The 71,601-nt window shown below is 46.2% G+C and overlaps 1 protein-coding gene across 3 annotated transcripts; it reads left to right on the top strand.

Annotated features, from left to right (window-relative positions):
- The first annotated feature begins 29,724 nt into the window (after positions 1-29,724).
- On the top strand, positions 29,725-53,218 carry SPARC (secreted protein acidic and cysteine rich). 3 transcript variants are annotated; one of them, XM_060093691.1, is made up of 12 exons: positions 29,730-29,747; positions 30,044-30,103; positions 35,303-35,392; positions 40,578-40,647; positions 42,120-42,182; positions 42,782-42,869; positions 44,285-44,406; positions 46,219-46,339; positions 48,091-48,224; positions 49,114-49,262; positions 51,350-51,498; positions 51,985-53,218. In XM_060093691.1, the coding sequence occupies exons 3-12, from the start codon at positions 35,379-35,381 to the stop codon at positions 52,011-52,013; spliced, it is 939 nt and encodes a 312-aa protein (XP_059949674.1). In that variant the 5' UTR covers positions 29,730-29,747; positions 30,044-30,103; positions 35,303-35,378; the 3' UTR covers positions 52,014-53,218. The 3 variants fall into 3 exon arrangements, with proteins under 3 accessions (XP_059949675.1, XP_059949674.1, XP_059949677.1); XM_060093692.1 differs by lacking the exon at positions 35,303-35,392 and having other exon boundaries at positions 29,725-29,747; XM_060093694.1 differs by lacking the exons at positions 29,730-29,747; positions 30,044-30,103; positions 35,303-35,392 and adding an exon at positions 35,454-35,520.
- Positions 53,219-71,601: the final 18,383 nt, after the last annotated feature.

Here is a 71,601-nt window from a genome sequence, read left to right as displayed (position 1 = left end):
TCCCTGACCAGGGATTGAACCTGAGCCACAGCAGTGAGAGCCCAGAATCCTAACTAATAGGCCACCAGGGAACTCCCTCACAACAATTTTTAAAAAATAATTTAATTAATTAATTTATTTTTGGCTGCATTGTGTCTTCCTTGCTGCGTGCAGTCTTTCTCTAGTTGCTGCAAGCGAGGGCTACTCTTCATTGCAGTGCGTGGGCTTCTCATTGCAGTGGCTTCTCTTGTTGTGGAGCACGGGCTCTAGGCATGTGGGCTTCAGTAGCTGTGGCACGCAAGCTCAGTAGTTGTGGCTCATGGGCTCTAGAGTGCAAGTTGAGTAGCTGTGGCACACGAGCATGTGGCTGCTCTGCGGCATGTGGGATCTTCCTGGACCAGGGATCGAACCCATGTCCCCTGCACTGGCCGGCGGATTCTTAACCACTGAGCCACCAGGGAAGTCCCCCTCACAACAATTTTTAAGACAATAATGGGGTCCTGAGACCAAAAGTTGAGAATCATCGTGAAGGGCAGCCGAATATGCCATCCATGCCATGTTGGCATATTTTGGAGTGGCATATTCTGCTTATTTTCAGCTGTTTTAGATATTAGGCTCACTTGAAAATCTTAAGGAACAACAGGCACACTTATAAGTGTTAGGTAACAAATTTTAACCCATTCAAGGCCATCATCAGTTTACTTTTCCATATCACAGTTTCAGCTGTAAGTATCAGAAAACCAAAAATAGCAATGCCTTAAACAATGCAGAAATTTGTTTTGCTCTCACATAAACAAAATTTGGAGGCAAGTTATCAAGGGCTGGGATTTTGGCTTCATGATCATGAAAGACCTGGATTCACTCTATTTTGGTGCTCTGCCACACCCAACACTGGCTTTAAACCTCATGTTCCAAAATGGCTGCTTAAGATCCACCCACCCCAACTACATTCTGTCAGCAAGACATTTCCCAGAAATTGCATATGACACTACTATGTATATTCTTTTGGCCAGAACTTAGTTATATGGTCACATCTACCTGCAAAGGAGTCTGGGAAATTCAGTTTTTAAAATTCTGTTCGTCACACACCCAGTTAAAAATCAGAGTTTCTATTTCTGAGAAAGAAAAGTCTATAAATATCAGCAGTCAACTATCAGGTTGACTTTTTTGTGTGTGTAGACCTTGGAATCAAACTTCTCCTTTATTCTCTGTTTAACTGCAAAATATTCTGTGTTTCAAAGAGAGCTGCTTAAAAATTGCGCCCAGTTTCAACTACATATCCGTAAATTGGTATTTTCTCAATATTATGGCGTAAAAAATATATATTGTTCAATGGATCGGCTGCTGATGCTGATTCAAGTTTGCAATTGTCATCCAAACTCCAGTTTCAGTTTCAAGTTTTTGTGATCATCAATGCCTATTCTTCTCATTGACTGGTTTTTACTTTTTTTCTTTTTTTTTTTTTTGCGGTACGCGGGCCTCTCACTGTTGTGGCCTCTCCCATCGCGGAGCACAGGCTCCGAATGCGCAGGCTCAGCGACCATGGCTCACGGGCCCAGCCGCTCCGCGGCATGTGGGATCTTCCCAGACCGGGGCACGAACTCGTATCCCCTGCATCAGCAGGCAGACTCTCAACCACTGCGCCACCAGGGAAGCCCTCATTGACTGGTTTTAACAAACACATGAAACAATGTTTGTTTGTTTGTTTGTTTATCTATCTATCTATCTATTTATTTATTTATTTATGCCACGCCAAGCAGCTTGCAGGATCTTAGCCCCGGAACCAGGGATTGAACCTGGGCCCTTGGCAGTGAAAGCCCATAGTCCTAACCACTGGCCTGCCAGGGAATTCCCAAAACGATGTTTAAAATCAGAAAATAAACTTATATTGATAAGACATTACTATTATTTATTAATATATTGAAAGTGTGTGTACAATTTCGTTTAGAATTGGGGTTGTATTATTAAAGAATTGATAGCAAAGATTTTCTGAAGGTCCCAGGCCAACAAGTGTTTTCTGTCTGGCTACTACTTCATTCATGAGCATTTTAAATTTGAATGTCTTTATGCAGGCCAGATACTGTCCAGTTCACTAAGGCTCCATCCCACTCCCTTGTGTTAAACTGGGCTATTTAACCAAATCTTAACCTCTGCCTCGAGGCACCTGAAATTTCTACCAGATTATACAGAGAGGCAAAGGCCTTGTCTAAAGTCCAACAAGTATTTGTTGAACTTGGGAAAAACCAAGAAGGTGGGTGAGCACTCTTATAGAGAATAATCACTCAAGTATGAAGTAAGTAGAAGTTACATAAAAGATCATGGTACACGTTGAGGTCAGATGTTGGAGAATCTTGAAGGTGAGCTGAGAATTCTGGCCTTGACCATGTGGGAGATGGCAATCCACTGGAGGTTAAATTTTAAGGGGTTTAGGATTGTTAGGGAGGTCCTAGGAGGTGCTTCTTTAAAACCAAGGGTAAAATAATCTATTCTGGAGATGAGACTAGGCAGGTTAAAACAAGGCAAATAGCATGGCCTGGGGTTAGTATTAATAGGGAGAAGGACTGGGTGTGTCTGCCAAAGGAATTTGGGAAAGTCTTCTGGAAAAAAAAATGGGTCAGATCTATCCTAGCCTCTCGGCTGTGTTTTATGGTCATTAGTGTTCCAATGAACACTCATAAACAGGAATTTGACTGGTTTCCTGAGAGTTCCAAGCATACCTGCTTGGGCCATTCAACCTAGAGAATGACTCAGGGGCCATAAATTGAATGACTAGGGCCGAGGTTGGGTTTGCTGGGTCCTATGGGTGGCTGAGAGCAAAGGTCACAGATAATCAACAAGAACGTTACACTTCAGGAAGCCTGGGCAAGCTAGGGAGTTGCTTTCTGGGTCTAGTGAATGGACTAAGTGGACAAGAAGTAGTGAAAGACCTGCCATTTTTTTTCCAGAATTAAAACATTTTTTTTAAAATTTTACTTTATTTTTTAACACAGCAGGTTCTTATTACTCATCCATTTTATACACATTAGTGTATATATGTCAATCCCAATCTCCCAATTCATCACACCACCACCCCCACTCCCGGCCACTTTCCCCCCTTGGTGTCCATATGTTTGTTCTCTATATCTGTGTCTCTATTTCTGCCTTGCAAACTGGTTCATCTGTACCATTTTTCTAGGTTCCCCATATATGTGTTAATGTACAGTATTTGTTTTTCTCTTTCTGACTTCACTCTGTATGACAGTCTCTAGATTCATCCATGTCTCTACAAATGACCCAATTTTGTTCCTTTTTATGGCTGAGTAATACTCCAATTTATACATGTACCACATCTTCTTTATCCATTCATCTGTCGATGGGCCTTTAGGTTGCTTGCATGACCTGGCTATTGTAAATAGAGCTGCAATGAACATTGTGGTACATGACTCTTTTTGAATTATGGTTTTCTCAGGGTATATGCCCAGTAGTGGGATTCTTGGATTGTATGGTAGTTCTATTTTTAGATTTTTGAGGAACCTCCATACTGTTCTCCATAGTGGCTGTATCAATTTACATTCCCACCAACAGTGCAAGAGGGTTTCCTTTTCTCCACACCCTCTCCAGCATTTGTTGTTTGTAGATTTTCTAATGATGCCCATTCTAACTGGTGTGAGGTGATACCTCATTGTAGTTTTGATTTGCATTTCTCTAATAATTAGTGATGTTGAGCAGCTTTTCAGGTGCTTCTTGGCCATCTGTATGTCCTCTTTGGAGAAATGTCTATTTAGGTCTTCTGCCCATTTTTTGACTGGGCTGTTTGTTTTTTTGATATTGAGCTGCATGAGCTGCTTGTAAATTTTGGAGATTAATCCTTTGTCCATTGATTCATTTGCAAATATTTTCTCCCATTCTGAGGGTTGTCTTTTCCTCTTGTTTGTAGTTTCCTTTGCTTTGCAAAAGCTTTTAAGTTTCATTAGGTCCCATTTCTTTACTTTTGTTTTTACTTCCATTACTCTAGGAGGTGGATCAAAAAAGATCTTGCTGTGATTTATGTCAAAGAATGTTCTTCCTATGTTTTCCTCTAAGAGTTTTATAGTATCGGGTCTTACATTTAGGTCTCTAATCCATTTTGAGTTTATATTTGTGTATGGTATTAGGGAGTGTTCTAATTTCATTCTTTTACATGTAGCTGTTCAGTTTTCCCAGCACCACTTATTGAAGAGACTATCTTTTCTCCACTGTATACCCTTGCCTCCTTTGTCATAGATTAGTTGACCATAGGTGCATGGGTTTAGCTCTGGGCTTTCTATCCTGTTCCATTAATCTATATTTCTGTTTTTGTGCCAGTACCATATTGTCATGGTTACTGTAGATTTGTAGTACAGTCTGAAGTCAGGGAGTCTGATTCCTCCAGCTCCGTTTTTTTCCCTCAAGACTGCTTTGGCTTTTCTTTTGTGTTTCCATACAAATTTTAAGATTTTTTTGTTCTAGTTCTGTAAAAAATGCCATTGGTAATTTGATAGGGATTGCATTGAATCTGTAGATTGCTAGGGGTAGTATAGTCATTTTCACAATATTGATTCTTCCAATTCAAGAACATGGTATATCTCTCCATCTGTTTGTGTCATCTTTGATTTCTTTCGTCAGTGTCTTATAGTTTTCTACGTACAGGTCTTTTACCTCCTTATGTAGGTTTATTCCTACGTATTTTATTCTTTTTGTTGCAGTGGTAAATGGGAGTGTTTTCTTAATTTCTCTTTCTGATCTTTCGTTGTTAGTGTATAGGAATGCAAGAGATTTCTGTGCATTAATTTTGTATCCTGCAACTTTACCAAATTCATTGATTAGCTCTAGTAGTTTTCTAGTGGCATATTTAGGATTCTCTCTATATAGTATCATGTCATCTGCAAACAGTGAGTTTTGCTTCTCCTTTTCTAATTTGGATTCCTTTTATTTCTTTTTCTTCTCTGATTGCCGTGGCTAGGACTTCCAAAACTATGTTGAATAATAGTGGCAAGCGTGGACATCCTTGTCTTGTTCCTGACCTTAGAGGAAATGCTTTCAGTTTTTCACCATTGGGAATGATGTTTGCTGTGGGTTTGTCTCATGTGGCCTTTATTATGTTGAGGTAGGTTCCCTCTGTGACCACTTTCTGGAGAGTTTTTATCATAAATGGGTGTTGAATTTTGTCAAAAGCTTTTTCTGCATCTATTGAGATGATCACATGGCTTTTGTTCTTCAGTTTGTTAATATGGTGTATCACATTGATTGATTTGTGTATATTGAAGAATCCTTACATCCCTGGGATAAATCCCACCTGATCATGGTGTATGATCCTTTTAATGTGTTGCTGGATTCTGTTTGCTAGTATTTTGTTGAGGATTTTTGCATCTATATTCATCAGTGATATTGGTCTCTAATTTTCTTTTTTTGTAGTATCTTTGTCTGGTTTTGGTATCAGGGTGACGGTGGCCTCACAGAATGAGTTTGGGAGTGTTCCTTCCTCTGCAAATTTTTGGAAGAGTTTGAGAAGGATGGGTGTTAGCTCTTCTCTAAATGTGTTTTTTTTAATAAATTTATTTTTATTTATTTTATTTTTGGCTGCATTGGGTCTTCATTGCTTCACGTGGGCTTTCTCTAGTTGCGGCAAGCAGGGATTACTCTTCGTTACGGTGTGCAGGCTTCTCACTGTGGTGGCTTCTCTTGTTGCGGAGCGTGGGCTCTACGCCCGTGGGCTTCAGTGGTCGTGGCTCGTGGGCTCTAGAGCGCAGGCTCAGTAGTTGTGGTGCACAGGCTTAGTTGCTCCGCAGCATGTGGGATCTTCCCGGACTAGGGCTCGAACCCATGTCCCCTACCTTGGCAGGTGGATTTTTAACTAATATGCCACCAGGTAAGCCCTCTAAATGTTTGATAGAATTCACCTGTGAAGCCATCTGGTCCTGGACTTTTGTTTGTTGAAAGATTTTTAATCACAGTTTCAATTTCATAACTTGTGATTGTTCTGTTCATATTTTCTATTTCTTCCTGGTTCAGTCTTGGAAGGTAATACCTTTCTAAGAATTTGTCCATTTCTTCCAGGTTGTCCATTTTATTGGCATAGAGTTGCTGGTAGTAGTCTCTTAGGATGCTTTGTATTTCTGCGGCATCCATTGTTACTTCTCCTTTTTCATTTCTAATTTTATTGATTTGAGTCCTCTCCCTCTTTTTCTTGATGAGTCTGGCTAAGGGTTTATCAATTTTGTTTAACTTCTCAAAGAACCAACTTTTAGTTTTATTGATCTTTGCTATTGTCTTCTTTGTTTCTATTTCATTTATTTCTGCTCTGATCTTTATGATTTCTTTCCTTCTACTAACTTTGGGTTATGTTTGTCCTTCTTTCTCTAGTTCCTTTAGGTGTAAGTTTAACTTATTTATTTGAGATGTTTCTTGTTTCTTGAGGTAGGCTTGTATTGCTATAAAATTCCCTCTTAGAACTGCTTTTGCTGCATCCCATAGGTTTTGGATCGTCGTGTTTTTGTTGTAATTTGTCTCTAGGCTTGTTTTTTTTTTTGAAACTTGAAAGTAAGTATTTTAATCAAGTTAAAAAAAACCTTGGTGTATAGACACAGTAATGTACCCATATTACAAGTCTACAATGAATATTACAAGCTGAATGAATTTTCATAAACTGCTTAGGTATTTTTTGATTTCCTCTTTGATTTCTTCAGAGCTCTCTTAGTTATTTAGTAACATATTGTCTAGCCTCCATGTGTTTGTGTTTTTTTACGGTTTTTCCCCTGTAATTGATTTCTAATCTCATAGCATTGTGTTGGAAAAGATGCTTGATATGATTTCAATTTTCTTAAATTTACTGAGGCTTGATTTGTGACCCAAGATGCAATCTATCCTGGAGAATGTTCCATGTACACTTGAGAAGAAAGTGTATTCTGTTGTTTTTGGATGGAATGTCCTATAAATATCAATTAAGTCTATCTTGTTTAATGTGTCATTTAAAGCTTGTGTTTCCTTATTTATTTTCATTTTGGATGATCTGTCCATTGGTGAAAGTGGGTGTGTTAAAGTCCCCGACTATGATTGTGTTACTGTTGATTTTCCCGTTTATGGCTGTTACATTTGCCTTATGTATTGAGGTGCTCCTATGTTGGGTGCATAAATATTTACAATTGTTATATCTTCTTCTTGGATTGATCCCTTGATCATTATGTAGCATCCTTCTTTGTCTCTTGTAGTAGTCTTTATTTTGAAATCTATTTTGTGTGATATAAGAATTGCTACTCCAGCTTTCTTTTGATTTCCATTTGCATGGAATATCTTTTTCCATCCCCTCACTTTCAGTCTGTATGTGTCCTGAGGTCTGAAGTGGGTCTCTTGTAGACAGCATATATATGGATCTGGGTTTTGTATCCATTCAGCGAGCCTGTGTCTTTTGGTTGGAGCATTTAATTCATTCATGTTTAAGGCCATTATCGATATGCATGTTCCTATTACCATTTTCTTAATTGTTATGGGTTTGATTTTGTAGGTCCTTTTCTTCTCTTGTGTTTCCCACTTAGAGGAGTTCCTTTAGCATTTGTTGTAGAGCTGGTTTCGTAGTGCTGAATTCTCTTAGCTTTTGCTTGTGTGTAAAGCTTTTGATTTCTCCATCGAATCTGAATGAGATCCTTGCCGGGTAGAGTAATCTTGGTTGTAGGTTCTTCCCTTTCATCACTTTAAATATATCATGCCACTCCCTTCTCTCTTGTAGAGTTTCTGCTGAGAAATCAGCTGTTAACCTTATGGGAGTTCCCTTGTATGTTATTTGTTGTTTTTCCCTTGTTGCTTTCAATAATTTTTCTTTGTCTTTAATTTTCGTCAATTTGATTACTATGTGTCTTGGCGTGTTTCTTCTTGGGTTTATTCTGCCTGGGACTCTCTGTGCTTCCTGGACTTGGGTGGCTATTTCCTTTCCCATGTTAGGGAAGTTTTCAACTATAATCTCTTCAAATATTTTCTTGGGTCCTTCCTCTCTCTCTTCTTCTGGGACCCCTATAATGCGAATGTTGTTGCATTTAATGTTGAAAGACCTGCCATTTATCAAGCTTTTTTTTTTTCCTTTTTTTTTTATGTTCCAGGCATTGTGCTAAGCCGTTTACATGAAGTATCTGTCTGGATCTTCTTCATTGCTTTATGGGGATAGATACCATTATCCCTATTCCACAGAAGAGAAAACTGAGATAGGGAGGTTAAACAATTCTTTGGACTGATTCCTATTGATGGGGTTAGTTAAGAAGTAGTAGAGTGGGACCTTCCTGGTGGCACAGGAATTAAGAATCTGCCTGCCATTGCAGGTTCGATCCCTGGTCTGGGAAGATCCCACATGCCACGGAGCAACTAAGCCTGTGAACCACAACTACTGAGCCCGTGCACCGCAACTACTGATGCTTGCATGCCTAGAGCCCATGCTCCACAACAAGAGAAGCCACCACAATGAAAAGCCCACACATTGCAACAAAGAGTAGCCCCCGCTCACCGTAACTAGAGAAAACCTACGCACAGCAACAAAGACCCAACGCAGCAAAAATAAATAAATAAATTAATTAATTTTAAAAAAGTAGTATAGTGATATTTCTTTATGTTATCTCCCCACAGAGGAATGGGGAAGTATGGTATATTTATTCTAGCACTTGCAGTGAGATAAGAGAGGCAGTGGGCTGGTACCTCTTGTCCCTCAGCATCCACTGACACTTTCTCCAGTTACAGCACCTGAGTTTTCCCCTGGACCATCCCTCCTCCCACTCTCAGCACCTGTGTGGGGTGGGAAGACTCTAGCCCCTGCTTCAGGATAAGAATGCCCCCCCCCCCGCCTAGCTACTCAGGGCATCACATCCCCTGGTCCCAGGGAGGCAACAGCTATTCTGAAATGCAGGTGGTCTGGTGAGGAGAAGTCAGGATTTGAGTAGGCAGGAGATCTGGGAGCAAACTCGTCATACCCCTTCCAAAATGTACCACTACACCAGTGTCTATTTTTCAGAATAACTAACATTCTCTTGGAAACGGCAGATTACAGCTAGACCCTAAGCTCTGTGTGCAGGCACATCCCAGTATGTAGCACCGTCAATAGTAGGTGTTGAATAAATTGATTGTTGAATGACTGAATGAGTTGTTAGACATATTGGTCATTTACTGAATCACAGCTTGACATAATTGGAGGGATCCTAGAGATCTTTTAGCCTGATTTCTCCCATTTTACAGAGGAAGAAACCAAGGTGAGGGGACTTCCCATGAGACAGTTCTGAGTGAGAATTTGATCCCAGGCCTCCTGCCTTCAGTCCTGGGCTCACTTTATAATACTGGAGCCTCTCAAAATGGGACGCTGACCACTTTCTATTCTGAAGATTATTTTTCGCATGAAATTACACTGAATCCACAGATTCAGTAAATTATTTGCTTTTAAATATTTTTCCAAGCCTTCTGATCACATGGAGGAGAAAGTCTTGGTTTGAAGCTATTAAACTGCTAACACCCCTCACTTGCTAATCTTTCTTTTTTTTAACAACAGTGGAGTCCATGTTAGGCTCAGAGCCTTCACAAGAAACAGAAGTAATTTAGTTTAATATTGTTATCTTAATGTTTCGCTGAAATTTTCAAGCATAATTCAAAGCAAAGAGAATAATATTATTAACCTCCTACGTACCAGCACCCAGCTCTAATTACTCTCAAGATTTTACCAAGCTTGTTTACACACCCAGCACCATCACACACTTTTTTGCAGAAGTATTTCAAAACAAATCTTATACATTATATCATCACACCCATAAATATTTCAGTATGTAAAGCTAACAGATAAGAACTTTCTTTTCAGTGGAGCCACAAGTCCATCATCTCACCTAATACAATTAAAAGTAATTCTTTAGTGTCATCCAATACCCAGTCTGTGTCCAAATTTTCCAAATTATCTCAAAAATCTTTCTATTTGGCTGATTTGAATCAAGATACAAAGAAACTCATACCCTACACTACTTTTATGTCCCATTCAATTTATTGGAGTTCCTCCCCATGCCCCACCTTTTTTCACACCATTTATTGAACAAACCATCTTATTTGTCCTGCAGAATTTCTCACATTCTGGGTTTGGCTGGTTGGATTCTTGCAGTGTTTCTGAATATGTTCCTCTATCCCTTTGTTTTCTGTAAACTGGTAGTTAGATGAAGATTCAGATTGATACTGAAAGTGGTTCCTGAGAAACAGAATCTTAAGATGAGTTTTCCGAATTGGTTCTCTAGTCTGACTAGGTTTAAAGGCACTAATGACCTTGTTTTCAGGGCTAAAGGGGACACTTGCAGTCTATGGCAGGTGGTGGTACAACAGTTACTCACACTATTAGCTACAGATTCCCATAACCAAGTACCTATAGAAGCCAAGGCCCTAAGTGACCAAATATTCGCTGTCATAGAACACCTTAGTGAAATTAAGGAGGGTGATGCAGCTGGTTGGTTGCTTCTAAGGGTGTTGCCAGAGGCAAGGAAAGAAAATGACGAGCTCAGGGCTTTAAATTCCCAGTTCAAGTGATTACAAGCATTTTGTTTAATTGTTTTATTTTAAAAATGTATCTCTTAGGCTCTAAATGTTGGTTGCTAATGATATCAGTACAAGTTATTTCCTCTAGTACCTACATAATTTATTTCTTTATCCTATCGTATCCAGATACTAATATTAATACTAAAAATAAGTCTATGGAATATACTTTTTTTCCTAAGTATATATCTCCTTAAGGATGAACAGCCAAAACACTATTAAATTTACTTGAAATAATGGTTCTCAGGATGGTTATGCCACCAGCATGATATATGATGAGGCTCTTTTGCTTCTGTGTGTTTTTTATTTTTAGAATTTACTTTATCCCTTTGATATAATTTAGCATTTTAAATTATGTAAAACATTTAATAGTTCCAAAGTTAGAAGTATATAACAAGGTATATTCAGAAAGCTAGCTTTTACCAATAATCTTTTTCTCTCTCCCTAAGGTAAACAGTTCTATTAATTTTTGGTTTGTCTTTTGTTTCTCTTTGAAAATATAAGCAAACACCTACACAGATTTTTGTTTGTCTCTCCCTTGTACTCTAAACCCTGTTCGGCACCTTGTGTTTTTGTTGTTGCTTATTTGTTTTTTAGCTAATATGTCCTGGAGATCATTTTATAGCATTATATAGAAATTTCCTGGACCTAGAGATTGTCATACAGAGTGAAGTAAGTCAGCAAGAGAAAGACAAATATCATATAATATCAGTTATATGTGGAATCTAGAAAAATGGCTCAGATGAACTTATTTGTAAAGCAGAAATAGAGTCACAGATTAGAAAATAAACTTATGGTTACCAAGGGATGAACTGGGAGATTGGAATTGACATACATACACTACTATATATAAAATTGATAACTAATGATAACCTACTGTGTAGCACAGGGAATTCTACTCAGTGCTCTGTGGTGACCTAAATGGGAAGGAAATCCAAAAAAGAGTGGATATATGTATATGTATAACTGATTCACTTTGCTGTACGGTGGAAACTAACACAACACTGTAAAGCAACTATACTCCAATAAAAAAATTTAAAAAAAGAAAGAAATTTCCCCTTGTTCTCTTTTACATTGAGTTAGAATTTAATACCATCATTTTATTAGCACTGTGTCAATTACTTTCTATTTATGACAAGTTTATCAGTCAGGTTCCTGGCAGGAAACAGACGGCACTTTCAAAATGTGGGTCCAGGCAGGTCAACCACAGGGATGGCACAGGTCCCCAGGACCAGCAACAGCACGGGGCCTGAGGGGCAAGGGGAGAGGTGGTTACAGGAACAAAAGAGGGGCCTTGGATGGGAGCTGGGCCTCTGGGCAGAGGGACACAGTCAGTCTGCTGTGAAACCCCAGGGCAGGAGCCGGGGGAACTGATACACCAGCCAACCTCGCTCTTCTTTCTCCTCTTCCCAGTCTCCTACTGTGCTCCCCACTGGCCCATTCCAAATGGAAACAGGACATGGGCACCCACTAAGGTGGGTTTAAGACCAACCTCTGTGGATGGACCTAGAGTCTGTCATACAGAGTGAAGGAAGTCAGAAAGAGAAAAACAAATACCATATGCTAACACATATATATGGAATCTAAAAAAAAAAAAGGTTATGACGAACCTAGGGGCAGGACAGGAATAAAGACGCAGACATAGAGAATGGACATGAGGACATGGGGAGGGGGAAGGGTAAGCTAGGACGAAGTGACAGAGTGGCATGGACATATATACACTACCAAATGTAAAATAGATAGCTAGTGGGAAGCAGCTGCATAGCACAGGGAGATCTGCTCGGTGCTTTGTGACCACCTAGAGGGGTGGGATAGGGAGGGTGGGAGGGAGGGAGATGCAAGAGGGAGGAGATATGGGGATATATGTATATGTATAACTGATTCACTTTGTTATAAAGCAGAAACTAACACACCATTGTAAAGCAATTATACTCCAATAAAGATGTTAAAAAAATTAAAAAAATTTTAAAAAGACAAAAAACCCCAAAATAAATAAATAAAGTCTATTGTTTTTTGAAAAAAAAAAGACCAACGTCCGTGCAGAGGGGGAGGGGCGGAGAGTGGATCCCAGGCACAGTTAGTGAGACACTTTTTCACTTGTTTTGGTTTTAAAAAATAAGCTGAAATAAGATGAGAGGTGTTAGGAGGACACGGCAAAGATGGTGAAGGTGGTGCCCCATGATTGAATCTGAGAAGCCCCGCTCAGGAGGACACACTGCCTCCTTGTATTTTAGGAGAAAGCCTCCCCTCTCTCCTGGCTGCCCCCTGGCTCCTTTCCTCTGGACCTCTGAGAGATGCTGAGAAACATTAGAGAAATGATATTTTTCATTGGAAAGAGAGGAGAGGCCCTGGGAGGTCACTGGGTGAAGGACTCTGAGAGCCCCTGAAATGGATCTGTGCTCCCCTGGGCCTTCCACTGCCTGCTCCCCACACCTCAAACCCACTCCCTTGACTGCTCTTCCGGGGAGCGCAGGGCCTTCTTTCTTATTCCCTGATCAGCTGAGCCACTGAGGGAAGGTGGATGCTGCCTGTCCTTGGGACTGAAACCCTGGGCTGGAAACCAGAGAAGGGCTTAATTAAAGAGGTGGAGGATCCCCTGCCTGTATTCAGTGCAAGCTCCACCTGGCCCTGGCTCACAGTCGCCATGGCCTGAGGGCTAAGTGAGGACCTCAGGGAAGATCTCTCCAAGGATGGGGGAGCCAGAAAGCTGTATGATTCCAGGGTGGGAGGGATAAAAGAGACCATTCTAAAAGTAGGGAGCCCTCCTGCGTTTTCTTTGCCTTCCACCACTAGGTATAATCTCATTTACTCAAATGAGCGATTGAGCCCTTCCTCTGAGCCCGGCACTGTGCAAATGCTAGGGACACAATAGAGAACAAGGTATCATTTCCACACGGCACTTTTTATGGTTACAGAGCCTGTAGGGAAGGTACCTAACCCAGTCCTTGGGAAACAGAGAAGCTTTCCCAAGGAAGTGATGTCTAGGCTGAGCACTGAAGAATGGTAGGAATGAGCAAGTCCATAGGGAAATTTTCCTAAGCAGGGAAAATAGGATACACTAAGGCAGCTGCAGGTTCAAGAGATCCTGGTGTCATAGAGGAATTACAAGTGGGTCAGTTTATTAGAATGTGTGTGTGGGGGGGGTGTTGGGCAAGGGATGGGAGGTGTTGAGGGATGAGGCTGGAGGGTAGGCAGGGGCCAGGCTATGCAGGAACTCAAGCTGCCTTAAGGAGCTTGAAGGGTATATTATGCGGGGAATGAAGAGTTTAGGCAGGGGAGTGACACCAGATTTGTGTTCAAGAGACTCTTCATGCTACCCTAGAGGTAGCCCTCAAAAGTCTCTTGATAGGGCTTCCCTGGTGGCGCAGTGGTTGAGAGTCCACCTGCCGATGCAGGGGACACGGGTTTGTGCCCCAGTCCAGGAAGATCCCACATGCCACTGAGCGGCTGGGCCCATGAGCCATGGCCGCTGAGCCTGCGCGTCCAGAGCCTGTGCTCTGCAACGGGAGAGGCCACAACAGTGAGAAGCCCGCGTACCACAAAAAAAAAAAAAAAAAAAAAAAAAAAAGTGCCTTGATAGTTCCATCCTCACTGTCATTCCCTGGATCCCTGCAACAGCAAGTTCTCCTCCTGAATCCCCTAGCATGTTGTGCTTCTGTTTTAGGTGAACCCCTCCCTCCCTCCTTCCTTCCCTCTCTCTCTCTTCCCAGTACCTGAGAATGTGCTCTTATTTGGAGATAGGGCCTTTAAATACATGCTTAAGTTAAAATGAGGTCAATAGGGTGGGCCCTAATCCCGTATGACTGGTGTCCTTATAAGAAGAGGAAATTTGGACACAGACACACACGGAGGGAAGACCATGTAAAGACACAGGGAGAAGACATCTATTTACAACCCAAGGGGAGAGGCCTTGGAAGAAACCAACCCTGATGACACCTTCATCTCAGACATCTAGCCTCCACAATTGTGAGAAACCAAATTTCTGTTGTTTAAGTCACCCAGTATGTGGTACTTTGTTATGGCAGCCCTAGTAACTAATACACTGTGCAATTCACCTATTTAAGGTGTATAATTCAATGGTTTGTAGTATATCCACAGAGTTGTGCAGTTGTGCAGATCACCACAATCAATTTTAGAATCTTTTCATCATGCCCAAAAGAAACCTCATTAGCATCCATTCTCCCTAGGACTCCACCTACTGCCAAACCCCACCCCCAGCTCTAGGTAACTATTAACCATCTTTCTGTCCCTATAGATTTGCCTATTCTGGACATTTTATATAAATGGTATCCTGCGATATATGTATGGTCTTTTGTGACTGCTTCTGTCACTTAGCATACAATTTTCAAGATTTCTGTGGGCTGCTGACTATAGTGTCTCTCAGCTATGTGTACATGTGCTTTTTCACTCCCAAAGCCATCAGCCACCTGTGAGTACAATTCATGTCTGATTCATGCCTTTACTGTTCATAGCACATGCCTGGCATATGGTGAATTCATCTTTCTGTGAAATCATTTTTATTGTGAATAAGGGGGAAATATACATTCAAAAAAATAATGTAGAGTCTTTAGAAAAGATTACATTGTGTGACTTTGCCAGTAGTTAAAAACCAAATCAGGTCAGGGGAGGTGGGGGGAGAAGTGATAAATTAGGAGTTTAGGATTAACAAACTATTATACACACTACTCTATGTAAAATAGGTAAACAACAAGGACCTACCGTATAGCACAGGGAACTATACTCAATATCTTTTAATAACCTATAATGGAAAAGACTCTGAAAAAGGATATATATATATATATATATATATATATATATATATATATATATATCTGAACCACTTTGCTGTACACTTGAAACTAACACAACATATACTTCATTTTTAAAAATACACTAAAAAACCCAAATCAAATTCCAGTTAACCTTAACATTCATTAGTGTTAATTTCTTAAAAATAATTATATTGCTATTCCTTAAGCCTTCTAATCTTTGCACCTAGTAAGACTGATTTTTTAAAAACTGTGATAAAACAAACATGACATTCCTATGGGGAGTTCTTGAAAATGGAAAAATCATCACTATCGAGCAAATGTAGGCATTGTGTGAGGCCACAGGGCTGTACTGGTGATCAAGACATACAAGGTCCCTGCTCATGGGACACTTAGATTCTGGGGAGAGGTAGATAGAGAACAAGCCCACGAATAAATACACAAGGTAAATTTATCTTCTGATAAGTGGTATAAAGAAAATCCCCCCCAGGGTGGTATGACAGAGTGACTGGAGATTAGGGGGTGGGTCATGAATCTTTTTGAGATTAGGTCGTTAGTGAAGCCTTCTCTCAGGAATTAGTTGAGCTGAGATCAGATGGCTGGAGGGTAGCATGTCTGTGAATTCCTGGAGTTAGAACATTCCAGATGGGAACAGCAAGTGCCAGGTCCCTAAGGTAGAACAAGGATCTGCTTCACAGAGAGAAGACCAGTGCAGGTAACGAGCATAAAGTAAGGGAGTGAGTAGTTTGAGCTGGAGGCTGATAGCTGGGACCAGATTACATAGGGCTTTGGGGGCCAAGAAAAAGAATTTGGATTAAAGCAAATGTTTAGGAAACATTAAGGGTGAATCAATTAGAATTAAGTTTGACTGCATATAATGGGAAACCCCCAAATAATAGTGCCTTAAACAAGATAGAAAGGATTTCTCTAACAGGTAAAATTCCACGGTTGATATGGCAGCTCCTTGGTCATCAGGGCCCAGGCTCTTTCTATCTTAGCTAATGGCTTCCATTCTTAAGGTCATTTTGTGGTCCAATATAGCAGCCATTATGTCTGCATTCCAGGCAGCAGGAAGAAGGGAGGAAGGAAAGGCCAAAGGGATAGATTTCCAATCGCTAGATCAAAGTATTGCTGGAAATAACAACTCTATCCTTTGGAGTCCTTTTTCATCCCACCAGAAATGAGTGTCTACCACATGATAGAACTTCATCACCTTGGGAAGGAGAAGGGATGAAGAGGACCAGCTTAGTCTTCTCTGCCTGCCAAGAGTGAGCATTTGAAGGATCTGAGGGGAATTCCCTGGAGGTCCAGTGGTTAGGACTCCACCCTTTCACTGCCGAGGGCCCTGGGTTCAATCCCTGATCAGGGAACTAAGATCCCACAAGCCACGCAGCATGGCCAAATTAAAAAAAAAAAAAAAAAAGATATTACAATATCATTGAAGGACCTGAGGAGGAGAGTCTATGTCAAGAGTCTATTGAGGACACGATACATAAGATATTTGGATTTAGCCACAAGCAGAGCTGCCTCTAGGGTGTACATGGCCTTGGCCAAATTTTCAGGGGTGGGTTAGAGCCCCTATCTATATAAATAATTTGATTTTTTAAAAAAGAAATAGATGGACTTCCCAGCTGAGTCAAATTCCTGAAAGGATCCTTCTCAGAAACTCCATATATCTCATTGGCTAGAAAATGGATACTGCAGGAGAGAATTCTGCAAGGGTTTCAAGCAAGGCAGGGACATGAAGTGATGTGCATTTTAAAGGAGTCATTCTAGTTGCTGTGTGGAAGGGGCAAGAGTGGAAAGAATATCAAGGAGGGAGTTGCAGACTCAGTTCCTCGTCCTGATGATATTCAAATTAACCATGTGACCTTGAACAAGTCTCTCCTCCTGCCTGGGCCTGAGTTACCTAATTTCTTAAATTGGGTTGGACGTGACAAACACTCAGTCCCCTTCCCCTTAGGAGGCTGACGTACCATACCAGAGGTGATTGCCTGTGGGCCTGGCAGCTCTCAGGGCAGATTCCATGCCCTGGAGAAGCATCTCTGGGAGGCTCTCCTGTCCTCTATCTGCTTAACCCCAGAGCTCTGAAAGGCACCTGTCTTCAGGCCTTGGCGCCCAGGTTCCGGAAGGAGGGAGAAGGCCCGGCCCTGGCTCCTGTGTGCCCCTCCACCTGCCCCGGATCTGCCTGTTCCTGCTCCATCTGTGTCCTCCACGTCTGCCTCTTCTCTGCTTTCTCCGGCTCCCTCCCAGCCTCCCACCCAGACTTCCAGCAGCACCACACCCAGCCCGTGCCAGCCTCCAGGGCCTTCCTTCAAATGTCGCTTTCCCTACTTGTGCTGCCCTTGATGCCTAGTCTGTCTCTCTTTGGTGGTTTCTTCCTTACAGTCTCTCTTTGCCTTTCCCTCTATGTCTGATTCCCTCTTTTAAAAGCATAAAATAACAGGCGATTACATGTCCATAAAAAATGCAATACAGAAGTATTAAGAAGTGAGCATGGGGCTTCCCTCGTGGTGCAGTGGTTGAGAATCTGCCTGCCAATGCAGGGGACACGGGTTCAAGCCCTGGCCTGGGAGGATCCCACATGCCGCGGAGCAACCAAGCCCGTGAGCCACAACTAGTGAGCCTGTGCGTCTGGAGTCTGAGCTCCGCAACAAGAGAGGCCGTGATAGTGAGAGGCCCCCGCACTGTGATGAATAGTGGCCCCCGCTTGCCACAACTAGAGAAAGCCCTCGCACAGAAACGAAGACCCAACACCGCAAAAATAAATAAAATAATAAATTTAAAAAAAAAAAGAAGTGAGCATGAAGTCCCTTTCACCTCCCTTTTCCACTCCAATCCATCCCCTCTCCAGAAGCCACCACTATTTACGGTTTTGTGTGATGCATGGCCAACACTACATTCTGCTTTTAGCCCTTATGTCTCTCTCTCTCTCTCTTTCTCTTTCTCTCTGATTTTGTGTATGGGTTTGACTGGGTCTCAGTCCCTCTGACTTTATCTCTGTCTGTGTCTCTCTGTGTTTCTGTCTCTTTTGTTTTGTTTTTTTCCTCTCTCTCTGACTCTCTGTATGGGTTTGACTGGGTCTCAGTCTCTCTGTCTTTACCTCTCTTTTTTTTTTTTTTTCCTTTTGGCTGCACCATGACATGAGGGATCTTAATTCCCCGACCAGGGATTGAACCCAGGCTCCGGCACTGAAAGCACTGAGTCCTAACCACTGGACCGCCAGGGAATTCCCATATCTGCCTTTGTCTCTTTCCGTTTCTCTGTGTTGCTTTCTCCTGCCGGTCTGCCAGTGTCTCTCTCTCTTACACTTTCTCTCTCTGTCTCTGCATCTCACTCTCACTCTTTCTTTATCTGCCTCATTCTATTTTTGCTTCGCTTGTCAAAAATATAGTTTTTTTAAAAGTTAAAAACACAACTTGCATAAAAATAAAAAATGGGCACATGTCAATGATTTATTTAACCTGTTAATGAGGAAATAAGCAGGGTGGTAAAGCTGATTCAAGGAGAGTTCAAAGAGAGACCATGTCTACAAAGGCATTGAAGGAAGGCTGGAAAAAGTCTGCTAGGACATATACAAAACTGGTTAATGTCCTACAAGGCATTAAAACTGTAACCTCTGAGCTTCTTTCTTTAACTGGACAGAAATCTATGAGTTAATATGTAACTTCAGAGCCAAACCCCTAATCAATAGTAAACAGCAAGTCAAACAACAATATATCCCCTAGAGAAGCAGATCTTTGGACAGGCGTGTTAGCCCAAGCTTCAGTCTAACGTCAAGAGGATACGCAGGGACTTCCCTGGTGGTCCAGTAGTTAACACTTTGTGCTTCCACTGCAGGGGGTGCAGGTTCGATCCCTGGTTGGGGAACAAGCCACGCGGCACAGCCAAAAATTTTTTAAAACAAATAAAGAAGATAAAAGACCTCTTAGCTTAGCACATTCATTTATTAAAAAAAAAAAAGAGGATATGCAGTCACCCTTTTGTCTTATTGCTAAGTTTTGAGTCGTTTTCTCCACATTTGTTTCTCTGTGTCTGCCTCTTCCCTTCTCTCCTCACCTCTGTCTCTCTCTTGATCATGACAGACTCTGTCTGTGTCTCTCTCTTCCTCTGTCTGAGCCTGTCTCCCTTTCTTGCTTTGACTGTGTCCCTCTGTCTTGATTTCACAAACTCATTTTTAGTCACCTTTACCTGGGAGTCATCCATGTGCCAGGACCCGCACAGGAGCTACAGGGAAAGGCCAGAGCTGACATGCCCCTGCCACTCTGTCTGAATTTCTTTTTAGCCTTGGAAGGACATCAAATGGAAATTCTGAGCACTTGGAGGAAAGGAGCTGAGGGTGTGGGACGTGGCAGGAGAAGGGAGGGCTGGTGAGCTGTTGTGGGCTGTAGCAAGCTCCTGGCTTCAGCTGGCTGGGGCAGAGATGATTTCACACCACAAAAATGTCTGAATCAGGAGAATAATCCAACTTGGGATAAGGCTGGGAAGCGGGGGCCGTTTAGTGGGGGAGGGCAGGGGGTGGAGATCTCAGTGTTGCAACCAGGGGCCAAGATGGGTGGCTGGCTACAATTCCTCACGGCCCTGGGATTTCAGGAAAGAAACCATTTCTTCTCCCACGTTGCAAGTGAAGGCGCACAGCCTGGTCTCTCGAGAGACAGCGGGACAGACTTAGGGTTGCCACCCTGGAGGATTGTAAGTCTCCACTAGCCAACCTGAGGACCTGAGGGAGGGAGAGACGCAGGAGCCAGAATAGAAAAAGAAGAGGAAACACTGAACTGAAAGTCTGGAAGGCCTTGAGTTAAATGACTTGTGATTTTCAAGAGTAATTGAGCTGCAGAACCTGATTAAAATAGCCAAACAGCTGCCTCTGGGGGTCTAAGGAGGGAACCTGAGTGCCCTCATCTTGGTCCTCATCCCCTGCTGTTTGGAAATTATGACCTAACCCGACAGCCTCATTTTACAAGTGAGCTAACTGCCCAGAGAGGGGAGATGCTTGCCCAAGTCATTTACAGAGTGAGGAACTCAGGCCCCTTGATTCTTGGTCCACTGCTCTTTTCAAAAAGATGGGAAGGACAGAAAGAGGAGGGGCCCAGGAAAAAGGAAGAAGAAAAATGAGAAAATGGAGGAGAAGAGGAACAGATTAGCAGAGAGAAGGAAGCAAGAGGCTATGTCTCTTTAAAGTTTTCAAAACCAGAAAGTAAGACGTTGGCCCTTCTCCCAGAAGAATACAGAAGAGGGATGGTCCATTCCCTTAAAGAAAGGTGAATCAGCCCCTATCAGTAAAGGTGCCAAACTGGTGGCCAATGGAGAGATTCCTCCTGAAGTTGCATTTTGTTTGGAGGGCAAAACATTTTTAAAAAGGGCAAAAGGGGGACTTCCCTGGTGGTCCAGTGGTGAAGACTTCACCTTCCAATGCAGGGGGTGCGAGTTCGATCCCTGGTCGGGGAACTAAGATCCCACATGCCTTGCAGCCAAAAACCAAAACATAAAACAGAACCAGTATTGTAAGAAATTCAATAAAAACTTTTTTAAATTAATTAATTAATTAATTAAAAGGGCAGAAGGGATCTGAGAGCCTCTGGGCAGGGCATGTTCTCTCCAGGTTGCTCAAGGCCCAGCCAATCCTTAGAGGGGCTGCTCACATCCATCACCTGCCTGCCCCTGAAGATGATAAATTTACCTCCCTGGTAACCCTTGTTTCTCCTCCAGGGATGTACCGGGCTGGTGGATGGAGCCCCTTCCTCATGGCTGCCTACCTGGGGTGAGCGGACTGCAAGTTTCCGGGGAGTGGGTCTGACATCCTCCAGGGCTCATGCGTGGCTACTGGAAACCTCCCTTTTCCCACAGGGCCTGGTATAGTTTGTGAGTTTGTGATACTCCGTGTCTGGGACAGATTACCGTCTTTTTCTCTGTTCATTTTTTCTTCACCCATAAAGCCAGTGGACGAAAAATAAATTTGTACATTTCAATTTTTTTTTTAAGCAGCGAACCCATTCTAGGAAATGAAATGAAATCTTAGGCAAAAATCTGATATGTCAGACAGATAAAAGTAGTTCTGCTCTAGATAACTAATAAGAAACTGCTATACAGCACAGGGAACTCTACTCAATACTCTGTAATGGGCTATATGGGAAAAGAATCTACAAAAAAAAAAAAAAGAGTGGATATATGTATATGTATAACTGAATCACTTCGCTGTATACCTGACACTAACACAACATTGCAAATCAACTCTACTCCAAAACAAAACAGTAGTTCTGCTCTGGTTGAAGGCAGGGATGGACTGGGACCTAGAGACCTGCCCCTTTGGCCTTCTTTCCATCCCCTTAAGACTCCTGCATGAAACTCCTGTAGAAGGCAGTTTGAACACCACTGGCTTGAAAAGTCTCGAAGATTCATCACAAGAAGTTGCTGTCTGAGAACAGAAGCCAGAAGTGGGGAGAGGTGACATACTGGGGCCGTGTTAGATCAGTCTCAGAAGAGAGTGATGCGATCTGCCTTATCCAGGCAATGGTGGGGAAAAAAAGAGACTTGTGTTGGAGATGGGGGTAGAGGTTCTACTGGTTAATCCAGATCTCCCTTCCATGTCCCCTATCTGCCCAGCCCTGGGACCCAGAAAAGACCAATGGAGGCTCCAGGCTGCCCCCCAGGTCGGCTGAGTCACAGCAACGGCTGCCACGTCGCTGGGCTGGCGGGGCTGTCATTACTCCTGGGTCTACAGCTGCTAAAACTGAAGAGAGGCTTGGTTTGCGGGCCACGTCAGGGAACATGTAAGAGCTGCCACGTTGTTGGGTTGGGTTATTGGGCTTTCCTCCTCCTTCAGAAAAGAGTTCCAGGCGTGTGGGGTTTCCGAAGAAAATTGGTGCCTGCGTGGGAGTGTTCCCTGGACCTGGACCAGCAGCTGCAGTGTTACAGAGCCAGGGGTGGGAGGAGGCAGAACTAATCCATAGTCGAGCTCCTCCAACCCCACCCAGGGCTGCGGGGAGACAGCTCAGGCCAGAGGGAGCCTGGCATCCTCAGTCATGGATACAGAACCTCAGAGGAAGAATAAAAGGCTATGAAACCAGTATACAAATCTTTGACATTTAGAGAGTGCTTGTCCACACCAACAGCAGAAGGTGTTTTCTCAGTGTTCTTTAACAGAGCAATAGCCCAAAGAATTCGTTAGCTTGGGTCAAGTTCCAGCTCTGCCATTTACTGGCCACGTAACCCAGGACAAGTCGCTTCACCTTCCTGGACTTTAGTTTCTTCTTTGGACAAGGGCATTGGATCAAGTAGGCATTCCCCCAAAGGTATTTTCATGGAACACGAGTTCTGTGGGACGCATTCAGAAGTTCATGGAAAGAGAGATGTGTAAATGTTAGATGGAGTTAAACAGGTTTCTTTTCTGCAGAACTTTTCAGAGGCTTTAATGCTCTCATGGGCCTGAGGAATAGCTATGAGGAAGGTGGCAGATGCCACATTTCCCAAACTCGCTTGAACCCAGGGTCCCCCTTTTTATCTGAGGACTAATAGTTTGTGGACATGCTTTGGGAAATGTTTAATGATCTAATGGTAAGAGAGCTCACATTTATTGATAGTGTAGGATATGAACAGTGAGCCAAACATGTTACCTATATGATCTCATTTAATCCTCACAAGACAAAGGGGAGAGTTACACGTTACACTTGAGAAAACTGAACGTGGAGGTGAAATAACATGTCCCCAGTTTTAGAGTTAAGTCACTTGCTACAGGATCCAGGCCCAGAGATCTGACTCCAAGGCTGGGACTTTTGACTCTGCTCTTGCTAACTGACTCTCTGAAACCCACGCTCGCTTGAATCTTACACTGACTTTGCACCCAGGAGGGTCAGATAATTATGCTCATTTAACAGACAAGAAAACCGAGGTGGGGGCTTCACTGGCGGTGCAGTGGTTAAGAATCTGCCTGCCAATACAGGAGACACGGGTTCAAGCCCTGGTCCGGGAAGACCCCACATACCACGGGGCAATTAAGCCCGTGTGCCACAACTGCTGAGCCTGCGCTCTAGAGCCCACGAGCCACAACTACTGAGCCTGAGCACCCAGAGCCCGTGCTCCACAACAAGAGAAACCACCACAATGAGAAGCTTGTGCACCACACGAAGAGTAGCCCCTGCTCACCTCAACTAGAGAAAAGCCCACGTGCAGCAACAAAGACCTAGTGCAGCCAAAAATAAAATAAATAAAATAAATAAATTTTTAAAAAAGAAGAAGAAAACCGAGGTGGAGAGGAAAGATGGGCCACTCAAGGACAGACTACAGGCAGGGCCACAGGGCACAGGTCCTACTAAGGGCAGAACCTAACTGGAACTCAATCACTTCTCCTTGGGTGGGTTTGTGTCAATGCGAGCAAGCGCAGCCAACATATCGTGAACGGTTTGTTACCTCAACGAAGAAGGAGATGGCTCGGTAAGCTCTCCCTGGACCCTGGGTGGAGGCAGCTGGTTAGTGGAAAGAGCCTCGGACCAAGGGTTAAGTTTGGAATTGTCATTTCAGCACCACATGGGCCACCAGGGTGACCATGAGCAGGACATTCTGTCTGCTCAAGCCCCAAATGTGCTTAGTAAATTCGGACTTTTCTCCAAAAGACTATGGGAATAAGAGTCCTTTGTGAATAGCAAAGAGCTGAGGGAAAATCTGAATTTGCCCAGTGGGAGTGTGCAAGTGGGGAGGGGTGCTGACATGAAATTTCATCCTCCTCTCCCTTTGGCCTTGCCCTGGTCAGCGGCCACTTTGCCCAGGGGACCAAGGGCCAGATGACAATGGGGTCTTTGTGCCCTTCAGCCAATAGGAGGGCTGGCCCAGGAAAAGATACAGTAACAGGACAACAGGCTGAGTCAGTCTCCATGTGCCCAGGCCGTCTTAGCTTGGCAGCCTTGACCTTCAGCCAGATGCATAAAGGGTGCATTTCAGAGTTTTGATACATAATCTTCAGCCCAAAGGATCAGCTGGTCCAGTCTGTGACTCCAGAGACTTGGAACAGCCAGAGCTGGCCTCCGCCTGGGCCTGGAGTTGGGAGACCAGGGCTCTAGGCCTAGCTGTCTATACTGTGACCTTGGGCTCTACGATCCTCAATTTCCCCAGCCATACAAGGAGGTGTAGGGTTGGATAGGGCTGAAGGGCCTTATCAGCTCTAAACGTTGAAAGACTAGGAGGGAGTCAGCCTGAGCTCAAAGGATGGGTGGGTTTGGGGCAGATGGCGGAAGGGACATGGCATAGGCAGAGTTCTGATTAGGGAAGCTATGGAGAGTTGAGGTCTGGAGTTAAGCTACTTGTGTGGATTCCTGGATTTACCACTGTGGGACTTTGAGCAAGTTATGTAGTTCCCTGAACCTTTGTTTCCTCATCTTTGGAATGGAAATGGTCATTGTACCTACCTATGGTAGACTAAATCAGGCCCCCGTCCCCTGCCAAAGAAGTCCATTTCTTATTCCTGCAACTATAAATATGGCTAAAGGGACCAACTTTGCAGGTGAAGTTAAGGCTTTGGAGATGGGAAAATTATCCTAGATTATCCAGGTGGGCCCAATGTAATCACAAGAGTCTCTATAAGATGGAGGCAAGAGGGTCAAAGCCAGAAACAGGAGATGCAACAATGGAAGCAGAGGTTGGAATGATGTGCTTGGAGGAGTGGAGAATGGGCCACAAGCCAAGGAGTGCGGGTGGCCTCTAGAAGCTGAAAAAGACAAGGAAGCAGATTCTCCCCTCAAGCCTCCAGCAGGAACACAGCCCTGCCGACACCTTGATTTTAGGACTTCTGACCTCCAGAAACGTAAAGTAATAAATGTGTGTTTTAAGTCACCAAGTTTGTGGTAATTTCTTATTGCAATAATGGAAAACTAACATCCTACCTAAGTGTGTATATTAAGTGAAGATTAAATGAGAGGATGGACATAAGTGTCTTGCCCAGTGTCTGCTGAGAAATATTGGCTATTATTCTCTCTCTTCCCAGTTTACTCATAACTGTTCCAACGGGACATGGTCCCCCCATAGGCCCTCAAGTTCCCACATGCAAAACTCAATAAGTTTTTTACCTGCAAGCCCCCTTAGGATTTACAGCCTAGAGATCTGAACCACTGAGATCCTGACACTGAGGCCTGATCCTGAGGCCTTAGGGGATGTTTCTTGGCACTGCTTTTATTTATTTAACTTTCTGCTTGGTGGCCTTCCTTCCTGAGAGAAGTTAAATCATCAAGAGCCTCCCTGATCTATTCCAGAGATCAGACCTCTTGCTCCTTGTCCTGGTATTTCTGCCCATACATGGGAACACTGGTTGCCCACCTGGCCCCAGTCCAGCTCCCAGAGATGGTCCATCAGGTGGTGCAGGTGACACAGACTCTGGAGTTACGAGCAGAAAGACAAGCAGGTTCTCAGTGGGGTTGAGACTCTGCCTCTGAGCCAGTGCTCAGGAGACCTGGTTTTGAGCCCCAGCTCCACTGGGTGACTTGGGCCTCAGTTTCCCCATATCTAAAACATAGGTTCTAAGTCCTAGACTGACTCCCTCACAGGACGGCTCTGTCATTCACTGAGAAAGTAGACGAAGAAGTACTTTGGAATGGCCGAAAGGGTGTAAAAATAATACGCATGAAGCAGAGGAAGAGGATGGAGAGAAGGAAGAGGAAGGCCAGGAGGAGAAGGGAAATCTCTGATTGGTAATTCTAGCTACACTTTCAGTCACTTGAAGAAGCCAAGCTCTCCCCGCCCAGAGTCTTGGCACTTATTCACCCCTTGCCTGGAACACTCCTCCCCCAGCCCTTCTCACTGACTCATGATTCAACTATTTTTTTCTCAAAATCGGCCTCCTCCAAAGGCTTACCCCGACTACCCTATCTAAATAGTCCCCCCACTATTTTCTCCAGTCATCTTGTTTAGTTCATTATAGAACTGATGACAACCTGAAACTTGTTTATCACCTGCCTCCAGCTGTGAGAATGTAAAAGGCAGGAGGACAGCCTTTGACCTACTTATTGCTACGGCCTCTGTGCAGTGGAGTCCATGAATGAGTGATGGAGGCCAGCTGATGTCCTGGGAAGTGTGGGGAGCCTGGACGCCGTGCACCTGTGGGTATTGCCCTGGAGTTCTAAAGCTGTGCTGGGTGCTAAGTCAGGAAGGGCGGGATCAAGGTAGCGGGGGTGGTGCCTAAAGGAACACTGCTGGTGAGAGGGTGGAAGGGGTGGTGGGCAGCTGGCAGGGACCCCAAGGCGCTGGCTTCTCGTTCTGCAAGCTGAAAAGCTGATCCAATCTGATGCTGGGTCAGCAACATACTGAGCTAGGGAGATGGGCACCAAGTGGCTGTGTAGTCCAGAGTCCACAGACAGCAGAACTGGAGAAGAACTTAGGAGAGGGTAGAGTGTAGTGGTTAAGGATTTGGGCTCTGGTATCCCTTAAACCTGGATTTGAATCTCTGATTTGACCATGTATTTGGTGCATGAGCTTGGGCAAATTATTGATCTGAAATTCACTTTCCACATCTCTAAACTGGGGATACTAATAGTTCCTATTTTATAAAGGTTAGGTCAGAAAATACGTGCCAATCACCTAGCTCAGTGCTCGGCACATAGTAGGTGTTTAATAAATGCTGGCTCTCATTACTACTATTTTGCTGTCCAATCTACTTACCGATGGAAAAAGTGTAGCTCAGACGGGAATGGGGATGAGCCCTGTGTCACTTGGTGACTCAGTGGCAGAGCGGGGACTGGCACCCGATCTAGCACATCTGGCCCAGCTGCATGTCTCTCCCTTCTCTTGGTGGTGCCCTTGCTGGTGGCAGGAGGACCAGCCTTAGTCCTAATGGTCTCCCTCCCTAAGTCAAAGTCATCTTGCTTCAGAGACTCCTGTTCTCCCAGGGCACCCTCACCCCTAGATAGAAAGCCTACCAAGTTTTCCTCTGAGGGATCTGGGCTCAGGGTTCCCCCACAGGGGCTTGGGAGTGGCCCCCAGACAGGATCTCTGTCCTAGAGCTTTAGCCTGGCCCCAACCGACTTTGCAGTTCCTGAACCAAAGGCTGTATGGGAACTCCAGCGAAACACTGGGAATGGTTCCATCAGCTCATTCTCATCAGCATCATTATCTTAGTTCATGAAGGAAAACACAAAGTTTAAGTTAATTTTAGCCCCCGCGATCCCTGGGAGCTATAGTAACCAATCCTATGAAAACATACATCTGTCCACACTGCAAACAGGTACCTGAGGAGCCTGCCAGCACCCCGTACTGAACAGCCGAGGCAGAGAACGCACTTTTGGCTTCTGGACCAGGGAGGGGTCTTGGGGGTCAGTTGGAACAGAGAAACTTTCAGGGATTCCAGTCCCTTTGGAAACCTGAAGGGAGCCATGGACCTTCTCTGAAGAAAAATGCACAGATGTCCAGACTTTTGCAGGTTTGAGGATCTCTCTCTCTCTCTCTTTTTAACTTTTTATTTTATAGTGGAGTATAGTTGATTAACAATGTTGTGTTAGTTTCAGGTGTACAGCAAAGTGATTCAGTTATACACATACATGTATCTATTCTTTTCAAATTCTTTTCCCATTTAGGTTGTTACAGAATATTGAGCAGTGTTCCCTGTGCTATATAGTAGGTCCTTGTTGGTTATCTATTTTATATCTAGTAGTGTGTATATGTCAATCCCAAATTCCAAATTTATCCCTCACCCCAACCCTTCCACCCTGGAAACCATAAATTCCTTCTCTAAGTCTGTGAGTCTGTTTCTGTTTTGTAGATAAGTTCATTTGTATCTTTTTTTTTTTTTTTGACTCCACATATACGTGATATCATGTGCTATTTGTCTTTCTCTGACTTACTTCACCTGAAGACCAGTGACGACCAGTCTTGGGCACTATTGCAGGGTGGAACCCTAGGTAAAAGACAACTCCACACCGACTGGCAGCCAGCTCCATGCTGGCCACTGTTCTAGACACTTGGAGCACTGCAGCAACTAAGACACGAGAAGCCCCTATCCTCATGGAGTGTCTGTCTAGTACAGTTGAAAAATAGCTCCTGATCGTGACATGTGCCAGGAAGGAAAGAAAACAGTGAAAGGTGTTGAACTATGCCTGTGAGAGAGGGGGTCAGGAAGGGTCACTCTTAGGAGACATTAGAACGGAGACCTGGAGGGTAAAAAGACTCCAAGTACACACAATCAGATGGAGGAAGGTTCCCAGCAGAGGTAAGAGCAAGTGCAAAGATCCTGGGGTGGGAATAACGTTGTGGTTGTTGAGGAAATGAAAGGAAGCCAGTGTGGCTGGAGTAGAGTAAAAGAGGAAGAGAGGGCTTCCCTGGTGGCACAGTGGTTGAGAGTCCGCCTGCCGATGCAGGGGACACCGCTTCGTGCCCCGGTCCAGGAAGATCCCACAAGCCGCAGAGCGGCTGGGCCCGTGAGCCATGGCCGCTGAACCTGCGCGTCCGGAGGCTGTGCTCAGCAACGGGAGAGGCCACAACAGTGAGAGGCCCGCGTACCGCAAAAAAAAAAAAAAAAAAAAAAAAGGAAGAGAGTGGCAGCAGCAGGAGAGGATGGCCAAGGAGGTGGAGGCCATATTGTATAGAAGTTTATGAGAATGTTCTCTGCCTTCTCCCTTTCCATGTTATTCAAACCCAGTTCATGCTTTGAGAGCCACTTATTCCAGGAAGCCTTCTCTGCCTGCTCCAACTCAGAGATCCTGCCACTCTGAACCCCTGGGGATAAACCTCAGAGTCTGTACCCCTCATGTGAGTGGGTGGATGCCTAAGGCATGCCCTCTCAGCAAGATTCAAAGCTCCTTGAGGACAAGGATCAGATATTAATTCTTATACTTCTCAAAGTGCTAGGCCTGCATCATAAATATTCATACACTCATCAGTATTCTCATAAATATTCATCTGAGACCTGTTGCACCGAGAAGCTCATACAGCCTAAGAGTGAACCAAGCTGAATGTAGAATCAGCCTGCCTACCCCACTTCTAGCCACGTGATCTTGAGCAGGCTCTTTGCGCCTCTGTTTTCTGATTAGTAAAAGAGGCATAATAACAATATCTATGAAAATTCTAAGTCCTCAGTAAACCTTGGCCATTGTTACCTCTGTGACTGTAGTCAATATCATCAATTACCTTAGCTGTTCTATACTGATGACATAGATCCCCCAGCTAGAAAGCGAGCACTTTCTGTGTCCATTGCTGGTGCAGCTAGAGTTTGAATGGCTATTTTTAGACCATATCCCGAATCATCAGCGATGACGCATCAATAGCAGCTTCTTTAGTCTGTATAGAGGCGAGTCCTAGCCTTGCCTTTGTCACAGATACAACCCCCTCCAATTGCTCTGCCCTCCTCAGCACTGACTAATGTTAGGGAGGCTCTTGTAAAGATCACTGGTCATACAATCAAGACCCTTGGGCCTGCCTCTGCCTCTGGGAACCTTGGGTGATCCCTTGCCTCTCCAGGCCTCAGTTCCCCTCTGAACAAGGAGAAGGCTCTTCTAGGTGATTCCTGCCGCCCCTTCTAGCTCTGGTGCACCGCTCAGTCTGTCTGTTTAGGGAACAGCTCCAGAACCCATGTGGCAGGCGGGGGTAGGGGAGGTGGGCCGTCCTGACCCACAAGGAGAGGAAGAAAGAAATGGAAGACAGAGACAGCTTTGGCTGTGGGGAGAAGGGGAGGGGGAGGGAGGGGAAGGAGGAGACACTGGAGGAGGAGGGACCGCAGGGTGGAGGGGGAGACCCAGCCCAGAGCTCTGAGTGGTTTCCTGTTACCAGGCTCTAAACCCCTCACATTCCTGCAGACCTTCAGACTGCCCGGAGCTCTTGCCTGCTGCCTGCCTGCTTGCCTGCCTGCCACTGAGGTATGCACGACCCCTGCCCTGCCTGTCCCTTCTCTAGTCCCATAACCCCTGCACTCTGGTTCACTCCTCAACTTTGTGTACAAGGGAGGGGAAGCTATGCTGGGAGGTCTCTTGGATCAGAGACAGGGATGTGCATCTCCTTTGGGCTCCATCATTGCTCCCCTTAAGGGACCACGGACTTGCTGCCTGTTGCTTTTCAGGATAACTTGGTCTCCCTTTTAGGTTCGCAGAAAATAATCAGACTGTCTTTGAGGGAGTCTTTTCTCTCTGTCTCTCTCTGTGTCCGTCTCTCTGGTTTCAGAGGCTGCCTTTACAAATGTGGCAGCCTCTTCCTTTCCTGGGAATCTGATCTGGGCACAGCTGCAAGAGGGACCGGCCGGCAGCCAGAGTCTGCCCTGCTTCCCATTCCAGAAGAAGAAACTTCCTAGACTTGGTTCTTGGTCAGGGGCTCTGTTTTCCAAAAGAGACTCTGCCTGAATGATACATTGATCTCTGGAAGGCAAAGGGGGAGTCTTCATTTTTAATCAGCACCTCTGGAAAGGCTCCTGTTTCCCTGGAATTTCTGCCCTCTCAAACCCCGTCCTCCAACCCCCCCACACACACACACACACAAACACTGATTCCGGTGCCATTCACCCTGAAATAGCACTATCAGACAGTCAGTCTTGGGTTAGGCATTGTTCTTATCCTGGGTTCCCTGGGGTGTAAACACAGGAAATGGCCAGCAGTAGCCCTCTGTGTATCTAGATCTGAAGAGCCCAGACATCTGATATGGTCCAGCTGAGGCACTGGGTCTGATGGGAGGCTGGGTCGGGGGATGTGCTCTAAAGAGTGGAAGGGAGGAGGAAAGATGGAGAGGGTTCCAGGGCAACCTTCTCACACCTTGCTACGAGAAGCTCAAACTCTACACAGGCTGGTGTTAGGTCTTCTTCAGTCTATGGCTCCACTGGCTGGTTGAGAAGTGGACTTCCTGAGTCCCTGAGGACACCAAGAGAAAAGGGGGCATTGGGGGAGGCATATCTTCTAGGAAGCCCAGTCTGCCCCAAAAGGAACAGAGAGGCACACATTTTCCTCCAGAAAATTCTATTCTATGCAGAACGCATAGAGAAAGTGTTTTCTCTGGGGTTAAACTTCTATACACCCCAAGTGCTGACAGTAGGGTGAGAAGCACATCAGAAGCAAGGTGGCAGACCGAAGGCACACATTTTATGTGTAATCTTAGGTAAGTGTCTCCTCTGGACTTAGTCTCCCTGTCTGTAAAGTAAGAGGGGTGGACTTGATTGATTGTCTTTGGGGTGCCCGGCGTCCTCTGAAACTTTCAAAGGAAGGTCTCTTAAACCAGAATCCACGGACTAGCTTTTGAATAGGCTTAAAGGCACCTGCAAACCCCTTAAATTTGTATATACAGTAGTGTGTGTGTGAGAGAGACAGAGACAGAAAGAGGCAGAGACAGCAGCAGTGTATAAGAGGGTGTTCACAGCCTTCGGTCTTAACATATTCTCAAATGGATGCTGACCCTCCAGGTAGCTGGAGGGCATGATGTGGAACATGGAGTGGGTGGGTACTGGAAGCAAAGGTTTATTTGCAGGAGGATGAAAAACTTTGAAATGGGAGTGGTTGGGGGAAGAGAGAGTTAACTCAGCCATCAGCTGCCACATCGACAGAGCCTGGAGCGGAGGGAGGGAGGGAGGGAGGGTGGGGAGGAAGGGGGCGGTGCCTGGGGAAGGAATCAACTTTTTTGAAACTTTTTCCAAGTCCCACCCACCAAAAGGCTCTTCTTTGCTATGACTCACTCTATGAGGAATGCAAGTTGCCACGGCAACCTTTTTTTCAGGGTCTCTGCTTGCTGGCCAGGGACTCAAGAAACACTTAGAACATCAGGCTCAGTCTGAATGTCCCCCACTCCACTCTGTTCCCAAACACCAGGACAGCAAACTCTAGGTCCTGCCTTTCTGATCTCCCAGCACCCCAGGGCAGCTGTGAGGCTGTGATATGCTTCCCGCTTCCTAGACAGGCAACTTGAAGACCTGAGTTTTAATTCCACCTCTGCCTCAAAGGTGCCATTTGACCTTGAACTAATGGCTTCTCCTTTCTGAGCCCCAGGTTCCTCTTTGGTTAAAAAGCAATAACAGCACCACCTCAAAGGGATACTGTGTGGACAAAATAGGGTGATGCACAGCGAAGCACTTGCTACACTGTGGCCCTCCCACTTAATCAGATGGGTTTTTAGAACTGATGAATTTATGGCATCCAAAGAGTTGAAATCATCCCCAGCTTTTTTGTCTGGCAGCTTCATCATTTTGGGGTTTGGATATAACTTCCCTTTACTAAAAGTGCTGACAGGCACATTTAAACAAAATAAATATTGTTCAAATTCTTTTGATTTGGGCATCTTCTTGAGTATTTCCCAAGAGTGTTGTACCCTCCAGTGTGGAGAGAGCATTGGCCAAGGCAATGGCAGAGGTGGATCTTAATTCACAGTGAGTGACATTTGGAAAGACACTTCCCCTCTCTGGACCTCAGTTTCCCAATCTATTAAATGGGGAATGTAACCTAGATGGTTTCCAGGTACCCTTCCAGCTCTGAAGTCCTGTGAACCTAAATGCCAGGTGCTGCTTTCATTAGAAGGAATAGTTGGGCTACATTTTTTTTTTTTTTTTTTTTTTTTTTGGTGGTACGCGGGCCTCTCACTGTTGTGGCTTCTCCCGTTGTGGAGCACAGGCTCCAGATGCGCAGGCTCTGCGGCATGTAGGATCCTCCCGGACCGGGGCACGAAGCCGTGTCCCCTGCATCGGCAGGCGGACTCTCAACCACTGCGCCACCAGGGAAGCCCTGGGCTACATTTTTAACACCTCTTAGCTGCCTAGTTGAAAAGGAAACAAGAGAGGACGGGCTAGGGGGTCTTGGGTTACATAACAGTCCTGCTAAAATCTTTATCCATCTGTAGAGACTTGTCAACCAATAGCATGGCTGGGGTTTGCTATTCACAAGAGCAGTCTTCCTTGTTGAAAATAAGCTATAAATAGAAAAGGATGGTGGAGGCAAGAGCTGAGGATGTGAGGTAAACAGGAAAATGTTTTATTTTTGAGGTTATTTAGATAGGTAGCTATGTGTGCAGAGATAAAAAACCCACGAGGATGCCAAATATATAAACATTGATTTCACCAGCAGGCACCCACTGGCATAGCTAAAAATAAATGTCTCAATACATGAGCAGACACAGAAGGTCATGCACTGAAAGCTCTCCCTGAACGATACCCTGACTCACAGACAAGGCCCAGGTGTCCATTTTGATGCATATGCAAACTCTGACCCTCACCTACATAGGCTGAGACCGACAGATGCCGAGTCAAGTAGATATGCAGAGAGTGGCACACACAGCTTCACACAGAGGTCCTCAGGGCCATAGGTCACTCACACAGATACACAACTGCTGTTTGAAGGCACACACGGGTGTGCACAGCCAGATCTAACTACAGGCCATGGCAGGGAGACACTCCTGACCACCTGTTACATATTACAGACAGAAACTGAGACTCAGGAAGGGAGAATAACTCACTTAAGGTCACACAGCAAACTGTTGCCTGAGCCACACTTTCAGATGTCTGGAAACATCCAGATGTTCAATGCGTGTTTTGTTTGTTTCATCTGAGCAGTTTGGCATCCTCCATACACTCCTCCCTCTAGAGGCAATGAGCCCCGTGAATAATAAGTGATGAGCAGGACCTCTTTCTCTCTTTTGCTGGCCTGCCATGGCCTAACCCAGCCCACATGGCTTTGTCATTAGGGCAGCAGGATGTGGCTAAGAGACAGCTGCTCATTTGCTTCCTGCTGGCTCCCTCCCTAACCTCTTTTAAAGGAGGAAAGGGAAGGCTGGGGCTGAGTTTTCAGCCAACCCTGGGGATGAAAGAAATTACCTTTTCTCTACAGCACAGAGCTTGGGTCCTGACCCCAACCCTGAACTCAGGGACAGCTGGGCTGTGCAGGCCCAAGGCCAGCAACCAGTGACTTGACAGAATTATTTAGAAAAACAGCCTCCTTCTCACCCAGAAGATGTCTTAGACAGGAAATTAACTCTGCCCTCACTCATCAAGCTATAGAGCTTGATATCTATAGGGAAAATACAAATGGAAACAGCAACTCTCTCCAGAGCTGGGTTCTTTCAGAAACTTGGTATTAACCCATCTCATCTGTGGATCCTTCTGGGCTATCTTGTGTTAGTCATAGCCTTAGGATCCTGACTTGATCAGATGAAAAAATAAAAATGCAAACATCTGGATGTTTCTGAACATCTGGGAAGTTTAGCTTGCCATATGACCTCGAGTGACTTATTTTCCCTTTCTGATCCTCAGTTTCCCTATCTCTAAAATCAGAAGCATAGCAAAGAGATTTCCCATGGCTTGACTGTGCCAATCCATTGGTAGCAGCTGCCAGAAGAACTGTGTTCAGGATTTGAATGCCACTCTGGACTTTAGAGGAAAAGGTCGTATGATTGATTAGTAATGTCTGCCACACGCACAGGAGGGGCAGGTGGAGGCATATATGCCACAGATTTGCTATCTTTAGGATGTGACAGCCTGGACACTTTGATGTTATTTTTCATCCCCTTCATTGTGGTCACCCAGATGCAGCAGTGGCCCCTAGGGGGAGCCAAGAAGGAGAGCCTGAAGCTCCACCCTGGGGCCTCTCCTAACCACGGTGAAACATGGCATCTCAGATGTGTTTATAGAACCTCAGTCAGATTGATTCTAGTCTCACACTCTGGGGCCACTTTGAGTTGCCTCTGAATCTTTTCAAAGCTAGGCTTGAGCACCCATAATACCCTAAAAGTTTCCCTTAGCTTCTTCCCTTCCAGCAAGAAATGTTAGAAGTGGAAGCAGGGAGTCAAGGGGCAAGTTGGGAAAGGTGGTATTCTGAAAGATTTCTGCCTCAGTTGACTCAGAATGTCAGGGCTGAAAGGAACCTTAGGGACCCCCTGGCCCCAAGGTCTTCAAACTCTTCATGAAAGAACCTAGAGGCATTCCAAGGTGTCTCAGGGGGTATCCAAGTGTACAGGATTTCCAGACCCCATCTCAACACCGTTTTCACCTGCTTTTTTTTTTTTTAATTTCAAGCTAATTCATTGAATAGATAATAGTACATTCACATGTTCAACAAATGCAAGAGGCTCTTAGCTGTTTCAAATTTGGACTTTTGCAGAAGACTTCATTGAGAGAAGGAGCTCCTGGCTTGTATCTTGAATACACTGGTCTAAAAGATCCCCCTCATTGTGCAGATGAGTGGCGCTAGGTGAGGTCCAGGGAGTGGAGGAGCCTACCCTAATCTGCATGGTGAGCTGGGAGCAACGTGGCCAAGACTCGATCCCAGGACCCGACTTCCACGTCACCTCTGACTGGCTGTATCTGCTCTCCTCGGGTGTGAGTGCCCATGTGGCTATGCTGGCCGTGATGGTGGCTCTCTGGCCTGGCTCAGCCCTCCTTCTGAGTCCCAGCTCCCTGGCGGGCCTGGCTCACTCACGGGGTTCCTTTATTAGCCTCTAGACTTGTTTTCCTCTCTTTGGGCTTGTTTACCAGGAACATGTGTTTTTTGGAACCCTTGTTTGCAAGCCAAACAGTGGAAGCAAGACGCCTGGTTTGCGTCAGCAGCTCAACCGAGGGCAGCCTGGGGCCGGCTCTGTCACTGTGCCCACTGGGGGCTGGGCTGGTGTGCCTGAGACCAAGAGGAGCAATGTCTCCTTTCTCCACCCCAACACCTTTTTTTCCCTGGACCACAGACAAAGAGCTGGTATTCTTGCCCTGGATTTTCAAGGGGGATGGAGATTCTGGGATCTTTGGATTTTAAGATGCTCTTCCATTGCTAACCTCTTGTATTCTCTTGGGCAAATCACCCATGAGCCTTTCAAGGTAGGTGTGTTATTTGCATGGAGACATGAATTGAGGCCCAGAGAGGGAAAGTCACTTTCTGAAGGTCACACAAACGCTAAGTGGCAGAGCCAGGATTTGAACCTGTATATTCTGTCTCCAGAGCCCCTGGGCTTACCTTTCTGCCATACTGCCTCTATAAAAGTTGATAACCACCCTGTCTAATATGGTAGCCACTAGCCACATGTGGCTACACAGATTTAATTAAAATGAAATACAGTGAAAACTTCAGCCCTTCATTTGCACTAGCAACATTTCAAGTGTTCAGTAACCACTAGTGGCCAGTAGCTATCATATTGCACAATGCATATATAGAATATTTTCATCATCTCAGAAAGTTCTATTAGACTGCATTGCTCCATAAACTCTTCTACTCAAATCAGATTTGATGATTGCATTTCAGATTCTGTGTTTCATGTTCTCAGGGGTCTATGATTCCAAGACCCACGATCTAAAATTTTATGATTCTGAGATTTCCCCCAGTTCTGACATTCAGGGACTTTTCACTGTTCAGCGAGAGCCCAAAGGAGGCCCGTTATATTTTGAGGGAGATGAACTGGGGGTGCTGGCTGTACTTTTCCATCCCCAGAGAAGTGACCTCAGCTTCGGGTCCTGCTGGCAGCCAAGGACAGGTTTTCAGCCATCTCCAGAGCAAATAAAGGCAAAAGGAAGGGACTGGATGTACGGAACAGGAGGCAGGACAGGCGGCGGGGTGGGAGTGAGTGGTGTCTGCATCTGATGACCACTGAGCCAAGGGAAACACACCTCCTGCCCCCCTCATCCCCCCACCCCCCAGGCTCATTTCCTTCCCTGTACCTTGGGCCAGTTCGCAGCCCAAGTGTGTCCCCTTCAGGTGAGCACCTAGGGAGGGAGCTGCCACAAAGGGAAACAGCATGTGAGGTGGAGGGCATGCCAATGGCAGACGCGGGCAGCCTGGGTCCTCATTCAGCCCTGACGCTCGCTCCCTGGGGCTCTGAGCAGGTTTTTTCCCTGGCTCCGGGCCTCAGCCTTCTCTCCTGTACTATAAGGCAGAAAGACATGCCTTCAGCCCCCAATGGGATGCCGGATTATGAAGACTTTGAAAAGGATAAACACAGGTATCATTACAAACTCAAGAGATACAAAGAAGGGAGTTTTCATTTAAAATTGCTCATTTATACAAAAGTATTTTTATTTTCCCTGGGCACGCCTGACCTAGGTTTGATTGGCAGAGGATGGGTGCACAGCTGATAATTTCTGGATGCTGGGGTTTGACCCTGTGTTCTGACCTTGCTGGCATTACTGATGCACCCCCTTAGCTTTGCAGGATGGGTGCCTTGCCTCTTCGGCCAGTGATGGTTTACAGAACCTCCAAGAGGGAGGTCATAGGTATGCAGGGAGTATGGTCGCACATCCGAGAACAGTCCAGCTGTCCCCCTTCCCTCTCATCCCATCATCTGGAGGGAGAGGGTTCTGGGACTGGTGAGGTAGCACTGGGCACTGGGCAAAGCCTCAAATTTGGAGAATAACTCCTCCTCCAAGATTTCGTGTCCTTTTCTTAACACTCTCACTTTCCGCTTTTCTCTCCCACCCCACTCCCATCTCCGAGCATGACCCCGATGAGGCCCAAACCAACGCCATGGGAAGGGAGTTTGTCAGCTTGGAAGGGGCCTGAATGTTGCGTGACTCTCTCCCTCTCAACCTCAGACTCCTCATCGTGACAGCAGGACTCAGAGCCCTCCCATGCCTGCCTGCCAGTGTGTCAGAGGTTCCAAGGGGACAGGGTACTATATGTGAGGCCTTTAGAAACTATAAAGTACTGTAAGATGTAGAATTATTTTTCTCTTCCGGCTGCAGCACCAAGGATGGGGGTGGCAGAAAAGGTCAGCATGCCCCTGGGAAAGAGCGCAGGTGGTGAGGCAGGACAGACAGAAGAGCTGACCCACAAACCCTTCTCTGGTCAAAGAGAAGGAGCAGTTCCTCTGCTCATATGAAGGACACAGACTCTGGAGACATCAGTCTTCCTGGCTCTCCAACCTGAAGCTTATTGCATTTCCAGTCCTAGTTGGGCTGTTTCTCTAACGAAATGTCTTCTCTGCAATTGGAGCCCAGACGAGATGACTTTTTTTGTTCCTGCTACGAGTCTCACTTTGACCCTTCAACTTCAAACAATCTCAGACAAGCCCTTCATTCATGCTTTCTCTCCTGTTCCCTTTGTCCAAAGCCACATGCGGGAGTTGTTTTGCTTGTATCTTCCAAATGTGGAAGGACGAAGGGAGATTTTTCCACCTCAAGGCTTGCGGGGAGGTGGGGGGGGAAGAAAAGCATACAGCTGTGTGAGGGGAGGAACATTCCCAAAACTGCCTGGAAGGGGAAGACTGGATTCCTCTGGGAGTTGGGGCCATCGTGAAGCAAAGCCAAGCTCCCAGGTTGATTTCTTTAAATTTCTGTTGGTTTTATTTCTTGTATACTCTATGAAATAGTGAGGTTTAGTGTCTATTTCAATCCAATAAGGGACCATTATGAAGTCTGCCCTTCCCCAGTCTGTTTCCCCAAATACCATAATCCAAGTTAAAATGGAGGATATCAGAGTGGAGGATGTATGCCTAGACCAGCATGTGCTGTGACAGTTTAAGGGCATCTTAAGGGCCCAGGCTACCACCTCAATGTTCACCTAGTCTAACCCTCTCAATAGAAGGGGGAACCAAGGTCTAGAGAGGATGAAGGATTGAACCAATATACCAAGTTAGTATTTCGACAGAATCAGAATCCCTGGCATTTAGTTCCAAGCCAAGTGTTTCTTCCACGATGCCAGGGTACATCCCACCAAGGTGCTTGGTCAGTTGAGAAGTCTTGGGAGGAATAGGGATAATGGGACTGATATGGAAGTTTTGGGGGACAAACGAGGGAAGATATGGTTGTTGCTCACCTTGGCTAAAAGCTGCTTGGGGGCAGAGGGAGCATGCTTGCTCTGTGTGGCCACAGAAGGACCATCAGAGTAGACCAGGAAAGTTTGAGGGAGGCAAATTGAACAGTATAAGGAAGAACTTTCTAAAGCCATTTGGAAACGGAAGTCCATTCAGTTAGAACAAGAAACGAAATGTCCCCACCATAGTTCCTCAGTTAGGGATGGCATTTTGGCAGTGAACCATCAGAGGAGATTCTGTTCCAAGATTCCTTCCAGTCATGAGATTGTTAGAGTCGAGAGCTCAGCATCTAGAGGAAGGTCACAGCAGTGACCAGGGCAGGAGAATTTTCTAGACCTCAGCTAACATCCTTTAACTGTGAAGGGGAAAGGGAAGGTAACATGCAACATATGTAAGCATTTGGATAGTTCCCACACAGGATCCAGAGAAGTGCCATCCTCCTGGGTAGATGGAGCAAAGTAAGGCCACAAGTTTCCACTGGCCACACTCAAAAACTATTGTTCTTTGTTTAGAATGTAGATCTCATTGTCTCAAATGGCAAGAGGTTGCTGCCCATTAGCTTCTCTTATTAGAGATGGGTAGGAAGCAGAAGGAAGTGGGGGGGGGGAGGAGGAGGGGAGGAGAGTTTGGGGTATAGGAAGAAAACAATCCTAGAACACCAGGGATTGAAGGGACCCTTGAACATGATCTGGTTCAGCATTGCCCAGACTTCACTAATTAGCCAATCGCCTTTGTCGAATCACTTTTTAAAAACTTAAATAAATATGTTGAGGGGACTTCCCTGGTGGCGCAGTGGTTAAGAATCCGCCTGCCAACGCAGGGGACATGGGTTCGAGCCCTGGTCCAGGAAGATCCCACATGCTGTGGAGCAACTAAGCCTGTGCGCCACAACTACCGAGCCTGCACTCTAGAGCCCGTGAGCCACAACTACTAAGCCTGCACACCTAGAGGCCGTGCTCCTCAACAAGAGAAGCCACCGCAATAAGAAGCCCACACACCGCAACCAAGAGTAGCCCCCACTCACTCCAACTAGAGAAAGCTCGCGTGCAGCAAGGAAGACCCAACCAGCCAAAAATAAAAATTAATTAATTAATTAAAAAATAATAAACAAACAAATAAATAAATAAACGTATTGAGAAAGGAGACTTAAAAATCACTACCATAAATGGAAAAATCTGTGTACCTTTGTCACAAATAGAAGGAAACTGTAAAACTAAACACAAAGGAGACAAAACAAATTTATTGAATTCCAGCTGGATGTAGTTTCCTGTGGAGGCTCTGAGCCAGAGGCGTACTCTCGGTTCAAAAGGGATGAGTGTTAGGTGTTAAAGACACATTAGCACCAAACTGAGACTCTCTCATACAATCAGGATTGAAAGAGAAATGAGTAGAAGCAACTTACTCCCGTGTCTTTCACTATCCTTTAACATGGACCATCTAAAATTACCTTGCATATCACAGGAATTCAGCGTCAAGGACTCTCCATCAAGAACCCTTCCCCTTGGGGACTTCCCTGGCGGTGCAGTGGTCAAGACTCCGTGCATCCAATGCAGAGGGTGCGGGTTCGATCCCTGGTCAGGGAACTAAGATCCCAAACAAAAAGAAACCTCCCCCTCACTGAACTCTCCATCTCTCACCTCCCCACAGGATTCCTAGCACCATGAGGGCCTGGATCTTCTTCCTCCTTTGCCTGGCCGGGTGGGCCTTGGCAGCCCCTGTAAGTACCTAAAGGTCACATCTGTTTGGTCTTACCTCCCACCACTAGCCCAGGGGCATCTAATCTGCCAGCCCTAGATGCTCAGAAGGGACAGAGACTTCCCCATCTTGATTTAACTGTCTAATTTAAAAAAAGAAATTTTTTTTTCTTTAATAAGCTCAGAAGAAAAAGTGAATGAGGACCATTGGGTGGAGATTCTAGAGAAGAGAGATTTCCATGTAACATGAAGATGTACTTTTTAGCAATCAGAGCTTCCCAGAAAGGGACTAGAATTGCTTTAGAAGGGAGTGAGCTGTTTGTCATATGAGGAATTCTAGCAGAGGGGGGGATGCTGATGGGGATGATGTTAGAAGGGATTCAAGCCACAGAGAGAGGGCTGGGTTAGTTTCTGAATCAGTGAGGGCTACTTGGTTGCAAGCAACAGATTCCAATCTGACTAAATTAGGAGGGAAAAGGATATAGGGGTAGATTATAAAATCCAAGGCCTTGGGGAGAACTAGAAAAGGGCAGCTCTGGGATCTGGAAGGTAAGAGCTAATGGACGGTCATGGAGGTGTTGCCATTTGAATGTCTCTACTCCGACAGTTTTCAAATCTTGAGAAAATGTGCCAAGAAGATTAAAAAAATTCAAGGAGAGCCCATCTAGTTGAGCTTGGGTCCTGGGCCTGCTTCTTGGCCAAGGAATTGTGAGGCACCTTGACTGACAGGCCCTCCAAGAATCCTGTGGAGAGGGCCAGCAGTGGTCGTCCGATGCTATGCTGGTAGCTGTGACCAGAAAACAGAGGAAGAAACGTGAAGCGGGCAAAGAAACGTTTTTCACCTATGATTCCCTCGCCCTCTCTTCACCAGAAGTTGTGATGATGGTAGATGCTGGCAATCCTGATCAGGCAGTGAGATTTTGGCAAAAGATTTGGCAAGTTAGCATCACTTTTAGAAGAAGCCCAAGCCAGCCAGGCACCAAAAGTCATATGCTATCTTGCTTCTTCTAACTCCAAGTTGACTCCAAGAAGGAATCACCAAATAATAATAATAATGATGATGATATCATGCTTGTGGGGAAGACAATGACCTCTGTTAAAATTCAGTGTTCATCCCCTCTGGGTCTCAGTTTTCCCATCTGTAAGATGAAGGGAGTTGGTCTGCATTAGCGGTTTTCAGACTTTTTGGGAGCCTAAGCAGTGGAAATGCTTTTCCAAGCCAAATCTTAGATAGAAGCTCCAGATATAAATATAAAGGGAGGTGCTCCAGAGCCCCACAGAGCCCCTGTGTTTGGCTTCTCCTGTGCCTTCATCCCTACTCACAGAAGTCCCTGAGGGGCTCTGCTTGTTGGAGACCCCCAAGTGCACAGCCTTGGGGGTCTCTAACGAGCCGCTCTCCTAACTCCCCAGCTTTAGAGGTCCAGGCCGAGGCACCTCAGCAGTGAAGCTGGCATTGGCCCTGACCTCTCCAAACCCCATTTTCACTTCCCAACAGCAACAGGAAGCCCTGCCTGATGAGACGGAGGTGGTCGAGGAAACTGTGGCTGAGGTGTCTGAGGTAGGTGGGGAGGGACCCCAGACCTGTGGCCCCTCTTTGCCCACATCTGCTCCCTGAGAAAGCCAAACAGGTGCTGTGGGTCTCCTGCTGGAACGGGAGCAGCACAGATGTAAATCCTGTGTATCCCCCAATCCTGACACACTCCTGAATGCTCCCCAAACCTTCCATGGAACCTAACAGTTGGGAGCTATGATTTTGAATTTTGTTTACTTTTTAAGCTGTAGGACATTTTTTCGCAGATGATCACCCACGGTCTTCCCCATATGTCAAACAGATGAAAGAGGAGCTGCTCTGGTGTGGCTGGAAGGGTGGAGAGCTTGGCACCTCCTCTTGTCCTGACCCCCCTGGTGGCCTCTGAGGCATCTCCATAGAGCTCTGGGGCCCTAGAGGCACAGCGGCCTGTAAGATTCAGTCTCACTTCTGGACCTGGCAATTGTGCTCCCTGTGACCTGGGCCCAGTGCCCCTCTCCAGCTTGTCTCTCCCCATCCCTTTGTGGGTACCTGAGGCTCCAGGCAAGCCCCCTCCAGCCTTTGCCCCTTTCTTCCAGGTCTGGGATGGGGGTAGGGCCATTTGACTCATTCTTCTCCCTCCACCCCAGGCACCTGTGGGAACGAACCCCGTCCAGGTGGAAGTAGGAGAATTTGATGAAGGTGCTGAGGAAGCCGAGGAGGAGGTGGTGGCTGAAAGTAGGTCCCTTCCCCGCGTCTTGTCACATGAAGCCTCTCCCCTCTGCCACCTGGGCCTAAAGTGTGGGCCCAGCGTGCATGAAGTTCCTTCCCAAGGAAATGCAGGGTGGGGTCCTCCCTGCAGGATGGGCCGTGGAGGAGAAACTGCCTTGACTGAAAGGTTGGGATTATTTTCTGGAATCTGGAAAGGTCTATTTATAGCCAGGCTGTGAGTGTCAGGAAGGGAAGTTCTCAAGCTTGCAAATGGCCTTCTCCCCTTATAGCTCTTTACTGTAATTCCAAAGTTGGGTTTCACATTCCCAGTGAGGTCCCCAGTGCCATCTGGTCACTTGATGGCCCCAGAAGCTTTCACACTCATGAGCTTATTTGATTTTCACACAGCTGTGAGGAAATAAGGCCTAGAAACCTGACACAACTCATGTAAGGCTACCCGTGGAGTTAGCGTCAGAACAACAGCAATGACCCAGGGCCTCTGGCTCCCACCCACAGTGCCAGCATTCCCAGCCCACACAGTGGAGATGCTTCGTAACCCAGGGGCTAATAGCACAGACTCTGGAGGCGAACCAAACAAGGCTTGCCTCCAAACTGCCTCCTCTTTCTGCGATGCCCTCCGACAGCCTGCGAAGCTTCTCTGAGCCCAGCTTCCTCGTGTCTTACTTGGGGAAGGGTGAAGATGGTAGATCCTTGCCCCAGGGCTGTCAGAGGATTATGAGATAAAGCAGAAGCACCCTTGGCCCAGGGCCTGGCAGGGCAGGCATCCAACAAAGGATGACTGTGATACCCTCAGCCAAGCACCAGAAGGAAAAGGCTAGACAGGCTCGCATCCTGAGGGCACAGAATATTCCGTTGGCGCAGAGGGGCGTCTACTGAGTCACGTTCCTTCCCCTCCAGCCCCTCATCCAGTGTTTACCAGACACAGGCAGGCTCTATTGTTCAGCGTGGGCCTTGGGGCTCTGTTCCCTTTTCCGCTACAGCCACTCAAACCTGTTTTGTTGGGCCTCACAGCTCCCTGGCTCCGTGACAACAGCTGACTTTCCAAGTCATTCTAGAAAGTCTATTCTAAAATCCCAAAATGCCTTGCGATGTTTGATCCACCGACAGCTGAGGACACAATGGTTGTTTCCGTCCTTGGGGGAACTATATGGCACCTGGCGCTCCTGGGTCCCAGACTGAGCCCCCAGCCCCCCAAGTGTGCCTGGCCCTGACCTCAGACTGAATCTCTAATCCCCAGACTGAGCCAACTGCTCCCCTACATGCCGATTGCTGGGTTCAGCAGAAGAGAAGGGAGGATGAAGGGCTGCTCAAAGCCCGAGTGGGAGCCACAGCCTAGGACTTCTGTCCAAGGATCCACTGTGGGGTGGGGTGGACGTGCTAGGCCGGGGTGATGCTAACCGGGTGCCCTTGTGCTCTACCAGACCCCTGCCAGAACCACCACTGCAAACATGGCAAGGTGTGCGAGCTGGACGAGAACAACATCCCCATGTGCGTGTGCCAGGACCCCACCAGCTGCCCTGCCCCCATTGGCGAGTTTGAGAAGGTGAGGCCTGAGGGACAGGGGCAGGGCGGGGGGCTGGGGTCCTCAGAACACAGAGCATCTGCCCAGAACACTGCTGGCTTGGTGGTCCCACAGGGCAGCTCCAGTCTCAGAAGTCCCCTCGCTAGGTGTAGTCACAGCAAGCAAGTGAGTCGGAGGGGAGTCTCTCCGTCACTGGACTCTCCAGTAACCACCAGGAATTTACGTGGCGCCACCAGCTTCCAGCTCTACTCAGACTCCAAAGGGAATACATCAACACCACCAGGCACCGAGATAGGGGCTTTCTGTATGTGGGAGCAGCTTGGCAAAGCATCGGGTCCAAAAATGTGCATTCTGGGTCAGACTGAAGGCTGACATCAAACCCCATCTCCACCACTTGTTAGTGTGGGATCTTAGCTATGTTCCTCTCCAAGTTTTCTCGCCTCTAAAAATGGGACAGAAATAGACTTTATCTCATAGGGCTATTGTGGGGATTTGTCAGATAATGTCTGGTACTTAGTAAGTTCTCAATATGTGCTATTTTAAAAAATCTTTCAAACCTGTTCATTATACCTCCAGTAGGACTCAACCATCCATCCATCCATCCATCCATCCAAGTAAATACTTATTGAGCACCCGTGCATGTCAACCATTGTGCTAGTGGTAACCTAGCTCAGGGCAACAAATTGAGTACCAGTATCATTCCCACAACCTCCCACCTGGCTTCTCCATCTTCAATCTCTCCCTAGTACAGCTTATCCTCTGGGCTCCAAATTTTAGCATCTTTGTCAACTCTTCCCTCCTCGTCACCCCTTCACCCCCCACCGCACTGGTCACCAATGCCCATCAGTTCTCCCTCTGCAGTGATATATAAGCAATAAGCGTGTGCAGGATGTCCAACGCAAGGCTCCCCTCTGCCTGACACAGCCACTTACTCTGCCACTGCCTTTGTTCAGCCCACGGCATCTCTGCTCCACCACCCCCTCATGCAGAGATTCGCTAGGAGGACCAACATAACTCAGCATACAGTTGCACTCACCGCTAAGACTTAAGGGTATGTAGCTGGATGAAAAGGGAACAAGATACAGGCAGAGTGTGGAGGAATCCATGCACAGTCTTGCTTACTCTCCCCCTGCCATGAGGGGGTCTCACAGAACCCACTCTTCCCCCAGCTACAAAGATGAGATGTAGCCACATGTGAGCAAGGCTTCTGCCCAAGGAAGCCCTTTAGAGACTCAGCACCCAACGTTTAATTGAGGGCTGGTCACACAGACATCCTCTCCCTAGCATGTACCCAAAGTCCAGACTCCAAGCAGGAAAACAGATGTTCAGCATGAACCATATTATTTGTACAAGCAATCTAGGCACAGTGAGCCACTTTCATCACTGTGGACAGTTTTCTAACAATGCAGGGAACTGTTTACCAGCCACGTTTTCAGACTCCAGCCAAGGGCCAACATCATAAGCACGCCTTTCTAAGGATAACAATCCCAGGCCTGCTGTATTAACTCTTCTGCACACCCTGTGCTTCACCCATCCTCACCTTCAATTCATCCTTTCCGTATCTCCCAGGTTTGCTTTCCCATGTCTCAGCCCTGACTCAGTCATACCACAGCTCAGAGACCAGCAGTGGCTCTCAGCATGGGCTCAACATTGGCCTGGGAGCCCAAAGAGTAGATTCTTGTCTGGGCTCCACCACTAACTCACTGTATGACCCTGGGCTGATCACGTTCCTTGCCTGGCCTTCAGTGTCCCCATATCTGAAATGGGCAAGGATGGCGGTACCAGAGAAGGGCTCTGGGAATAAGGGTGAGGCCTTCTATGCTTTGCCGCCAGGTGTGCAGCAATGACAACAAGACCTTCGACTCTTCCTGCCACTTCTTTGCCACCAAGTGCACACTGGAAGGCACCAAGAAGGGCCACAAACTCCACCTGGACTACATCGGGCCTTGCAAATGTGAGTCTCTCCTTGGACCCTGCCAAGCCTCCCATCTCAGGGAGAAGGCACTGAACTGGCACTGACGCTGGCTCTGCCACTCCTGTGCTGTGTGATCTTGGGCAAATCTCTTCCCCTCCCTGAGCCTCAGGGTTCCCATTTATAAAATGAGATGATTGTCTACGAATAGGTATCTGCATTCAGGACATGTCCAGGGAAGAACTGAGCAGTTGTGGGAGCACGAGATCAGGGAGGATTTTTGGAGCCTCTCACTAGCATCCAAGACAGCTCATTTCTTTCCTGTAAAGATGAGGAAGTTCTTCTATAGGGCTAACCACAATCTTTCCTGCTTCAACATTGTGAAGCAAAAGTGATGTTCTACCTGGGCCTATAAAGTGTTTTAAAATTACTTGAATTTGAATCTTTTAAAATTGGGGCAAGGCTGTCAGTTCCCCTTAGGCCCTGTTACTCAATATTGTCATATCCTTGGCCATTTTACTCCATTACATTCCTGTCTGCCCGCATAAGACATATGATTCACCACCTTCTTCTAGAAACCTGGGAGCCAGGTGTTTGGTGGAAGGGATGCCAAGGTGTCACCTGGCCCTTTGTTAGTGATCCCAGGTGCAGTCTCAGCTGGCCGAGGCTTCTGCTTCAGCCTGGCTGCTTCCCTATCATCTGAAACACCCAATGCCACCTCTGCTCCCCTCCAAGACAACATCCACACGGTGTGTCTGGTACATCCTGGCACCAGATGACACTGGGGAGGGCCCCTCACCTGCCTCAGGTGTGCAGCGTGCGGAAAGGTGGACGAGGGGGAATGAGGTTCTCCTGTGGTCAGCCCTGCTCTCCCAGTTACGGGGCCCAGGGTGTGAAATGAGAAGGCACAGCCTGGAGAAGGAAGGCAGGGGGAGGAATGCTGGTAGGAATTCCTGGGCAGTAAGACTGACACACGTGCTGAGCGGTTCTCCCGTCCTCTGGGGCGTATCACTCCCTCCCTCCAACTCCTAGCGTTTCCAACCCAGATCTCTTCCATCCCCCAGCTGCTGGTGAAGAAGGCTGTGGTCCTAATCACAGAGGGGGCTTTCCATAGGTGAAAGGATGAGGGAAGGATGGACCCCTAGGCCCTCAGGCACCCACATGCTCTGGTGCTGGATGAGGCTCTAACAGTGTGGCCTTAATCAAGCCCCTTCTCTCCACATTGACCTCTAATAAGTCCAACAAGAGGGTGGACTTGGATGAAACCTCCAGGTCTGACATTCTGGGATCCTAAGTTCCAAAGACCAGCATGGAATCGTATCGCTAAGAATGTTCTGGTGATTAAGCATACCTGAATCCCCACCCCAGCTAAGCGGGGCCTATGGATGGATGCTATTCCTCAGTATCCCAGCTTCAAACACCTCTCAAGAGTCAACACCATCATCGAGGGTCCTGGCCTCTGTTTTCAGGGCGCAACACCCAGAAAAATGCAAGAGCCATTGGAGGGAACCATTTCCCCCCGCAGATCAGATGAAGGTCAAGGGGACAGCAGACGTGCCTTTGCACTTGTCCATTTGCAGAGTATTCTTCCCCCCACACAATCTGTTTTGTTCAAAAGGTGTGAAGACACCGTGGCCCAGAGAGGCTGAGCCCTGTGCTTCAATCAAGGTTGCTGATTGAAGCTTCTTGCTGGTGGAGGGCGTGGGGTGGGGAGAGCCGCCCAGACAGCATGTTGGCCCTCAGGCAGGGAGAATCAGGGTCTGTGCTGACCATCCTTGTGTGTTGGGCCCTAGACATCGCTCCCTGCCTGGACTCTGAGCTGACTGAATTCCCCCTGCGCATGCGGGACTGGCTCAAGAACGTCCTGGTCACGCTGTACGAGAGGGATGAGGACAACAACCTCCTGACCGAGAAGCAGAAGCTGCGAGTGAGTGGTATCTTTTCATCCTGTCCCAGGGCACCTGAGCTGGATGCCTCCTGGCCCCAGGCTGGCTGGGGTCCACAGTCCCACTCCTAGATCTAGACACCCATGTGTAAGCCCACATCCCCACTCCAACGAGTGCCTGTATTCTGGGCACTAGGACACAGACTCCTCCTTGCTGCCTCTGAAGGCTCCTAGAGTATATCCACACCTTAAAGGCTCTGAGAAGTCCTGTAACAAAAAGACCTGCTCACTTTGTTTGTCTCCATACGAGACATAAATAACTCTATTCCTTTTTCCTTCTGAGTCCGTGGATCTTAAACTTTAATGGACATACCAAGCACTAAGAGTACTGATAGGGCTTCCCTGGTGGCGCAGTGGTTGAGAGTTCGCCTGCCGATGCAGGGGACACGGGTGCGTGCCCCGGTCCGGGAGGATCCCACATGCCGCGGAGCGGCTGGGCCCGTGAGCCATGGCTGCTGGGCCTGCACATCCGGAGCCTGTGCTCCGCAACGGGAGAGGCCACAACAGTGAGAGGCCCGCGTACCGCAAAAAAAAAAAAAAAAAGAGTACTGATAAATGCAGCTTCCTGGGCCCCGCCTCAGGCCCACTGAATCAGTGTGTCTGTGAAGTGAGCCCCAGGAAGCTGCATCTGACAATACTCCCTAGTCATTCTGATGTGGCAGCCCTATGGAGAGCCCTTCGAGATCGACCCAGGCCTTCATTTTTGTGGACGAGATGCTGGTACCCATCTACGCCACTTCCTTTTCTCATTTTGAACCTTGGCCTTGGCTGGTGTCTGCCAGCTCTGGCCTCCTGTCAGAGGTGGGAGGGGCCTTAACTGGTCTGGACAGCCTCCCTGGACTCTTTGTCACCCGTGTCTCTGCTCCCACAGGTGAAGAAGATCCACGAGAATGAGAAGCGCCTGGAAGCCGGAGACCACCCCGTGGAGCTGCTAGCCCGGGACTTTGAGAAGAACTACAACATGTACATCTTCCCTGTTCACTGGCAGTTCGGGCAGCTGGACCAGCACCCCATCGATGGGTAAGACCCCAGGCCCTCTGGATCCCAGGGAGCTGCTCTGGCTTGGCTCTGGAGTGGACAGTCATGGGTCAGTACTGCTAGGTGCACTAGATGTGGTCAGAAAACCTCCCAGTGGCCTCTGCTGCTCCCAGCCCTAGAGCCCACGGTTTGCCTAAGGGCTGTGGCAGGAAGGGACAGGTGTAGGAGAAAGGATGCGGGACCAGGGGGGAAGAAAGCCATGAGACACTCCCTCCTGCCAGAAGAGGCAGAAGCCATTGGAACTGAAAACCCATCCTTAACCCGGTGAGTGTTGGCCTGGGGTAGCCATTCACCGAGGGAGAGCGAGCTAGGAAGGAACGCCAGACTCCTCAGGGTGGCAGAGCCAAGGTGGGGCAGCCTGTGTGCTCACGGTCCTTCAGCAAGACCCTGAGACCCAGCCCTAACAGGGCAAACCGGCCCTGGAAGTTCTTAAGAAATTCATAGAGCCAGCCCCATCCCCAAGGCAAGCCCTTGGTTTGATTGCTCTTGCCCCTTGTCGAAATGAATTAGGAAGTGCTGTGTAACTGCCCTGCAGGATAGGCAGGGAGTTGGTCAGTGAACAAACACTGGCTGAGTGTCTATTACATGCCCAGCACGATTCTAGGCAGGGGATTGAACAGTAATCAGAACTGACATGGCCCTTGCCCCCATGGAGCTCACACTCTGGGTGATGATCAGTTTTTTTTCACAACCGAAGGAAAAAGTAAAGAAGGCTCCTGGAAGTTGCAGGTGGAAGCTGGAGCACCTGCAGCTGAGCAGAGGTGGTCACCCTCACTACCGCCTTCTGGCCTTCTTTTGCTGTGTGTTCTTGTAGCAGCACGAAAAGGAAGACCACCTGCTCGCACGCTGTGCCCAGGGATGCTCCCCTCGGGGAAGCTCACCGCTCCCTCCTGGTCCAGCCCCTGTGCCTGGAATCTGCCCACCCTGTGGGTGATCCCGGGGGCCTGGGGTCTCCTGAGCACTGGGAAACTCCCTGCTGCTTCTCTCCCAGGCTCTTTCCGTGGCTGGGATCCATCTGAGTCATACTGTGGCGGGGAGGGCAGAAGTCAGGGGAACATCTGGAGCTCAGGCTGAGCGAGGAAGGGGCCAGGAGGGAGGCTTCTGGATGGAGCTGCAAGGACTGTGAGTCTGGGAAAGCGCTTCAGCCTGGGTCAGGGGATCCATCCTTCCCCTCTCCTTGTCCCAGAGCTGCCTGGTGACCTTGGTTAAGTCCCCGCCCCTCTCTGTGGTCAGTTTTCTCACTGGTATACAATGAAGCTGCGGAGGGTTCAGTTCAAACATTGTGTGATTCCTTCCATGAGTTGGGTGGGGCAGGAGGGCCTGGGGGTCAGAGAGATAATTGGAGTCAAGTTGTAGTCCCTTGGGGAAGAGTGTTTTGAGGACAACTAATTGAGGGCTCTGGGGAACAAGGAAAAAAATCATACATGTGCTCTGGAGTCCAGGCCAGCTGGAAGGACAGTCGGAGAGAAATCAAAAGGCCTCCTTCTCACACATGACACAGTATACAAATGATAAAGTTCCAATCCACCCTCCCTGCCAATCCCAGTCTCTTCCCACGCTCCTCCCCAGAAGTCAGCAGTTTCTTCATTTTGATGCATCTCTTTTTAGCCTCTTTAATGTGCATTTGCAGCTGGATAAACGTGTGTCCACAGAAAACATACATTATTGTTCCATACCAGATTTTGATCTACCAATAGCAGAAATGCTGAATATTTTCAGTTTAAGTTTCTGTGCCCTCAACTCTTAGCCAATTAGGAAACAAATGCACCAAGAGACCGGTGTTATGAACCCACGGACATCAGAACTGGAAGGGCCCTTAGACATTATGGTCAACTCCTCTCCCTTTGATGGAGGGGCAAACCGAGGCTCAGGGTGGGGCAGGGTTGTGCTCTCAGAAACACAGCAGGTCAGTGGCAGAGCTGGGAGGAGACCCAGGATTCTGGCTTCTCATCTTGCATTGAACATCCTTTCCTTCAGCCCTGAGGGGCAGGCTCCCTGCCCCCGTCTCCCCATGCAGGGGTGTGGGGCTTTCTCAAGCTCTCAGGCTCTCCCCACCTCATCCCCTGCAGGTACCTGTCTCACACCGAGCTAGCCCCACTGCGTGCGCCCCTCATCCCCATGGAGCACTGCACCACCCGCTTTTTCGAGACCTGTGACCTGGACAACGACAAGTACATCGCCCTGGACGAGTGGGCCAGCTGCTTCGGCATCAAGGAGAGTGAGTGTCTGAGCAAAGGGGCCGCCGTCCTCTCCCTCCCTCTTCGCTGCCCTCTCTGCCATCTGTGTGTCTGTCCTCTCTGTCCATCTCTGCTCTCTGTGCCTCATTAACTTCTGTCTGCTCTCCCTGCCTGGGTGGGCCTCGCTCTCTCAGGCGGCTTCCTGATCCTTCTCTGTCCATCCATCGGGTGTCTCTTTCTCTCTCCCTTCCTCAAGCATCAGCTCTCACTCTGTCTCTAGCACTACTTTGGGAACTGGCAGGCACCTAGAGAGGAGACAGGGAGTGTAACTTGGCAGTGGGTGTAAGTGACAAGGACCAGCCAGGGAGGGGGAGACCAAAGTTCTCAGTCATAGGCTCCTTGGGTGACCTTGGACTGGTCACCTGGCCCCTGGTCCCGGGGATGGGTGGGATCCGCCAACTCCTTGGGAAGCACATCTTCATCAACACCGACCTCCAAGTCTAACGCTGCTTCTTCTTGCTTTACAGGGGACATCGACAAGGATCTCGTGATCTAAATCCACGTCTCCACCTGCAGAACCAGATTCTTTCTCTTTGACCTTCCCCCTCCTGTTTTCCCCAATGTTTAAAATGTTTGGATGGTTTGTTGTTCTGCCTGGGGTCAAGGTGCTAATATAGACTTAAATGAATACATTAACGGTGCTAAACATGGAAATTTTAACCCAAGTCATGACATTCTTAGCTGTAACTCAGCTAGCACGGCCTCTTGCTCATCTACTAACGGTCCCACTTTTGTCTTAACATTTGCACCTCTGCCCATAGTCTTAGCGGCATATAGGTGGACATTTTGATCTGTTCAAGTCTGCCTTCAACCCACGTTGCATCTTTAGATTTTCTACTTTTCTGTTTGAAACTAATACTCACTGAATCAGACTTTGTGTTAATTTTATTTCAGGGTATTGGCTGCCAGGGGGTCATCCCTACGTGGCCTGAAGGTGGGCAAAGGGAAGTAATAGACATGTGACGTTGGCAAGGATGTCTCTGGGGCTAGAGGATCAGTGGTGGGGAAAACCTGCAGAACCCACCAGCCAGAACTGCAGATAACAAATCTTGTTTGCCCGGGGCTGTAACTGGGAGAAAGAACCCAAGACTGTGTTCTGGGAATACATAAACTCTCATGTAAACCCGGTTCCTCACCATTCCCCGCCCCCCTCACTTTTCAGTGCTGTTTCTTTTCATATTAGGCTGTTTGTTCAAACTTTTCAGAGCCGTGGACCATCAGTTCTCTAGAATCCACCACACCTCTGGGGGGCAGATCGCCACATTGTACAGGGCTGCTCCCCTCTGAACTGTCTTTGGGAGATGCAGGAGTGGGAGGGTGTTTCAGCCACAAAGGCCAAAATCAAGAAGTGAGGCTCAGAATGTTGTAAAACAGAAAAAGTGCAGTTGGGGAATCAGTTTTGTTTAGGGTGTTTTTTTTGGTTTTTTGTTTTTTTCCTCTTTTTTCACATCTGGAGGGCTGTCATGAGGGATCTTTCCTTTGGTTGCTAGCATATTCCTCCTCTTCTCCCCCACCCCTCTCTTTTCTTCTATTAATCAAAAGAAACTTCAAAGTCAATGGGATGGTCGGATCTCACAGGCTGAGAACTCGTTCACCTCCAAGCATTTCATGAAAAAGCTGCTTCTTATTAATCATGTAAACTCTCACCACGATGTGAAGAGTTTGACAAATCTTTCAAAATAAAAAGTACTGAGTTAGAAACTGCCTTCCTGAGTGATTCTGCATGTATCTTAGTGACCTCATTTCCCTGACACGCCAACACATGGACCTTCGTGTCCATACACAACTGCACAAATGCAAAGTTTTGCAAACACACTTTTATGCTTTTGTACACACACACACACAGGCTTGCTTATACACAGGGAATGTATGGTGCTTATAAGCACAGATTTAGCTTACTTTTAATTTTATGACCTGGGGGCTGACCTTTTTCATGACTGCACTTCATTATCAGAGCACCAGGCTAAGCAACTCTCTCCCTTCCCTAACCACTCACTCATTCATCCATCCATCCATTCAATAAATGTTTATGACATACCTACTCTGGACAGATCCCATTCCAGGTGCTATGGGCACACATGTGGCAAAGCAGACAAAGCATTTGTTCTTCTGGCTTTTACAGTCTAATATGGAATGGATTAAAAAATGTACAAATAAATATAAATTACAAGATGTGATAGGTACACTGAAGGGAGAGTATAAGAAGCCAGGAGTGTGTGTCACAGGATTATTCTAGAGTCCCACTATCCCACATGGTAGCTACCACCCATGCATTGCTATTGAGATTTAAATTTAAATTAATTAAAATTTAAAATTGAGTCCCTCAGTCACTCTAGAAACTTTTCAAGTGCTTAATAGCAATACATGGCTAGCGGTTACCCTACTGGACAGGTAGATCCAGAACATTTTCATCAATGCAGAAGGTTCTATTGGACAAGGCTATTCTAGGGCTTCCTTAAGAAAACTTGAGCTGAGTCACAGAGGAAGAGAAGGAATGAAGTGTTTGGAGTGGCAGAGGTGAGAGAGGGGAGAGGTCGGGGAAAGGGCATTCCAGGCAGGGGGAACAGCACAGGCAAAGGTCTTGAGGGGGTGGAGAGCACTATAAGTCCCACGCCAGTGTGGCTGGTGTGCAGAATGAGGGCTTATACTGGATGAAGCTGAAGAGGTGGGCAGAGGCCAGACCCTGCAGTCTGGTGGGCCATGAGATGGAGTTTGGATTTTATTTTTTTGTTTGCAATGGGAAATTGTTGGAGGGTTTTAAACCAGAGAAAGAGAGAGACAAGATTAGATTGGCTTTTTTTTTTTTTTTTTTTGCGGTATGCGGGCCTCTCACTGTTGTGGCCTCCCCCGTTGCGGAGCACAGGCTCCGGACGCGCAGGCCCAGCGGCCATGGCTCACGGGCCCAGCCGCTCCGCGGCATATGGGATCCTCCCAGACCGGGGCACGAACCCGTATCCCCTGCATCGGCAGGCGGACTCTCAACCACTTGCGCCACCAGGGAGGCCCTAGATTGGCTTTAAAAAGAACACTCTGGTTCTGGAAAGATAACGGCATCATAAGTCCACAGAGCATTTTTTTTTTTTTTTTTTTTACGCGGGCCTCTCACTGTTGTGGCCTCTCCCGTTGCGGAGCACAGGCTCCAGACGCGTAGGCTCAGCGGCCATGGCTCACGGGCCCAGCCGCTCCGCGGCATGTGGGACCTTCCCGGACCTGGGCATGAACCCGCGTCCGCTGCATCGGCAGGCGGACTCTCAACCACTGCGCCACGAGGGAAGCCCAACAGAGAGCATATTTTGAAGCTCTTTTGTGCCCACCACGCTGGTGTGATATTCAGGTTGGTGTTCCGAGGCACCCCTTCGAGACAGAGAAACAGCTCCAGGAAGTGTGCTCCGTTGCAATGGACCACAGAGCTAGGTCTTCAGATGCCAAGCCTAGAGTTGGTTTATTCCTCTCTTATTTTAAATTATTTTCAAATTACTAACATAATATAAACTCATTAAAAAAACCCATAAAACTCATCTCATAAACTTGTATTCTGGTGTTCTGTTTTCACACCAGAAGGAGGAGAGACTGGCCAGTTTGGTTCTGGCCATTTGGGGAACTCAAGACCAGCACTAGTCTCATAATCTCTGGGAATCTAGGCAGAGACTGAGAGAGTAAATTTCGGTAACGGCCCATTCATTCATTCGATGACGTTTACCAGATGCCTGCACTAAGCTAGGCATGTTCTGTGTTCTCATGAGTAAGCTCGGGCATGGCCCCAGCTGCCCTGGAGCTTTCATTCTGGCTAGGCAGACAATGCACAAGTCAGACCATTTTGGGTAGAAACATGCGCTGTAAGGGAAATAAAGCAAAGAGCTCTGATGGAACATGGCTTGGATGGGTTGTTCCTTTGGGTAGGGAGGGAGATGTGATGTGACATTTTCCCTGAGACTGTAGGATGCAGTCCTTGTGCCTTGGTCAGCCTGGGGCAGATCACCCGTGCAACACACAGCACCCACTATCACAACAGCTCTGCCACCAACTGACTCACAGATGAGGAAACTGAGGTCCAGGTAGATTGAGTGACTTGACCATGTAATGAGGCAATGAATAATGGGGGGAACTTGAATCCAGAGCTTTCTCCCCCATATCTGGATGCCTCCCTCTGGGGAGTTTCTCAGAGTTTTCAAGGGAAAGGCAGCACCAGAGAGGCAAGGAGCATGAATCAGCCTGGGGTCCTGGGAGGACAGGGTGGGGCTTCACTGCCTGCTGGCTGCAGCAACACTGATCAGCTGAGTTGAGAGGGGCCCTCAGAATCCTTAAAGGCAGTGTTTTCACATTCTCCTTCTATCTGTGCTTCTCCTCCCTTTAAGTCAAATCTCTTAAAAACAAATAAAAACAAAACAAAACAAAAACTTACCATTTAAAGGAAATTATCTCATTACCTTGGGTGGAAAACCAGTATCATTTACCATAAATAGAGATAAACCTTAAAGATAAATTTTTAAAAATACAGTGGAAAAAAATGTCACCCAATTATGAATGTCCCCTGTGCTTGAAGGATGCTCTGTTTCTTGTCAAAAGAAGAAATCTAAGACACTTTCTCTTTGATAATCAAATGGTCCAGAAGAGAACTGAATTACACTTAATTCAATATTAATTCATGCCAAATCTGTAAGTCTCCTAAAATCATCTCCTGCTCCGAAGTGGTGGGTATCTCTCCCTTTGAGCAATTCCTCTTTTCCTTGAAGGGGGTATGGGTCCCTTGGGGATCATCTAGATCCTGGTAATAGAAGCCAGCCTCCCTCCCTCCCTCCCAACATCTGCTGCAGAACTGGATTGAGCCCCATTCAGTCCAATGACCAAACACTGAGCTTGTTTTCCTCATCTGTAAAATCCTGATGATAATGGTCCCTGCCGCATAGGTCATGGTCCCTTCCTCATAGAGGAGGAGGAGGAGGAGGATGATATTCCCAACTTAAATGTGAGGGGCCTGCTCTTTCCCCACTGCCTGGACTGGTCCTTTATCCCTGGTCCTCTCTCATTTGTAAGGTTTCAAGACCACATCCCCTTTGAGAAGGGACTCAGGCAGGTCACAGTTGTTAGGCTGTGCTGGGCTGCCTGGCGTCTGCGTTGGTTTTGGCTTTAAGACTGCAAGGGTAGGGCTTCCCTGGTGGCGCAGTGGTTGAGAGTCCGCCTACTGATGCAGGGGACACGGGTTCGTGCCCCGGTCCGGGAGGATCCCACATGCCGCGGAACGGCTGGGCCCGTGAGCCATGTCCTCTGAGCCTGTGCGTCCGGAGCCTGTGCTCTGCAACGGGAGAGGCCACAACAGTGAGAGGCCCGCGTACCACACACACAAAAAAAGACTGCAAGGGTTAAAATATGTCCAGCAGGAAGCAGAAATAAGGGCACCCTAAGGAGGTAAAGAGGCTCTGGATAGGGAATCAGAAGTCTAGTTTCCAGGACAGGGGTGTGAGCCTGGACAAGTGCCTTCCCCTCCGGGGTCCAGTCTCCCTTCTATATAATGGTAGAGGGGGAGCTGAGTGAGATGGTCTCTTCTTCAGAGACTCTATGAGATCTCCCCATGTCTCCTTCTGAATAAGCTATCCTAGGGATGAGTAAGGACCTGGGGCCATCGAAGCCTCACAACCCGGTTTCCAGATGGCCACCCAGAGCCAGAGGGACCGAGCAGTCCGCTCCCTGAGCCATAGCCCTGGAGCCCGCTGAGCTGAGCCAGGGCGCCCTCTGGTGGAGCAGGGGAGAAGGGCTCCCAGAACAGTGGGATGCATCTAAACTGACTGCTACAAGCATCCAAGCCATAAGAACCCACAGAAGTCATCTAGTCCAGGCCCCCTCATCTTCCAAACGGGGAAACTGAGGCTTGCAGGAGCTGAAGATACCCCCTCAGGTAGGAATGCCAGATAAAACACGAGATTTCCAGTTAAACTTGAATTTCAGATAAACAACAATTTTTTTTTTAGTGTATGTCCCATGCAATGTTTAGAACATGCTTCTATTAGAAAATTATGCATTAGGTATCTGAAATTCAAGTTTAACCAGGTGTACTGTCATTTTCTTTGCTAATCTGGCAACTCAACCTCCAGTCCACCCACTGAGTTAATGTCTGAGCTGGGACTGCAGCCCAGATATGGGTCAGGTCTTCTTCCCCACAAATACCTGACCAACGTCTTTTGCTAGCAGCTCTGCCCAGCACTCAGGCGCATGGGAAATATTTGTTGACATTATTCTGGGGGAGAGCAAGTGGAAGGATATCTGAACATGACTTTGATGATCCTAGCAGTGTTTCAAACAGAACAAGGGAGATGGGTTCTCCCCACACTCCATGCCCCCCCTCCTCCCCACCCCTGGCAACCATCAAAAATCCACCTTTTTGAGGTTTGGGTCATAGAGTTGCCTGACATCCCTGCCCCAATCTGATTTACAAGGTTAGGGAGGAGACTGGGCATCTGCATTTCTAAAAGTTCCCCAGGTGACCCTGATGCAGAGCAAAGATTAAGACCTCCTGAGTTAGCTATAAGGAAGAACAGGCAACTGCTTGATGGGGCAGATTTTTTTTTTTTTTTTGCGGTACGCGGGCCTCTCACTGCTGTGGCCTCTCCCATTGCGGAGCACAGGCTCCGGATACACAGGCTCAGCGGCCATGGCTCACGGGCCCAGTTGCTCCGCGGCATGTGGGATCTTCCCGGACCGGGGCACAAGCCCACGTCCCCTGCATCGGCAGGCGGACTCTCAACCACTGCGCCACCAGGGAAGCCCGATGGGGCAGATTTTAACTGGCATATATCAGTAATTGTCAAACTTCACTATGCATAGGAATCGTGGTGGGTGAGAGAGGAGGAGGGAGGATGGATTGTTAAAAATGCACATTGGGGCTTCCCTGGTGGTGCAGTGGTTGAGAGTCCACCTGCCGATGCAGGGGACACGGGTTCGTGCCCCGGTCCGGGAAGATCCCACATGCCGTGGAGCGGCTGGGCCTGTGAGCCATGGCCGCTGGGCCTGCGCATCCGGAGCCTGTGCTCCGCAAAGGGAGAGGCCACAACAGTGAGAGGCCCGTGTACCGCAAAAAAAAAATGCACATTGCCAGCTCTCCTTCCAGAGATTGTGAGTGAGTAGACCCAGGTTAGGGCCTTGGAATCGGCACTTCGACAAGCACTCAGGCTTCACCTGTGTTTGTAACGTGTTTTATTTCTTAAGAAACAAAAACAGAACTGTAGCAAATATGGACGAATGGTAAAGTTCTTAAAAGCAGATAGTGAACATATAAATATACATAATTCTATTTGCTATAACTTAAACATTTCACTAAAAACACTTTCAAAACTTAGGAACATTTCAGGGGACTGTGATACAGGTGGTCTGAAGACCATAAGAAACCATAAGACCTTGAGAAACATTGGCAAGAGAGTGAACAGAGCCGTCTGCTTCAACACATACTAGGCATCCCCCCATCCCCCATGTCAAAGAGCTGGGAGAGTCAGGGGAGTTTCTGGGAGGAGATGGATAGGAGCTGGTCTTGAAAGGTGGATAAGATTCAGAGAAGTAGAGGGAAGTATCATGGTCAGGAATCAAGCAGTCTGAGCAAACGGGAAAGTAAGTGCCAGGAGACGGGTTGTGTCTTGTTTACAGATGGTGTCTAATAAATGACCCCTCCAGCCCTGTCTCCTAGCACACACCCATCAGCTACTATACTGGAGCCACAATGGCCTCCTTTGTGTTCCTGAAACAGCCGAGGTCTGCCCTGCCTCAGGGCCTTTGTGCTTGCTGTCCCTGCCATTGGAACTACACTCTTTCCCCAGCTTTTCATTAGTAGGCGCATTAAAACACTTTCATTAGTAGCTTTATATTAGTAATGAAAATATTGCCTCTTCACCACTGTCAGGACTCAGTTCAAATGTCACCTCCTCAGAGAGAGCTTTCAGGTCTACCCCTCTTACTGCCATTTCCTCTCCTTCATATCAATAATCACAATTTGTAATTATTATCTTGTTTATTAACTTTTGTTACCTGACACCCCTCCCCCAATGAAAATGTAAGGTCCATGAAAACAGGGACCTGATCTCTTTTGTTCACTGCAGTGCCCTTAACCCTGAGCACATTTCTTGGAACATATTAAGATTTCAGTGAATATTTGTTACGATAATTAATTAATTAATTAATGAGAGGTGGGGCAAGGTCAGAGTAGGAAAAGCCTTGTAACCAAGAAAAAGGGCACGTGGACACTGGGTCTGAGAAAACAGGGAAAAACTCCTTGACGTTGGTCTTGGCAAAAATTTTTAAGTATGACACTAAAAGTGCAAGCAACCAAAGCAAAAATAAACAAGTGGGACTGCATCAAACTCAAAAGCCTCTGCACAGTGAAAGAAACAATCAACAAAATAAAAAGGCAACTTACAGAATGGGAGAAAATGTTTGCAAACCATCTATCTGATAAAAGGTTAATATCTAAAATATACCAGGAACTCATACAACTCAGCAGCAAAAAACCAAACAATCTGATTAAAATATGGGCAGAGAGCTTGAATAGATATTTTCCCAAAAAAGATATTCAAATGATCGACAGGTACATGAAAAGGTGCTGAGCATCATTTATCATCAGGAAAATGCAAATCAAAACCACAATGATATATCACCTCACGTCTATTAGAATGGCTGTCAGTAAAAACACAAGGGTAATGAGTATTGGTGAGAGTGTGGGAAAAGGGAACCCTCCTACACTGTTGGTGGCAATGTAAATTGGTGCAGCCACTATGAAAAACAGTATGGAAGTTCCTCAAAAAAATAAAAATAGAACTTCCATACTATCCAGTAATCCCACTTCTGGGTATATATCTGAAGGAAATGAAAACACTATTTCAAAGAGGTGTCTCCATCCCCATGCTCATTGCAGCATTATTAACAATAGTCAAGACATGGAAACAACCTAAATGTTCATGAATGGATGAATGGATAAAGAAAATGTAGAAAAAAAATGATCACATGGAAACTAAAAAATGTGCTACTGAAAAACCAGTGGGTCAACAATGAAATCAAAAAGGAAATAAGAAAATACCTGAGACAATGAAAATACAACCTTACAAAATCTAAGGAATGCAGCAAAAGCAGTTCTAAGAGGGAAGTTCATAGCAGTATAGGCCTTCCTCAAGATATAAGAAAATCCCAAATAAACAACCTAACCTACCACCTAAAAGAATTAGAAAAAGAAGAACAAACAAAACCCAAAGTCAACAGAAGAAAAAAAAATAATAAAGATTAGAGAGGAAATAAAATAGAGATAAAAAAACAATAGAAAAGATCAACAAAAATAAGAGTGGGTTTTTTGAAAAGATAAACAAAACTGACAAACCTCTAGTCAGGCTCACCAAGAAGAAAAGAGAGAGGACCCAAATAAACAAAACAAGAAATGAAAGAGAAGAAATACCAACCAATAATGCAGAAATACAGAAAATCATTAAGAGAATACTATGAACAGTTATATGCCAACAAATTTGACAACCTATAAGAAATGAACAAGTTTCTAGAAACACAGAGCCTATGAAAATTGAGTCACAAAGAAACAGATAATTTGAACAGATTAATCAGTAGAAGTGAAATAGAATGTGTAATTAAAAAAAAAACAAAAAAACAACAAAAAAACTGCCTGCAAACAAAAGTCCAGGACTGGACAGCTTACTGGGGAATTCTACCAAACATACAAAGAAGAACTTATACCTATCCTTCTCAAACTATTCCAAAAGACTGAAGAGGAGGGAACACTCCCAAATTCATTTCATGAAGCCACCATCACCCTAATACCAAAATCAGAAAAAGACACTACAAAAAAGGAAAATTACAGGCCAATAAGTTTGGTGAATATAGACATAAAAATCCTCAACAAAATATTAACAAACCAAATCTAACAATACATAAAAAGGATCATACACAATGATCAAGTTGGATTCATTACCGGGATGCAAGGATGGTTCAACATAACACAAATCAATCAATGTGATACACCATATTAACAAAAGAAAGGACAAAAGCCACATGATCATTTCAATAGATGCAGAAAAAGCATTTGATAAAATTCAACATCCATTCATGATAAAAACTCTCACCAAAGTGGATATAGAGGGGACACATCTCAATATAACAAAAGCCATTTATGACAAATCCACAGCCAACTTAATACTCAATGGTGAAAAGCTGAAAGCCTTCCCGCTAAATTCAGGAACAAGACAAGAACACCCACTTTCACCACTTCTATTCAACATAGTACTGGAAATCCTAGCCACAGTGACCAGATAAGAAAAGGAAATAAAATGTATGAGATTGGAAGGGAAGAGGTAAAACTGTCATTATATGCAGATGACATGATACTCTATATAGAAAATCCTAAACACCCCACACAAAAACTATTAGAACTGATAAATGAATTCAGCAAGGGAGGAGGATACAAGATTAATAAACAGAAATACGTTGTATTTCTTTACGTTAGCAATGAAATATCAGAAAGTGACCCCCAGAAATCCCATTTAAAATTGTGTCCAAAAAAAATACCTAGGAATAAACTTAACAAAGGAGGTGAAAGACATATACTCTGAGAACTATAAAACATTAATAAAGGAAACTAAAGATGATTCAAAGAAATGGAAAGATATCCCATACTCTTGGATGGGAAGAATTAAATTGCTAAAATGACCATACTACCCAAGCAATCTACAGATTTAATGTGATCCCTATCAAAATACCCATGACATTTTTCACAGAACTAGAAACAAATAATACTAAAATTTATATGGAACCACAAAAGACCCAGAATTGCCAAGGTAATCCTGAGGAAAAAGAACAAAGCTGGAGGCATAACCCTTTCAGACTTCAGACAATACTACAAAGCTACAGTAATCAAAACAGCATGGTATTGGCACAGAAACAGATACATAGATCAATGGAACAGAAGAGAGCCCAAAACTATATCCACACACCCACAGTCAATCCATGACAAAAGAGGCAAGAATATACAATGGAGAAGAGACAGTCTCTTCAGCAAGCGGTGTTGGGAAAGCTGGACAGCTACATGTAAACCAATAATATTAGAATACTCCCTCACACCAAATACCAAAAAAACTCAAAATGGTTTAAAGATCTAAATATAAGACATGGGACTTCCATGGTGGCTCAGTGGTTAAGAATCCGCTTGCCAATGCAGGTGACATGGGTTCAATCCCTGGTCCAGGAAGATCCCACATGCCAGAGAACAACTAAGCCCATGTGCCACAAACACTGAGCCTGCACTCTAGAGCCTGTGAGCCGCAACTACTGAGCTCACGAGCCACAACTACAAGCCTGCATGCTCTAGGGCCTGTGCGCTGCAACTACTGAGCCCGCGTGTTGCAACTATTGAAGCCCACACGCCTAGAGCCTGTGCTCCGCAACAAGAGAAGCCACCACAATGAGAAGCCCACACACCACAACAAAGAGTAGCCCCTGCTCGCTGCAACTAGAGAAAGCCCACACACAGCAACAAAGACCCAATGCAGCCAAAAAAAAAAAAGGTTAAATAAATAAATAAATAATATAAGACATGACACCATAAAACTCCTTGAAGAAAACATAGGCAAAACAGTCTCTGACATAAATTGTAGCAATATTTTCTTAGATCAGTCTTTCAAGGTAAAAGAAATAAAAGCAGAAGTAAACAAATATGAACTAAGCAAACTTAAAAGCTTTTGCACAGCAAAGGAAACTATCAACAAAACAATAAGACAACCTACAGAATGGGGGAAAATATTTGCAAACCATGTGACCAACAAGGGGTTAATATCCAAAATATACAAACAGCTCATACAACTCAATATAGATAAAACAAACAACCTAATCAAAAATTGGGCAGAAGACCTAAATAGACATATCCCCAAAGAAGACATACAGATGACAAACAGGCACATGAAAAGATGCACAACATAGCTAATTATTAGAGAAAAGTACATCAAAACCACAGTAAGGTATCAGCCCATACCTGTCAGAATAGCTATCATCAAAAAGTATACAAATAATAAATGCTGGAGAGGGTTTGGAGAAAAGGGAACCCTCCTACACTGTTGGTGGGAATGTAAATTGGTGCGGTCACTATGGAAAATAATATGGAGGTTCCTTAAAAACAACTAAAAATAGAGTTACCATATGATCCAGCAATCCTACTCTTGGACATATATTCAGAAAAGACAAAAACCCTAGTTTGAAAAGATATGTGCACCCCAATGTTCACAGAAGCACATTTACAATAGCTAAGACATGGAAGCAACCTAAATATCCATGAACAGATGAATGAATAAAGAAGATGTGGTATATATATACAATGGAATACTACTTAGCCATAAAAAGGAATAAAACATTGCATTTGCAGCAACATGAATGGACCTAGAGAATATCATAATAAGTGAAGTAAGTCAGACAGAGAAAGACAAATATTACATGATATCACTTATATGTGGAATCTAAAAAATAATACAAATTAATCTGTAGATAAAACAGAAATAGACTCACAGATATAGAAAACAAATTTATGGTTACCAAAGGGGGTTAGAGGAGGGGAAATAAATTAGGAGTATGAGATTAACAGAAACAAACTACTATACATAAAATAGAGAAGCAACATGGGTTTACTGTATACAGGGAACTATATTCAATATCTTGTAATAATCTATAATGGAAAATAACCTGAAAAAACTATAACCGAATCCCTTTGCTGTACACCTGAAACTAACACAACAGTGTAAATCAACTATACTTCAACAAAAAGGAAAGGAAATGTACACACACACACACACACACACAGACTGCAATATTATTCAGCCATAAAAGAAGGAAATCCTGCCTTTTGCGACAACATGGGTGGACCCTGAGGGCATTATACTAGGTGAAATAAATCTAACAGAGAAAGACAAACATTGTATGTTCTCACTTCTACCTGGAATCTAAAAAGCTGAACTTACAGAGGGTAGAATGGTGGTTGCCAGAGGCTGGAGGGGTACGGAAAATGGGGAGATATTGGTCAAAGGGTACATACCCCCAACTATAAGATGAATAAGTTCTGGGGATCTAATCTACAACCTGGTGAATATAATCAAAACGTGTTATATACTTGAAAGTTGTTAACAGAGGTCTTAAATGTTATCACCACACACAAAAAAAGAGGTAATTTTATGAGGGGATGGAGGTGTTAACTAACCTTATTGTGGTAAGCATTTTGCAATACATATGTATATCAAATCATCACATTTACGCCTTAAACTTACATGTTATATATCTCTAATATCTCAATAAAGCTGGAAAAAATTAGAAAATAAAAAACAAACAAAATAAAACCTCTGCATTTCATATACCTCTGCTAATTTAGTAACATTTCATTCTCCATCTGTTAAAAGAAGTCTCAGGTCTCTCTGGTTACGGATTTGCCAAGGGATATGGCTACAAATGCACGCAGATAAAAGTGGGTGGAAATGGGGACCACACAGGTGGCCCTGCTGACGTGGTTTTATGAGATGGTAAACAACTCTTGGTAAAGTTCTAGACAAAGCAAAGAGCAAGCATCATTGATTTACAGGATGGTTGCAATTCAGTAGACCCTAAAACAGTGCAAAACAGAACAGCAACAAACAAAAACGCAAAAGACTTTGTTAATGTTTGTAAAGGAGAGTGAGTTACAGGCTCAGACAATTATGAACAGGATTTCTTCATTGGTTCATTCAAAAGCCATGCAGGATGTGAGACAATTCTTCACTGTGTAGTACTGTCTCAAGACTTGGAGGATGTCTAGGGTCTCTCAGCCCCTGCCCGTTAAATGCCAGCTGCCCCCCAACACCGCCACATCCCCCAACAACTCCACACGTCTCCAAAGGACACCCAAGGGGCGGTACAACCACCCTTGAGAACCTCTTTCTTGGAAGCTTCCTGAGCACTTCCTGAGAGGCCAGCAGGGGGAAACCTGACACAACAAATGGGAACTCCCAGGCTTGTGCTCCCCAACTCTGGAGCTTTGCCAGGAGCAGCCTGGCCTGTCTGCCCCTAGGACAGTGAGAGATCACCTGCTCCACCACACTCCCTGACACACACACACACACACACACACACCATGTTACAGGTGGGGAAACTGAGTCTCAGGGAGGAAAAGGGAAAGTGACTGGCTCCATATCTTAGTGGCACAGCCAGCAAAGGAATTCCAGAAGCAGAATCCCAAAGCCCTACAATGTCATCATTCCTGTCCCTGTAAGTATCATGAAGTATCATGGACATAATAAAAACCTACCTAACAGCAAACTCCAAACTGTGCAGAAGGACATAAAATGTAATTAAAAGGTCTTCTCCTCAGCTCCCATTTCATTTCCTCAGCTGTTAATATTCTTTATACATCTTTATGGAAATATCATAATAACACACTAGAATATATGTGTGTACATACATATGTATAAATACTTCTTGTTGCACAAATTGGGTTATACCATACGCTTTACTGTGTGCTTTATTTTTCATTGAAAATATCACCAGTAATTTGATTTTTCATTGAAAATATCACCAGTAATCTGGTTTCATTTAAAATATCAACCAGCAGTGATGTATATTTGCCTCCTTCCTCCTCCGAGTGCCTGCACAGTATTCCATAAAACGAATGCCCCACAGGTTAATGCTGCACCTACCAATACCCATGCCCTGTGCTGTCTCTGGGGTTCTTGCACCGACAAAGTGTGCACTACAGTGAACCTTGTACATACAGTTCTGTGCACACGTGCAAGGATTTCTTGTAGGATGAATTCATAGAGTGGAATTTCTGGGTCCAAGAATATGTGTGTGTTTAAAACATTGACAGATGTTGCCAAAATGCCCTTGAAAATGCATCCATTCCAATTCCTCCTCTGGCATAGAAGGCCACCTCCCCTGCTGGCCAGCAAGGGGAAGTACTCAACTTTGGGGTCTCAGTCTTTTCATCCATGGGATAAAGGTTGGACTGGATGATACCCACGGTCCCTTGCAGCCCTAACTTTCTAAGTTTGTGATTTTTGTTTTTTTTCCTCCAAGATGCCCAGCTTGGGGAGTGGGACTGAGCCTGGAACCTTAGTAGGACTCTGCTCCTCTCCACTCCCCTTCCCTCCCTCCCTCCAGTCCCAGGAGAGTGGAAAACGCAAGAGGCTGCCAGGTAGCAGACCCAGTCCCTGAATTGCTGTGGGAAGGAACCCTGTAAGTCTCTCCGCGCCTTCCTGTCCATTTCCCCACCTGGTTCAGCAACTTCTGCCTTCCCTCCCAGGGCTCCCATGCGGGTCTCTTGAGATAACATCTTATGAAGTCCTGTGCCAAAAGCATGCCTTTTTCTGCCCCTGGAAGGAATTATTTTCACTGGTTCTGAAGCAGAGTCTCTGCATGTACTTGTAACTCCTGCCAAGAAACCTGAGAGGCCCCGAATTCCTCAGCGCCTGGATCCCAGAATCGCCTAATCTGCCGGCTGCTTCCTTCCAAGGGGCACTGAGATGATGGAGTTATGAGCTGCTTAAAGGCTTAGAGAGTGTCAGCCTGAAGGGAGGAGAGAGTGAGGGAGTGTCTGCCGCCACTTGGTTCGACCTCTCAGATGAAAGAGTTTGGGAGAAGGGAGTGTTTATGGGGATCAGTGCAGACACCCTAGAGGGGCCAGAGTTCCCCTTGGGCTTCTCAAAGATGACAGAGGCTTGACATCATCAGAGCCCCTGAGGAAGACTTTTCTACCCCTACGTCACTTAGCAACAGGATCCTAAGAGCCTGAAGGCTCATGCGGATTGAGCTACTCATGCGGTCAGGACTGCTTCACCTTGCACAACTCCAGGGGGCTCTGTTTACATTAACTACACAGTGAATGGTGCCCTGGAGAGGTACAGAGTGGTGCTAATGACAGCACTATAGCAGCCAGTGTGACTTTTTTAATGTTAAAAGAACTCTAATGATCTCTTGTTATACTCAAAACAAAATCCATAAATCTCTCTGCACCATCCAGCCCCATTTTCCTCTCCAACCTCATGTCCTGCCATCACCCTGGCTCCCGAAGTTCCAAACACAGTGGCCGTCTTTCTGATCCCTGGTGGCCCAGTGGCCCACTTAGTTCCTGCCTCAGGGCCTTTGCACAAGCTGTCTCTAGACCTTCCCAAGTTTGGCTGCTTCTTGTTAATAAATGCTTACTTTGCTTTCAGAAATGGGCTCTTTCTATTCACTCCCATCTTACATTCAAAGTTCTATCCACAAGGAGCCACAAGTATCCATTCTCAATTCGCTTTTCCTTTTCCCTACCATATTATGTCCCTACCACTTATCTCACTCATGCTTATATCCATAGAGCCAAGACAATGCCTGACACCTTATAGATGCTCAGAATTATCTGTTGAACTGTTGACCTACAACAAATAGACTGCTGGATAGTTCTCCAGCAAAAATGAATTTATTTGGGATCAGCAAAGAAGTGCAATTTGGGAACTGCAACCATGGTGAGCTATGTGCAAGCCCCTGCACAACTAGGAGAGAAGAACTCTTTTACAGAGGGGAAAAGGCAGGTGGAAGGGTTGTAGTTAAACAAGAGTCCATGGCTTTTCATTGGCTGAGTCCTTGCTAGCAAAGAAGAGGAGTCTTTATTCTTCCTGCTGGGCTCTGCAGTGGTCCTGGGTGTGAAAGCTCCCTCTTCAGGTCTCCAAATTCTATTTAATTGAGGTTTCTGTTTATTAATTTTTTACAGAACAAGCACTGAATTGAATTAGGGCAGTGACGGCACCTTGGAAGCTGTAAAGTGCTACACCTCAGTGAAAACCATCCCAAGTAGCAGAAAAGCAATGAGTATTAGAGAAAACTTACCGTCTCCTAGTTTCATAAGCAGTTCTTAAAAAGCGGAGAACTTTTTTTTGGTGTGGGGGGGTCAGCCCATCATTTCTCCCCCCTGCCAGCGCCTTGCTTACACAGACTGGTAAATGGTGGGGCTGGTGGTAATCCTTCCATCTAACCCCTTTGCCATAATGATGGGAAAACTGAGGCTCTCCCCAAGGGGCAGAAGATACCAACGCTGATAGCTGAGCTGAGACTAGGGGCTCAGGTCCCCTTCTTGCTGGGCCAGAGCACCCCAGTGTCCATTGCATAGACAAAGAACGGAGGGGGAAGTATACTTGAGGGGCAGCCTGATCTGCCCTGAGAAACCTGTCACAGTGCCTGGGTATTATGTCTCCAGAAGATTCCTATTAAAACAGAAACACTTTTTCAAAATTTCCTCTCTTAGAAGAGATTTGTTTCTGAGATAAGCCATGTGAAAAAGCAAAGAATGAGACCCTGAGGTGGGGGGCATAAATTCCAAAGGTGGTGGTCGTGGTGTCTGTTATAAAGGGGAGCTTGGGGTCTAGACTTGGGCAGGAGAGTGGAAGAGAGGTGTCGCACCCATGCCTACCTTTGCCAATCTCATTTTGCCTCAGGCTGGCCTCAAACCTGAACCGCAGAGAACTGTTCAAATGCCAACAAACAAACACAAGCAGCAAACAAAGAGGTGTTTGTACCGGGGATAACCAGTCCCACGGGTGGTTTGGGTGTAGCGGAAAGCAAGGTTTGGATTTTGGAACAGATGGCGTTTAGAAAGCTGAGGAGGAGAGAAGGTCATTCCCTACGGCCCTGTGCCACCCTGCCCAGCTGCCCTGTGGTGAGGGAAGAGTCTGCATCAGAGGCACCTCCTGGGGGGCTGGACCACACAATCAGAGCCCCTCTTCATTCCTGCCCTCCTGGAGGGTGGGGTGGACGCAGGGGGCTGTCTATAACTGCTTGGACAGCTGGAATAGGCAGAAAACAAGCAAGTTCAGCAAGACTTTGATATTCTAGCTAAAAAGCTCAGAACTGTACACACCCGGCTCCCTGCAGCCAGCAACTAGAAACACCTATAAGAAACTCAATGGAACAAATAATATCACCCGTGGAAGTGGACCTGAGCATCCCCTGGTTTGTTCCATTCATCCTCTGCTCCTCCAGGGAGGGAAATGAAGCCAGGACCTGCTGCCAGGCCTTAGTTTGAAGGCTGCTGAGTGGGCCTCCAAAGCACATAGAGTTTTTCCTTCTTCTCTCCCTATTCAAAAGCTGTCACTTCTTAAAGCCTCAGTTAAAGTCCTTTCCAGCCCATAGCGGCTCTCTTCCCCCTGAGTGCCCATGGATGTTTTCTTCACCTGGCACCTTGCACAGGCAGCCTCGCGTCACCACTGCTTATCAATGCCTTACGTCTCTCCCCAGTTCATCATCAAGCTCCTTTGCAGGCACAGTGCTGAGCACATAGTAGGAGACCCTGATAAAAGCCTGGAGCTGAATGGAACCTGAGTCACCATGACTGTACACTCCCTCCATATTACAGATGGAGAAACTGAGACCCAGAGAGGGCAAGGGGCTTGCATGACAGACAGCTGGGGAGGGCTGGGGTATTTGCTGAACTAAGAAACAAGGGTAATGGCAGTCCTGGCGGTGTGTCCGCATTGGCAGGCATGGAAGGCAGCATTTCAACTGATGAATCTGAGATGACCTTCAACTTTTGCGTAACTGCATTTTAAGAAATCAAATCCTATTTTAGCTCATTGGGGGCATTGTGGTTAAAGAAATTATACAGGATACTGTTCCTTAAAAGTCAATGATCGGGCTTCCCTGGTGGCGCAGTGGTTGAGAGTCCGCCTGCCGATGCAGGGGACGTGGGTTCGTGCCCCGGTCCGGGAAGATCCCACATGCTGCAGAGCGGCTGGGCCCGTGAGCCATGGCTGCTGAGCCTGCGCGTCCGGAGCCTGTGCTCCGCAACGGGAGAGGCCACAACAGTGAGAGGCCCGTGTACAGCAAAAAAAAAAAAAAAAAAGTCAATGATCAGTCAAGATTCTCTAGTTGTGAGCAACAGAAACTGACTCCAGCTAATTTAGGAGAAAGGAAATTTACTGAAAGGATATGGGGATACTTGAAGAATAGAAGGAAGAACTGAGACATCAGGATAGGAAAGGGCTGGGAACTGGGCAGCTTTGGGGATCCAGGTAGGAGGAACCTGCAACAGAGACACAACAAGGGACCACAGGTTTGATCAGTTTCAACACCTTGTCCTTGCTTCAAGATAGAAAGGCCAGATAGAAAGGTCCAGCTTGGGCCATGTGCCCACCTCTTGGCCCGAGCTGGGCAGGTTACCTTGACCAAAAAGATCACACACAGGCAACTGGAAGTGTGGGTGCAGGAGGCGAGGAACACTGCTACACCTGCTTGCCACATTTTAGTGTATTGGTTTAGAACAGGAGTCAGCAAACTGCAGCCCACTGCCTGTTTTTGTAAATAAAGTTTTACTGACACACAGCCACGCTTGTACGTGTTATCCATGGCTGTTTTCCTGATACGGCAGCAGAGTTGAGGAGTTGAGACAGAGATCCTGTGGCCCAGAGTCTAAAGTATTTACTACCTGTCCTTTCACAGCAAAAGTTTGTCGACCCCTGGTTTAGAATCCTGTGTCACCTCCATCAGTTCCTCAAGGCCTGACTTTGAGCAAGACCTTTATTCACCAGCCTCAGTTTGCTCATTTGTTAATGATGAATTTGAGCTGTGCCTTCCTTCACGTGTCTTTCCAGAAGACTTAATTTAGCCCCGTTGTTCTATAATTAAGCTGGTACAAGTAGTTTTTAAAAAATAGTCTTTGCTTCACGCCCATTAGGGTGGCTATTACTGAAAAAAGCAAAACAAAACAGGAAATAACAAGTGTTGGTGAGGATGTGGAGAAATTGGAACCCTTGTGCACTGTTGGTAGAAATGTAAAATAGTGCATACACTGTGGAAAGCAGTATGGTGGTTCCACAAAAAATTAAAATTAGAATTACCATATGATCCATCAATTCCACTTCTGGGTATATACTGCAAACAATTGAGAGCAAGGTCTCAAAGAGACATCTGTACATCCATATATGTAGTAACACTATTCATAATAGCCAAAAGGTGGAAGCAACCCAAATGTCCATCTGTGGATGAATGGATGAAGAGAATGTGGTATATACCACAAGGGAATATTATTCAGCCAAAAAGGAGGGAATTCTGCTACACACAACAACATGGACAAA

The sequence above is a fragment of the Mesoplodon densirostris genome, chromosome 3 (assembly GCF_025265405.1).
Source record: "Mesoplodon densirostris isolate mMesDen1 chromosome 3, mMesDen1 primary haplotype, whole genome shotgun sequence".
Taxonomy (NCBI): domain Eukaryota; kingdom Metazoa; phylum Chordata; class Mammalia; order Artiodactyla; family Ziphiidae; genus Mesoplodon; species Mesoplodon densirostris.
The sequence above is the reverse complement of the archived record's forward strand: the minus strand, read 5'-3'. Positions and strand labels throughout refer to the sequence as shown.

Bases quoted from the DNA above. Each gene is read 5' to 3' on its own strand.
- SPARC (XM_060093691.1), top strand. The intron at 49,263-51,349 runs GTAAGACCCCAG...CATCCCCTGCAG, and splicing joins GACCAGCACCCCATCGATGG to GTACCTGTCTCACACCGAGC. The intron at 51,499-51,984 runs GTGAGTGTCTGA...CTTGCTTTACAG, and splicing joins CTGCTTCGGCATCAAGGAGA to GGGACATCGACAAGGATCTC.